Raw genomic sequence first — 72,089 nt, forward strand, 5'->3', positions numbered from 1 at the left:
TTAGGCTGTAAGTTATCAAAAGGAAGGAACTTGCTGGTATGGTAATAGCATATTCAAAATGAATTAAAGAGGCTTTATAGTTCCTGCAGTGATCATGATAGTAAAAGGTTCTAAAATCTTAGAAAATTCGGAGACTTAGAAAGAAAGTTAGGTTTGGAAAGCCCTGGGAAAAGTAGGCCCTGGGAAATGTTAGGCCTTGTGCTTGCTAAAGACCAGGTCAAGATGCACCTGTGTAGTCAGTATATGATAAATGATACAATTGTTAGATGTGATTAGATATAATTATTGTTTAGAGAACATGAGGAACAATGTTAGGGGGCTAGGGGGGATCACGAGAAATCCATGCTTGGGTAAAAACAATGCTTACAATAGAACAATGTAAGTTTAATAATTAATATGTAAGTTGTATAACGATAGAGTATAAAACATGTTCAACTCAAAACCAAATTGGGTCAGATTTGGGTATGTGTACCCCTGACACCCAGAGCTCTTCAATAAAGCACCTTCATATAATCATTTGTGATTATGTGTGTTCCCGAACGCTAACAATCAGTGGGATGTTTCAAATTGATTTGTTGGTTATGAATATAAAATTATTTTGTTTACCTTTCTAGGAAACTAATTCAGTTCTTTGCTACAAATGAAATAATTAAATTCTCATCTTGTTATGTGGACTAATGATTCTGTTTGAAACTGAGCATGCAGATGTAGCAGTCTTAAAAGGATTAAGATTTGTCTAAAAATCAGTTGATAGTAATAGTGATGAAATGCATGTTTATTCAGCGTTGTTCATTCCACTCGCTCTATATATAAATGTAGATACTTCCACTGGTGCGTGTAAAGGCATGACTTTGTGCTGTCTTCAGTCAAAGTGCAGGTTGTGCTGATTATTTATTTTAAAGTGTTTATTTTTGAGGGTGAAGTGTAAAAGCTCTCAAAACTGACTGTGAATTGACAACTTCTTAATGTTGAATAAGGGGTTTGTGGGTTTAAAACTGGAAATTAAAGGGATGACAAAAGTGCCAGGCCCACTAAAATAAAAGCATTTTCACATGTAGAAGGTATGTCAAAATTAGTAACTCAGATATGCAGAAAAAGATGAGGTGAACTTGGTTGATGGAGTGAGAAGTAGTAAGAGGGTGTGATCATTTCTGTATGAAGACCTGAAAGAAAGCAAATTCAAGTTTTAAACCAATAAAGAAGGTAATGACAGCAAAGTAGCAAGAAGCATTACAAGGAGAGTTTGCTAAAGATTATGGTGCCAAATGAGGAAACCATATTTTGCTACAGAAATATCTTAAAGACAAATCCCAAGTGTTGTATAACAAACAAGGAAGATGTGTATTCCTTGAGGGTTTTTCCTTGAGGGTTTTTCCTGTTGTGAACAAGTTGTTGACAGATCTAGTCTTTAGAATAGTAAAATTATGACTAGTATTAGTTGAGTGTTTTCTTTCAAAGATGATCTGAAAAACATCAGCTAAACTTCATCTCAAAATACTATTTTAATAATATTAGCACTGTTTACCATATAGTTGTGAATTTATATCACTGGAAACACTTCATCATTGATCCTATGATTTTGTCTGCCTTTTATTACTTTTTAGGTTTCAAAATCCTCATCTGTCTCTTGCCAAATGCCTCAGCTTTGTCTCTGTTGCCATATACCTGTGAAATACAGCACTAGTCCTAGTGCCAGCCCTCAGATCTTGGTTCCTTCTTGCTGTGCTAGCTGTGCAGTGACACTTGTTGATGCTGCTGAAGGATTTCATTACAGCAAGTAAATTGATCTAACCAAACTTTAGAAGAGAGGGTGTTGATTTTTGAACAGTCTCATGCTTTTATATCAGGACAAAGCAAGGATTTTGTCTGTCAATTGTTGGAATGTGCTACTGTGGGTGGTACTTCTTCCACCATTGTCTTATGACCCTTGTATTCCACCAAACAGCATGATTAGCATCAGAGAGTCTTCATGTGTTTGCAGGGTAATATTTTTCCCCATCTATGCCTCAGCAACAGCACCCAAGTAGCCCCATCCGATTTGGCTTAATTCTCATCTTGTTCAGTATCAGTCAGCATCAGTTGGTCTAATTAGTCATTTGCCAGCAACAGCAACAGCCTTTCTCACAGTCTGAAAATTGTTTTGCAAAGGAAACTACTGAACTTTATATCTCAGAGTCCATGAACTAATTTAAGTGTCTGTCAAACATGACAAGGAAAGCATGGGAATAGGCTTGCATTCCGGAGATTGCAGTAGATTGAAAATCATGTTCTGTTGGATCTTTCCTCCTCATCTGAGCGTCTCATAAGGAGACAGCTGCTGGGCCCCTTCTTCCCTCCCCTTGCTTTCCCCCACCTCCCTCCTCTTATTCCCCACCTCTCTTTCCCACTAAGTGCCTTTACCTTCTTGGGAGCCCCAGAAAATAGCAGTGCTAAACTACAAGCTGTTTTGTGCAGTCAAGAGACAGACTTCTAGCTGAGGTTCAGTATGGCAAGAACAAGTGACTGCTAAGATACTACTTAGATGACAAGATGAAATGCCTGAGCTACAGGTGTCATTATGATTCACATCTAAATTGAATTTTATTGCAGAATCCTGTGCACTCTGTCATGTTCTTTGAAGAATGTGCATATATTTTTTGTTTCAGTTTTTGCATTTTCTGATTTCTGAGAAAGCAAAATGTGAGTTTTTGCTGTTGATCTGGATGTTGAGCATATCTTGTAAAACCCATCTGATTTCAGTACCTGTCATGCAGTGAAGTTAACACTGATCTGTACTGTTTTTGCATTGCCTGGTTTTGGTAGTAAGGGGGCTACAGGGATGGCTTCTGTGAGAAGCTGCTAGAAGCTTCTTTCATGTCCTGGTTTAGGGCAAATTTGGGAGAAAACCTCCAATGGGGCTCCCCCCGGGAAGCAAACCCACGTGGCCCCTTTCTCCCACCCCCCCCAACCGGTTCAGGAAGAGATTTCTCTGAGAGAAGTGGAAAAAATCTGTTTATTTCACAGGCACAGCACTACCCAGCACAAAAATGAACGATATCAAATTACAAAACCTCTCGCCGTTCAGAAGAGATGACAAGCTTCAGAGGGTCTCTTTCCTGTTGGTGTTCGCTCTGTTATCAGTCCCCCTAGCGCTGGAAAATGCCGCTGCCCAGGCTGGGCTCCCGGTAGTCCACAGGTGCAAGCTCCCGGTGCTCCCCCGAGTCCCCAGTCCAGAGCAGGTTCGATTCGTTTCAGAAAAAGGGAAAGAAAACAGTCCAGGAAGACCTCTCTGCTCTGGCTAGCTGGAAAGCCAAGGCGATCTGTCTCTTGTTGTCTGTCTGTGCTGTAGTCAAAACTCCCGATGCGGGGGGAGCAAGTACAGTCTCTGATAACAGACTCGGTGCTTCTTTTCCACTCACTTTTACTCTTAGATGAAATTTTAAGAATACAAAACCTGTGTCTGGGTTAGGTGGACGAATGGGGATACAATTTAACATCATAATCAACCCAGGACAAGCAGAGACAATCCCTGGTTGCTCTAAAGATAGACGTGCTGCTGGCCAACGTTGGGCCAATTAGAAATGGTGGTAACACTGTTAGCGTTCAGGAACACAATCACAAATGATTATATGAAGGTGCTTTATTGAAGAGCTCTGGGTGTCAGGGGTACACAGACCCAAATCTGACCCAATTTGGTTTTGAGTTGAACATGTTTTATACTCTATCGTTATACAACTTACATATTAATTATTAAACTTACATTGTTCTATTGTAAGCATTGTCTTTACCCAAGCATGGATTTCTCGTGATCCCCCCTAGACCCTTAACATTGTTCCTCATGTTCTCTAAACAATAATTATATCTAATCACATCTAACAATTGTATCATTTATCATATACTGACTACACAGGTGCATCTTGACCTGGTCTTTAGCAAGCACAAGGCCTAACATTTCCCAGGGCCTACTTTTCCCAGGGCTTTCCAAACCTAACTTTCTTTCTAAGTCCCCGAATTTTTTAAGATTTTAAGACCTTTTACTATCAACACCTCTGTGATAACATATTTTAGAAGAAAAAAAACCAACAAAAAATGGTTGTGGCCAGAGAAGAGGGAGAACATGTGAGAAGAACTATGCTGACCCCAAGGTCAATGAAAAAGGAGAGGGAGGAGATGCTCCAGGCACCAGAGCTGAGAATCCTCTACAACCTATTGTAAAGCCCATTGTGAAGCAGGCTGTCCCCGTGTAGCTCATGGAGATCCACAGGGATGCAGAGATCCACCCATAGCCCATGAAGGAGCCCCGCACTGGAGCAGTGGGACGCCTGAGAGGAGGCTGTGACCCTGTGGGAGGCCCATGGAGAGAAGGGCTCTGCTCCCATGCTGGAGCAGCCTGTCCTCGAAGGACGAGGAGTCGCCCATGATGCAACAGTTTTGGGAGGACTGTTGCCCATGGAATGGACTCACCTTGCAGCAGTTTGCAGAGAGCTGTTGCTTGTGAGATGGACTCACATTGGATAAGTTTGTGGAGAACTGTCTCCTGTGGCAGTGTGCCTCAGGGAGACAAAGAGTTAACATTGTCCCACCCCAAACCCCTTGAGAAGGGTGACCCAGGTTCTCTGATTGGGTTTGAGTCCCTGGGGGGTTCTCCCTTGGTGTGCTTCTACTGGTCCCTGACCCTGAACTCCACCCTCAAAGGTGGAAACCCTCAGGGGTTCTTTCCCTCAAAAACCCCTGCTGTGCCTCTGTTCGGGGCTCTCTGTTCTGGACCTAGTTTTGTTCTCATGCTGAATAAATGGTTTCATGAACCGGGAGCCCGTCTTGTTGGTGTTTCATGCTGGTCCCCAGAATCCTGCTGCTTCCCTGGACGAGATCCTGAGGTTGATGACTGCAACAGTCTCCTGTGGGAGGGACCCCATGGTGCAACAGGGGAAGGACTGCTCTCCCTGAGCAGCAGGAGAAACAATGGGAAATGAACTGACCATAGCGCCCATTCCCTGGCTCCTTGCACTGCTGGGATAAGAGGTAGAGATGAAAGGAGGGAGGGGTGGGGGGAAGGTGTTTGCAAGGGTCTTATTTTACTTCTCATTATACTACTCTAATTTTGTTAGTGTAATAAATTCAGTTCATATCTCTTACGATGAACCAGTTTTGCCTGTGATGGTATTTGATGAACTCTCCTGGTCCTTATCTCAACCCATGAACCCTTTGTTAAATTTTCTCTCCTCTGTCCAGCTGCAGAAGGGAGTGAGTGTCTTTGGTGGTTGCTTGGCATCTGGCCTGGGTCAACCCAAAATACCTCCCAAAATAATTTGTTCCATCAGTCTTGCGAATTTTAAGATAACATATTAAAGCCTTCCCTACCTGAAGTTAGTAATCTGAAGAGAGGATAAGACACAAGACAGTTCTTGTCTTCTGAGCACTTTTGCATCTTCTGTGCCTGGTGATGTGGTGTGTAGTAAAACATTTTAACAGAGCAAAGGCATGATATTTTAGTAAAAGCCTGTCTGCACAAGACAGTCTTTGGTATAAGTGATATTAAAGGTAGTGTCCTTGAAACTCTCCTCAGCGAGAATGAAAGAAAAACAATAGCCTTGTGTATTGGGGAAAGAATGTAAACCATATGTATTAACCAATAGAAGCTTGGTAGGCCTTCGGACCCTGTCGGACCCTATAAAAGTGGCTAAAGATATAAATAAATGACATTTGCCATACTTCTGTGAAGACTCGGTGAATAGTCTGGCGGTTTCTCAATAGTGGTGAGTGCCAAAGAGGGCTGTGAGGAGGGGGTTCTTAGTATAAGATATTGAGGGCAGAACCTGTTGTCCTGGTGTGCTCAAAGTATGCTAACTGAATTAGTGAATAACTTTATTTTTAATTTTGTGTGGTTTTTTTTCTGTTTGAAGAAATATGAAAAAAATAGGTTGGTCTTCTTTGTGTAGCATGTTTAACACTTCATGTGTAATATCTTAGAGGTGTATTTATATGTGTATGTATATGTATATATGTAAAAATACTAATCAGAGCATGTCAAAATGAATGGGACCATAATGCCCTGGAGGCAAGCAGGACAAAGAAGAGTATCAGAGACAAATATTTATAGGACAGCTGTGTAGGGGACCCTTGTTCCTGTTGTTTTGTAAGGTTTCACAGTCAGTGAGATGCCTGAACAAAAGTACTGGTGAAATAGACTGGAAAGGTGCATTTTCTTAGAGAGAGGGTGCCAAGGCAGAGTTGGTCAGGTCAAATGAATGACTTGCAATGAAGCAAGAAGGTAGGTCTGAGAGAAAGATCAAAGCAAGGTCACTTGGATCGTTACCGCCTGACTCGGGAAGGAATCTTTAGATCATACTACATTTTATATCTTTACATTATTATAAATATAACATATATTTCTTTATTCTCCTTCACGAATTTTTATCCAATGCCACATTTATCACACCTCCTAATAATCTTTTCCATGGTAAGCTTTTATCAAAACTCAGTTGGGTTGGGTTTTCTTTTAGTTGTCTTGTTTTTTGTTTTTTAATTAGGAAAGATAATGTGTTGAGCTGCTATTGTAAGAAACCTTGTCTAAGAAATTAATTTAAAAGACTGGGAGAAAATACTTAACTGTTTCTGTTATAAATTTGTATTGTGATATTGGCTTTCACAGATGAATATTATATGTTAAATACTTTTTAGCTATGTATGTACTTTTTTTCTTGCTAACAAGTCTTAAGCTTAAAAGAATTTCCTAGTTACAAGGCAAGGAAACCCCAGGGGGCAAGGACAGTGGGGCCAAAGCTGTTATCAAGAGAAATGGAGAGCAAACTGTTATCAAAAAGCCGATACCAGGACGTTGGTGGGGGGGGGGAAGATATGAAGCCCATCTGCTCTCAAAGGAAGGATGAGGGGCCTGGACTCTTTTCAACAAGTGACCATCTGCAGAAAAAAGGAAACCAAAAACTCCAAAATAATGCTGACCAGCTAGAATAATGATGACCAGCAAAAATATATGCTAACCAGCAGAAAATAAAATTGTGAAGAGCATGATCCAAGAAGGTGGAACCAGGGAGGGGACATGCTTGAATATGCATTAACCTCTCACAGCAAGGATGGGATAAAAAGGGTATTCCTGAGATACCAGGTGTGCTCTTGGCAGCGCGCCAAGGCACCCGGCCATATCTCTGCTTTACTTTATGTCTCTTATTGTCTTTATTAAACCTTTTTAAAATTTTACAGGAGTGAACTTCGTTTCTCACAGTTTCTTAGGTTCTAACACAAGTGTGTATAAAAACAGTAACTTTACAAATGACGTCAGTAATTTTTGCAGTAAGGACATTAATGCACACAGAGTGTAATCAAAAGGTATAATCCTTTCAGGAGACTTTAATTTTTAACTTACAGAGATGTGTCAGTTCACAATGGTTGGAACTAAAATACTTTCTTAGACCCTAGCAGTATTCATAGAGATTTCTTGGCTATTTACTGAGAACTGAAAAACATTATTTTGCTAAATGACATGCATGTGGCTGCTCACTTGCAGTGGCTTAGATGCACAGTAGAAAGACAGTAAGTGATGGCAACTCATGCATATGTCCACTCAGAGTGCAGTAAGTGAAGTCTGAGAGTGCATTTGGTTTGTGTGGCAAGGTTTGGGGGGGTGCTACGGGGGTGACTTCAGTGAAAAGTTGCTAGAAGCTTCCCCTGTGTCCAATAAAGTCAATGCCAGCTGGCTCCAAGATGGACCCACTGCAGGCCAAGGCTGAGCCAATCAGTGACAGTGCACCCTTGTGAGAACATATTCAAGAAGGGGAAAAAAAAACCCTGGCAACTTCAGCTGGAGAGAGGAGAGGGCCCCAAGATGGAACTCTCCACAGACAACTGTGTATGGAGAGAAAAAAACCAAAGATGGCAGCAGCTTTCCCCCCTCTTCCGGCTACATGTGAAGAAAGAGAACAAAGAGAGAAAAAAGAAAACCCAGTGCAGAAAACCAAACATCTGCAAATACAAAAATCTCCCTCTTCTGCAAAACAATAGCCAACAGGGAACAAGGACAAAACAAAAAGAAAACCTGGAGTCTAAAAACAGTGAAATGCCCCTATTATATCTCTGGTGGCAGCAGCTCCACCAAGAAAGGCAGCAGAAACACTCCAGTAGCTGGAATTCGGTCAACAGCTAGAACTTAGGAGGGGTCTTTGCCTTCTCCTCGGAAGAAGCAGCAGGCATCTGGCTGGGGTGACTCAGACTCTGTGCCTTCCCACTTTGACCTGGCACTGCTGGCAGGCTGGAGCTGCTGTATGGAGTGGGGCTGTTCTGTTCTTCTCAGCACAGTGCTGCAGCTGTAGAAAGGTATTTGCAGTTGGCCTTGGAGCAGTCTAGTGATATGCGGATAGAAAAATTCTATAACTCGCAGATTAGTTATAAGAGTAGGTATGAATTTATTCAGCGCTGAGGTGCATGGGGGATATCTCCTCCAAAAAGCATGCACCCTTTTTGAGGTTTGGCTTTCTCTTTTATCTTTTACAAACTAGGGTTACACAATATGCCTAATACATATTCATTTCCTTAACCCTGCTTGTCTTTGCTTTATATTAAAATTAGCTCTACGCCTCTTTGCGGCTGCGCACTGCTTGTTTTTGGTCAGTTCGGTGGTTGTCTGGGGGTCTTTGGGATGAGATCAGGAATTTTCTCCTTAGCTGAACTTTTCACTTTGTCTTCTCGTGCATGCTCCTTCTAGTCTTTTGACCACTTTTCGGACTTTGATACTGTTCCTTCCGGCTTAAGGGTCCAAAGAATCCCCTTATCTTGTGGTGCCTTTGTCCTTGCATCCTGTTTGTGTATTCTAGCTCTTTTCCTGTTCTTGTGGGAGCAGTGTATGGTTTTGTCAGCTCTCCCCCCCCCTCCCTCTTCTGGTCAAGCATTTCTTTATGCTTAATTCCTAATTCTTAATTTCTCCGTTTCAATCCCCCCTTTTCTAGAAAAATCAGTAAATTCTTTTACTTGGCAATATTAATGCCTTTCCCTTTTCAGTCTACTTCCACAGCTCGCTCTCCTCTGAATGTATCTCTTACTGCATTACCATATGCTGCTGCTAGGGAAGTCAGTACTGACATCTTTTTTAACATTCTCTGATTCCAAACAGGCATTGCAATAGGTAGCACCAGACTTACACCTACTAATGCCAGTATGACAATAATAGGATAGCAAAGTGTGTTCAAAAATCCCAGTTGCAGTCGGCCACCATCTAAAAAGTGCATCCCACCAGCGATGATTTGTGTCTTGGTTCACTCTTTGTAATACTTTGCTTATTTCTTTTATATCATGACAGTAACCAGAGTCTTTTGCCCATTTTCTTGAATCCCTTTCAGGATTTTTGCCAAGTCTTGGTGGTTTATCAGTTGTCTTACTAATGTAAGTTTCATTCCAATGGGTGTAGGTGATAGTTTATGGTACATTGTGTAGTTAGATCCTATCAACTGGTGGGATGTAACTGGTGCCACATATGAAAAATCACACCTTATTATTTTAACAAAATTACAAATACAAAAATTAGAATGATTCTTAGTAGGTAAGGTTACATTGTTAACACCTATTTCTACTGAAACACAAGCAGTTCTAAAACATACACAGCCTAGGCCAAGATAGACAAGTACAGTCTTTTGATTGGTATCTGGATGAATCTCAAAGTGGCAAATGTTTTGCTCAGTGTCCAGACATATATCTTGTGCATCAATCATGTTAGTCTCATAGATAAACCTTTGCTGTTCTCGGGTAACACAAGATTCCAAATTTACAGTTTGCCATTTTTCATTTATCATCTGGGCCCATGCTCTATGCTCCGAGGGGTAGAGCACTGTCCTTTCATGATTTAATCTTAATGCAATAATAGGGTGGATATTGTAAATTGTGGGGTTATGTATAGTTAGTACGAAAGCAGTAGCTATCTTGGTGGTAGGGTCATAAGTAAAATTTACCAGTGTCTACCAGGATTGAAGTTTCTTTTCTAAATTGTTTGCATTGCCTTGGACAATCTTCCAAATCTCAACTGGGAAAGCACTTTCACTTCTTTCCCTTATTATTAGCGCAACCATTGATTGTTCTCATAGTTGTGCCTGTATGCATCTGAGGGCTAATGACACATTGTCTTCGGCCATGTTACGTGCATTTATTATTAGTTTGTGGTTCTGGTCTCTAGTTTCTTCCCATTTTGGTAAAACTTTGGAAATTTGCCACTGGTTAGTTTCTAGTGCTAATAAAGAGGATTGTAGGGGCTGTTTTAGTTTGGTCAAATCACTTGTTTCAGCAGCTAATTTATTCATTAATATTTCCTACTCAATTCCATTTAGGATCCCCAATCCTGTTCCTAATATTCCAGTTAAATCTCTTCATCTTCTGCCCCTGTAGCTTACTTGCTTTTATAACCATGTTGCCCAGCCCTCAGATGATGTCCTTAGGAAAGAGGAGCAGGCTGGCTGAATCTCAGAGATGTTAGTTTGCATTAGTAATTCAATACGCTTGAGAGACCACTCCGGGTTAAATAAGAGCAGTTGTTGTCCCGTATTCCTTATTACATAGGGACCAACTTCATAAATTTTAGGTCAAATTTTAGGTGGTTTGGCCCGAGCATGGGTTACAGTTGATTTGGTCATTGAAATAGGCATGGCTTTTATTTTAAATTTGAATGAGAGCCCAGTAATAACACGACTTCACAGGCAAACCACATCTACTGTCTGCACTAATGTGAAATTATACTATCAATCCAATTCACTTAGACGATTACAAATTTCTCGGTGCTTGCCTGTGGGATAAGTTGAAACACTAAGTTGAATTGCCTTTTCATGGTTAGTCCCGTTAATCATCTGGCATCCTACTCTGATTATCTTTCCAATAGTCCCTTGAAGGAACCACAACTTTTCTCTTTGCCATTCTTGCTTTTCATACACTTGGTTTTCATGCATAACCACAGTTGACAGGTTTAAATCATTTATGTCAGAATATTTTCCCATGAATCCAGTAGATTGAATGAACGCTTGGGACCAAGGCCATTCAGAACTTTTCTGGATAGAGGTGCTTTCCATTTCTTGGATTACACTTATAGCTACAAGTAACACAAACAGAATTATTATATTAAATAGGTTTCTGCAAGCTAAATCATGGAATGCTCCCAATCGCAATGTACTCATTTTGTTCACATAAATTTTAGTTTCAGTTCATTGTCACCCAGTGTTACTTTCCAAGGGGCTTCTGGAGCCTTCTTCACTTGAGCATGGTGAATCCAGAAGCTCTGTTCCTTGATTTTAACTGCAGTGAAGGTGGTGAGGAGCACCTGGAACAGTCCTTCTCACTGTGGCTCCAAAGTTTTTTTCTGTAAGAGACTTAAGATATACATAATCTCTAGGCTGTATGTCATGCACTGGCCCATCCAGCCTTCTGCTCCAGGTTCCAGCTACATGTTTCTCAATTGGTCTGAGCTGCTTGCCTAAGGCTATCATATAGGCAGTCAGCCTCTACTCCCCCACTTGGGTAGACAATCCCTTTTGCACACCATACAGTCTCCCATAAAGCATTTCAAAGGGACTTAGTTTTTCTTTGGCTCTAGGCTTGGTTCGGATCTGCATCAATGCCAGTGGGAGAGCTTGAGGCCAGGGTAAATTAGCTTCTTGTCCCAGCCTCATGATTTGCTGTTTAATTAAATGATTAATTTTTTCCACTTGGCCACTTGACTGGGGATGATAAGGGGTATGGAGATCTCAGTCTATCCCCAGATGACAACTGATTTCCTGTACTATTTTTGAGATAAAATGTGCCCCCCCCCATCTGAAGATATTGTGGCTGGAACCCCGAAGCATGGTATTACCTCTTGTAACAATACCTTGGTTACCTCCCGGGCTTTGGCATATCTACTGGGACAAGCCTCAGGCCACCCTGAAAAGGTATCTGTTAAAACCAGCAGGTATCTATACCCTTCTTTTCTTGGGAGTTTTGAAAAGTCAATTTGCCACTTTTGTCCAGGCCTGTAGCCATTCCCAATCTGACCAAGTTTTGGTTTGGGGGTATTCTTGGGTCTAGTCTGGAGGCAAATGTCACACTGCCGGGTTACCTGAATGACAGTGCAGTATAGATTTCTGGCAGTAATCTTTTCAGTTAGATAGCTATACAGGGCATCTATTCCCCAATGTGTTTTCTGGTGCTCTTCTCTTACTAGTGACCATAACAAATGAGAAGGGATGACTATTGTCCCTTCTGCAGTAATAGCCCATCCCTCTTGGTTATACTTTCTTCTTTGATCCTGAATTAATTTTCTATCTTTTCTGGTATATACTGGCTTACCTTCAAGGGAGACCTGTCCGTCAGGAATTAGGGCTCCCTCAATCGTTATCTCACCCTTTGCTGCTTCTTTTGCATCTCTGTCTGCCAGCTCATTTCCTTCCTCCAATTCTGAGCTCATCTTCTGGTGTGCCTTAATGTGCATAATTGCTACCTGCTCAGGTAGCTGGACTGCTTCCAGTAGCCGCAATATCTCCTGCGCATGTTTGATGTTTTTCTCTTGTGAGTTTAACAGTCCCCTTTCTTTCCAGTTGTCTCCATGTGCATGCACAACTCCAAATGCATATCTCGAGTCTGTATAGATGTTTATTTTCTTTCCCTTGGTGATCTCCAGGGCACGGGTTAGAGTGATGATTTCTGCCTTTTGTGCAGAGGTATCTGTTGGCAAGGGTCCAGATTCTATTACCTCTCTGCAGGTGGTAACGGCATACCTGGCGTGTCGCTTTCCACTGACGACATAGCTGCTCCCATCAGTGAACCAGGTTTCTTCGTCAACTAGCAGGGTGTCTTATTGGAAAACTGCTCAGACTATTCACTTAGTCTTCAGAGAAGTATAGCGAATGTTGTTTATTTCTATCTTTAGCACACTTTTATAGGGTCTGACAGGGTTCGCGGGGCTTAACAAGCTACTATTGGTTAACACATATTGTTTTACATTCTTTGGCATGTACACAAGGCTATTATTTTTCTTTATTCTCACTGTTCCAGGAGAGTTTTAAGGACACTACCTTTAATATTGTCGCCTGGATTGAAAGCTGGGTTGAGCAGACAGGCCTCCACTAAAATATCATGCTTTTACTCTGTTAAAATGTCTCTCTACAGTTTCTCTCTGATCTGGGCGGCTGGAGTAGAAGGTTTCAATAGTCTCCAGGCAGTCATGGTGCACCGGCTCCCCTTGATTCCCACTGAGAATAGAAGCGGGGTTGATAATGTTAGTTACAACTATCTCTACATGGTCTTGTTCTACCATTATGGCTTGGTATTTCAGGAACCTTTGTGGGAAAAGCCAGTGTCTGCCCTTTACTTCTAGGACTACAGTCACTGTGTGAGACAGCAATACAGTCATTTTCTGGCCCAGGGTGAATTTGCGTGCTTCTTGAATATTCAGCACCACTGCTGCAATGGCTCTGAGGCATCCTGGCCATCCCTTGGCTGTTGCATCTAGTTGCTTGGAGAAGTAAGCAACTGCTTTCCGGTAGGGACCCTGGTCCTGGGCCAGTATCCCCAGGGCAATTCCCTGCTTCTTATGGGAAAACAGGAAGAACGGTTTGCTTACATTAGGGAGTCTGAGAGCTGGGGCTGTCATTAGGGCATTCTTCAGCTGCTGGAAGGCTTGTGTGGCCTCTTTTGTCCACTGGAGGTCTCTGTTCCCGCTTGTAATGAGCGCATACAGAGGTTTCACAGGCAACCCGTAGCTGTGTACCCACAGCCTACACCATCCTGTCATCCCTGAGAATGTTCGCAGCTCCTTCACTGTTTGAGGTTTTGGGGTTTGGCATATCGCTTCTTTGCGATCTTGCCCTAGAGTCCGTTGTCCAGCACTGATTTCATAACCCAGATAGATTACATTTTGCTTCACTACCTGGGCCTTTTTCTTTGATACCCTGTATCCCTGAAGTCCCAGAAAGTTTAGCAGGCTTACGGTCCAGGCTACACATGCTTCTTTTGTCCGGGTGGCTATGAAGATGTCATTCACGTACTGCAGTAGTTTCCCTTCTTCTGGGGGAGCCTCCCAGGATTCCAGATCCTTGGCAAGTTGTTCCCCAAACAGAGTAGGAGAGTTTTTTAATCCTTGAGGCAACACTGTTCAAGTGAGCTGGGATTTGCGCCCGCTTTTAGGGTTTTCCCATTCAAATGCAAAAATTTTCTGGCTGTCCTCATGGATAGGGAGGCAAAAGAAGGCATCTTTCAAGTCTAAAACAGTGAACCAAGTTAGCTCGGGTGTCAGGCACATTAGCAGAGTGTATGGGTTTGTGACTACAGGATAGAGATCCTCAGTTATTTTGTTGACAGCCCTTAGATCTTGTGCTATCCGATATGACCCATCAGGTTTTCGGACTGGCAAAATGGGAGTATTGAACTCAGATGGGCACTCTTTTAACAATCTTAACTGCAAAAAGTTTTCAATTATGTGACTAATTCCTTCCCTATCTTCCTTTTTCAGGGGGTACTGTTTAATTCTAACTGGTTGTCTTCCTTCCTTAAGTTTGATTAATATTGGGAGTGCATTTTTCGCTCTCCCTGGTACATTGGAGGCCCACACTCCAGGAAATACTTGATTTATTATTTCTTCGCTAATTTGTAGCTCTGTTTGGACGGCTGTTAACATTAAACTTAATGCTTCTATGTACTGTTCATCATTTACCTCCAGAATAACTTCTCAATTTTTAAATTTAATGGTTACTTGCACTTGTTCTAACAAGTCCGTCCCTAAAAGGTATTTTGGGGAGCTGAGCAAATATAAGAATTTATAAATGCCCCATTGCTTTCTGAGCTTATACTTTAATGGTTTGCAAAAATATGCTTTTTCAGGTTGACCAGTTGCTCCTATTACTGTAACATAATCCTTCCCTACAGGTGTCAAATTTTTATTCAAGGCTGAATATGTTGCCCCCATGTCAACCAGAAATTCCACCTCTTTCCCTTTTTCCCCCAGTTTCAATTTTATAGCCAGTGGATCGTCTGGGAGGAAATCTACCTGTCTTCTTCAATCTTCCTTCTCATATGTAATCACATTTCCTTTTCCTGGTCTCCCTTTTCCTGAAGGCCACCCCATCTTCGTTCTGGGCACTTATTTTTCTAGTGACCATATTTCTTACAGATCGCACACTGGTCTCTGCCCAGCCGGGACAGGCCTTGTCTAGGTGGTCTTTGTGTTTTTTTCTCTCTCTCTCACAACCACTACAAACTTCTTCATTCTTTATATCTTTCTTCTTGGTTACTAAAGACACTTCACGCATCATCCAACCAAATCTCCAAGTTCCTCCCATCTGTCCCCCAAAGCTTTTGAAGTTTATGTCTTATGTCACCCATAGACTGCCCCAGGAATAAATTAACTAACTGCTGTATCCCTACTTCAGACCCAGGGTCCAGTGATGTGTGACGATGCATGGCATCTCTTAATTTTTCAAGGACTTCAGATGGTGACTCAAAGGGCCCCTGCTTGACTGCATATAAAGCTGACCAATTTATAGTTTTGGGAATGGCTCTTTCTATCCCCTTTGCAATCCACTCCTGATAGCTTTCTAATTTATTCAATTCTGCTTTTCTGTTTGGGTCCCACTGTGGGTTTTGGAGTGGGAAATAATATTTTACATCCAATTGTTTGGTTTTATAATAATTTTCTGCCAGATCCCTAGCCTTTTTTATAATTAATTTTTTTTTTGTCTCGGTCAGTGCATCCAATAATAATTGCATATCACTCCAGTCTGGACTGTGTTGTTTTATTATACATCGCAGGCATTTAGCTGTGTTAACTGGATCACTGCGGTAATTTTTAGCAACTTTTTCCCACGCCTCCAAATTGATTGTGGAGAAGGGAACTTGAACCAATACCACTCCTCCCTCTGGTCCTACTGCTTCACGCAGAGGTGCCTGTAATATGTGTCTGTTGTCTCGTCCGGTGCGCAATCGGAGGGGTTTCTGTAACTTCTGGGTCCACATCCTCATCCTCATCCTTTTCAGGTCTTATGTGAGAAGGCTTAAGCAAATCGTCCGCTAGATCTTGTTCCTGGGCCACAGTCTGGTAAACCTTATCTGATTTTGTGCATCTTTGCCCTATGCTACACGCTGAACAACACCACTTAAACCTTCCCCTCTTAGACTTATTTTCCTTCTCCAGGGCCAATACCAGAGGGTCAGAGGGAGTCCTGATTCCACAATCCCTCTGCCATTCTGGGTGATTTTGGAGGGAGAAAAACATATTAGCATATGATACTTCTGTCGACTTGCCCTCCCTCCGAAGAAATAGCATGAGTTGCAATAGTGTATTATAATCCAAAGTTCCACTAGGTGGCCACCTCGCTCCATCATCCAATTTATATAGTGGCTACCAGTCTTTGCAGAACCTGATAAGGTCTCTCTTGTTCTCCGTTTCCCCACATCCAGCAATGTCCTTCCAATGTGCAATTATACAACTTAGCGGACTCGCTTTAGGGATCTACTTACTTTGTCCAGTTCCTACTATCTCCTTTTTCTTGTTCTGTTTCCGTTTCCACCCGAACTTCTCCTCCCTCAATTTCACTGTCTCTTCCCAGTACTCCTCCCACACACAATCCCAATTTGCAGGCACTCAATATGACTTTTCCACACACCAACTTCAGAATCTCAACAATACCAACGTTTTTCACAATCTCCACCCTGCAATAAAACTCAGACAGATACCAGTCCTTTTATCTTCTCATAGCTCTAAATCTCCCGCAAAGACAAGTTATCTCATTCACCTCCTCTGGAATGCTCAGGGTCTGTACTGCGGAAGAGATTCTTTCAAATTGTCTATCCATGGTTAAAACAAATGCTAACCACTCTGCATTCAAGTATAACACTCCTCGTTCACACTTGGGTTTGCCCCAAACTGACTCCAGTTGCTTCGCTTTTCTCTGGCCGCCTCAGTTGCTCAAGGTCGGAACCCCGGATAGAGCTCCACACTCGCTCTGCACCTCTGGTGTGTCTCACTCGCTCATTCTCACACCAAACACACTCAGTGACTCAACGTGTCCAGACTTAGCATTCACACAAAACAAGGGTTCGCTCGACTCACCCCCAGAGTGGCTAGCGGGGTGCTCTATCAGCTCAGCAAGAATCCCTCCATTGGCTGCGCTATCGGCCAGGGATCGATCCCTTTCCCTCTGTCTCCGGCCCCTTCTGGCTGGCTGCTTGCAAGCCCATTGGGACTGTGCTGTGTGTCAGACATCTCTGTATGACTTATTAGCAGCCCTTTCTTTGATTTTTAATACATACCTTTATCCGCAGGCCGGCAGGTTGTTGTCTGTCCCCATGATGAGTGAACAGGGGTTTGGGGTCCCTCCCAGGAAGGTCCTAGGGGCGCACCAGGGAAACCATTTGTTGGCCGCTCCCGCAGAGAGAGACCCTTCTGGCTGGCTCGCCAAAATGATATGCAGATAGAAAAACTCTGTAACTCTCAGAGTAGTTATAAGAGTAGGTATATGCTGTAAATATTATGGTAATCCTTACATCCTTGTCCCTCCAGGGGTTGTGCCTGCCCTTCACAGAACACAGGTGGGGGGGATATCATAATATATACAGCATGAACTTAGGCAATTTAGACAAAGGAGGCTCAATCTTGCGGGACGTGGTCCCGGGTTTATTGTATGTGAGTCGCCTGGGGCAAGAGAGAGAGCGAGGTGCCTCGGGTGCTGTCTCTTTAAACTAGAGGAAGTGGATGGTCAAGGGATACAGGGGGGTTACAGACAATGGGGTAGGGAAAAAGAAAGGGAGGCTAGGTAGGGACTAACATTATCCAAAACCAAGGGTGAGTTCGTCCCCTGGGACATAACATATTTTTTTAAATGCACTACAACACCTCACCTTTTTCTGTTATACAAAAGTAAAAAAACTTTGGCTTACTTTGATTCAGACTGTGAGCTTGCCCACCACTCACTATTGGTGGGTCAGTTAGATTCTTTTCTGTCGGCTAGTTCCATGTGGTTAGCTTCTGAGGTAGTAGAAATTACTGAGGGCTTTAAAAATTAAACAACGGACAATTCCAAATGTTAACACAATTAAAAACAAAACAACAAAAAACAACAGAATTGTTCTGATTATTGTAGTCCACCATCCTGTGAGTCCCCAGCCTTTGAACAGCTCGTTAAACCAGTCTTCTGATTCTTGTTTCACTTGTCCAATCAAGTTTTTCATCTCTCAGGGGGCTCCACGGGCTTTGGGAGTTTTGAGGTCAAGTTTAGACAGCAAAGTCCTTCAAATTCTTGGCATTCGTGTCCATGCAGTAGCAAAAGGAAGTCTATGGCAGCTCTGTTTTGGAGGCTTGCTTGTCTGGTAATTTCTTCGTCTTCGAGGAGGGAGCTGAGGGCGGTGGATGTTAAGTTTGCCTGTTTCACTACCCAACATTCTGTCTGTCCTGGGTTGATTATGATGTTAAATTGTATCCCCATTTGTCCACCTAACCCAGACACAGGTTTTGTATTCTTAAAATTTCATCTAAGAGTAAAAGTGAGTGGAAAAGAAGCACCGAGTCTGTTATCAGAGACTGCACTTGCTCCCCCCGCATCGGGAGTTTTGACTACAGCACAGACAGACAACAAGAGACAGATCGCCTTGGCTTTCCAGCTAGCCAGAGCAGAGAGGTCTTCCTGGACTGTTTTCTTTCCCTTTTTTGAAACGAATCGAACCTGCTCTGGACTGGGGACTCGGGGGAGCACCGGGAGCTTGCACCCATGGACTACCGGGAGCCCAGCCTGGGCAGCGGCATTTTCCAGCGCCAAAGAGACTAATAACAGAGCGAACACCCACAGAAAAGAGACCCTCTGAAGTTTGTCATCTCTTCGGAACAGCGAGAGGTTTTGTAATTTGATATCGTTCATTCTTGTGCTGGGTAGTGCTGTGCCTGTGAAATAAACAGGTTTTTTCCACTTCTCTCAGAGAAATCTCTTCCCGAACCGGTTGGGGGGTGGGAAAAAAAGGGCCACGTGGGTTTGCTTCCCAGGGGGAGCCCCACTGGAGGTTTTCTCCCAAATTTTGCCCTAAACCAGGACAAATACATTCATTGGCGCCCAGCGCGTGGCACGAGAATGTGGAAAAACCCTGTACTGATTGTACTGAAGTGGCAATTACTTTGTATTGGGATAAGATAAAGCAGTCCCTAGCCATCCAGCCATGCTGTTTGAATTAGTAATGTCTTTTGGGGTGCAGGCCTTCATGTGTTTCTGGTCACTAGGCTTTTTTGAGATTTTAATACCTTTATGGTCCCTTGGTTTATTTTCTTATCCACAACTAGCCCAGGTATTGTCCCTAACACATAGCTTTTACAGTAGAGGGGCACAGATTAGAATAGCTATTGGGCTGGGCCTAGTGATTATGATTTCTAAGAAGTTTATTCAGGTGCTGGAGTCTGTTCCATGTATAAAGAATTCATGGGTATGGTTATGCACCCAGTTTGTTAGAGGAGGAGCAGGGAATGAGGCTTTTCAGCCTTTCCTTTCCTTCTTCTCTTCTGAATTGGTTACATCACTATAGAAGAGTGTTCAGTTTCCCCTGAATGTTAAGGAGACCATCTTTCTGGCATTTAATCTAGTAAGTTTCCTCTATACAGTCTTCAGCCTCTCTAGAATGAGGGCTGAGATTTCTAGAGGGACTGATGAGACCCCTGAACCAGGCGTGGAAAATCCTGAGTGGTGTGGAGAATGGGAGGATAAGGGCCAAATTCTGAAGCAATTTTCTGACCCTATAGTTTGGGATTTTCCACATGAACAAATTCAGAATCCAGCTGAGGTGGGGAAATACCTGAAAGAGAAGTGTCAGGATGATTCCAAGGAAAAAAAGATCATTGCAGTAAGCTGGGCCCTAGCATATGCTTATCATACATTGCTGGATACTGTAGGGCAGCAAACAGGAGAAAGGGGACAGGGAGACAAATTAACAGTTACCCCAATTACTCAGGCTGCAGCCAACCTCCCAGTTACAAAGCTGGTAGCTAAACCAGACAGCAAGCCTCAACCAATGGCTGTTGCTACTAGCACGAGAAGTGGAAAGTGCACGGACAAAACCGATCGACCAGTGGATGATAATGATGATGCAGGAGAAGGACCCTCAACGCCTCCTGACATAAAATCAAGAGTCAAAGCAACTGACACAAGATCTGAGGCTAATATTGAGTCCTTTTCCGTGAAAGAACTTCGTGGCCTGAGGAAGGACTACACTCGACACCTGATGAATCTATAATTAGTTAGTAAGTCCGTCTGTGGGACGCTGCAGCTGAAGCTACAGTTCTGGATGGTACTGAAGCGAGGCATCTGGGGTCCCTGTCACACAATCCGGTTATCGACCAGGGGATGATGAGGGGGGCTAACCCTCACAGTCTCTGGGCACGGGTCCTGGAAAGGGTAGCTCAAAGATATCTGTGTGTAGATGATCTCTACATGCAGCAAACACAGTGGAAAACCATTGAACAAGGGATCCAACGCCTGAGAGAAATGGCAGTGGCAGAGAGTGTTTTTTCAGATGACATACCAACTAAGAATCCAGACTTGGTGCCATGTACATCCGTGATGTGGCGAAAATTGGTACGACTTGGGCCACAAGAATATGCATCTGCTTTAGCAATGATGAAACGGGATGAAAGGCAGGAGACTGTGCTTGATATGGCGAAGAAGCTTTGAGCATACGCAGATGCAGTGCATGGCCCCACACATGCAAGAATCGCAGCTGTGGAAACACGTCTGCAGAAATTAGAAGATAAGATAGAGGAGAATCACAAGAAACTTAGAGAGGATATTAAAGAGGACCTTCTCCAAATCTCAGCAGTACAGATCAGAGGTCCTGGCACTCAACGCAGGCGTTCCCCAGATCGGGAGAGAAGGTATACCCCACGAGCTGAGCTGTGGTTCTTCCTGCGTGATTGCGGAGAAAACATGAGGAGATGGGATGGGAAATCTACTGCGGCTCTGGCACAACGGGTGCATGAATTGAAGGAAGAGAAGAGTCACAAAGGAAGTTCCACTAAAAGGGAAGCAGCTCCAGTTGCCCGTAGCCAAACTGCCAGGTATGATGATGATGACATGTCCGATCCCCTTGAAAAAACCTCCAAGACATATACCCAAAGAAAGAAAGATAACCAGGCTTAGAGGGGCCCTGCCTCTAGCCAGGTAGAGGCTAGGGAAAATCGTGTTTTTTGGACTGTGTGGATTTGTTGGCCTTGCACATCAGAACCACAAAGATATGAGGCCTTGGTTGACACTGGTGCACAGTGCACGCTAATCCCATCAAGACATGTAGGGGCAGAATCTGTTTCTATTGCTGGTGTGACAGGGGGATTCCAGGACTTTACTTTAGTGGAAGCTGATGTGAGCCTGACTGGAAATGAGTGGAAGAAACACCCTATTGTGACAGGCCCAGAGGCCCCATGCATTTTGGGCATAGACTACCTCCGAAGTGGGTATTTCAAAGACCCAAAAGGACTCAGGTGGGCATTTGGGATAGCAGTTGTGGAGACAGAGGGTGTCCAGCAACTGAACACCTTGCCTGGACTGTCCGAGAATCCATCTGCAGTAGGACTTCTGAAGGTGAAAGAACAACAAGTACCAATTGCCACCTCGACGGTGCACCGCCGACAGTATAGAACAACTCGAGATGCTGTGATCCCCATCCATAAGATGATCCGAGAGCTGGAGAGCCAAAGGGTGGTCAGCAAAACCCACTCACCCTTCAACAGTCCCATTTGGCCTGTGTGTAAATCTGAAGGAGAATGGAGACTGACTGTGGACTATCGTGCATTGAATGAAGTGACTCCACCGCTGAGCGCTGCTGTGCCGGACATGCTGGAGCTCCAGTACGAGCTGGAGTCCAAGGCAGCGAAGTGGTACTCCACTATTGACATTGCCAATGCATTTTTCTTCATCCCCCTGGCAGCAGAATGCAGGCCTCAGTTTGCCTTCACGTGGAGGAGAGTGCAGTACACCTGGAACCGACTGCCCCAGGGGTGGAAGCACAGCCCCACCATCTGCCATGGACTGATCCAGGCTGCCCTGGAAAAGGGTGAAGCTCCAGAACATCTGCAGTACATAGATGACATCATTGTGTGGGGGAACACATCAGCAGAAGTATTTAAAAAAGGAGAGAAAATCATCCAGATCCTCCTGGAAGCTGCTTTTGCCATCAAGAAGAGCAAAGTTAAGGGACCAGCTCGTGAGATTCAGTTCCTGGGGGTAAAGTGGCAACATGGACAGCGTCAGATTCCTACTGATGTCATCAACAAGATCACAGCAATGTCTCCACCAACTAATAAGAAGGAAACACAAGCTTTCCTAGGTGCCATAGGCTTTTGGAGAATGCATATTCCTGAATACAGTCAGATTGTGAGCCCTCTTTACCTGGTCACCCGGAAGAAGAATAATTTCCACTGGGGCCCTGAGCAGCAACAAGCCTTTGCCTAAATCAAGCAGGAGATTGCTCATGCAGTAGCCCTTGGCCCAGTCAGGACAGGACCAGATGTGAAGAACGTGCTCTACTCTGCAGCCGGGACCCATGGTCTGTCCTGGAGCCTTTGGCAGAAGGTGCCTGGGGAGACTTGAGGCCCACCATTAGTGTTTTGGAGTCGAAGCTACAGAGGATTTGAAGCCAATTACACCCCAACAGAAAAAGAAATTTTTGCAGCCTATGAAGGAGTCCAAGCTGCGTCAGAGGTGATTGGCACTGAAGCACAACTCCTCCTGGCACCCCGACTACTGGTGCTGGGGTGGATGTTTAAAGGAAAGGTTCCTTCCACCCATCATGCAACCAGTGCCACATGGAGCAAGTGGATTGCTCTTATCATGCAGCACGCCAGTATTGGTAAACTGAATTGCCCTGGGATTTTGGAAATAAATACAAATTGGCCTGAATGTGAAAATTTTGGTCTCATAGATGAAGAACAAGAGGAAGTGACAAGGGCTGAAGAAGCTCCACCATATAACCAGCTGCCAGCAGAAGAAACACGCTACGCTCTTTTCACTGATGGTTCCTGTCGCATCGTAGGGATGAACTGGAAGTGGAAAGCAGCCATATGGAGCCCCACATGACAGGTCACAGAAGCTACTGAAAAAGAGGGTGGACCAAGTCAACTTGCTGAACTCAAAGCCGTTCAACTGGCTTTGGATATTGCTGAAAGAGAGAGGTGGCCAAAGCCCTACCTCTACAAGGATTCATGGATGGTGGCCAATGCTCTGTGGGGATGGTTGGAGAGGTGGAAAGAGGCTAATTGTCAGCATAGAGAAAAACCAATTTGGGCTGCTAAAGAGTGGAAAGATATTGCTACCAGGGTAGGGAGACTACCAGTGAAAGTCCGCCACGTAGATGCCCATGTCCCCAAGAATAGAGCTAATGAGGAACACCAAAATAATAAGCAGGTAGATCAGGCTGCAAAGATACAAGTGTCAAGAATAGATTTGGATTGGGAGCATAAGGGAGAGTTGTTCCTAGCTCAATGGGCCCATGACGCCTCAGATCATCAGGGTAGAGATGCTACCTATAAGTGGGCACAGGACCGAGGGGTGGATTTAACCATGGACAGCATTTCTCAGGTCATTCATGACTGTGAGATGCGTGCCACGATCAAGCAGGCCAAGCAGTTGAAGCTCCTCTGGTACGGTGGGTGGTGGTCCAGATACAAATACGGGGTGGCCTGGCAGATTGACTACATCACACTGCCCCAAACCGGCCAAGGCAAGCGCTATGTGCTCACAATGGTAGAAGCCACCACTGGATGGTTGGAAACCTACCCTGTGCCACATGCCACTGCCCGTAACACCATCCTGGGACTTGAAAAGCAGGTCCTTTGGAGGCATGGCACCCCTGAGAGGATTGAGTCAGACAATGGGACTCATTTCAAGAACAGCCTTATAAACACCTGGGCTAGGGACACATGGCATTGAGTGGGTGTACCATATCCCCTACCATGCACCTGCTGCTGGGAAAGTTGAACGGTGCAATGGCCTGCTTAAAACCAGCTTGAAGGCACTGGGTGGAGGATCTTTTAAAAACTGGGAGCAGCATCTAGCAAAGGCCACCTGGTTAGTCAACACCAGAGGTTCCACCAACTGTGCAGGTCCTGCCCAGTCTGAGTCTTTGTATGTAGTAGATGGAGGTAAAGTCCCAGTGGTACATGTCAGAGGTCTGTTAGGGAAGACAGTTTGGGTCAATTCTACCTCGAGCACAGACAAACCCATTCGTGGGGTTGTCTTTGCTCAAGAACTAGGTTGTAAATGGTGGATAATGCAGGGAGATGGAACAACACGATGTGTACCTCAGAGAGACCTGATCATTGGGTAAAAGGTTACTGCCATCGTCTGTACGTTAAACCACGCAGACATGAAACAGAAGGAGATGTGTTAGTGTTGAAGGTATGAGAAAGTGAAAGATGGTGTTTTGAGTGAGTAAAATGAGAGAGTGGGGAATCCTGCAGCTCTCCAGCATGGGGCCTGGATTCAGTAGATTGGTGTGGGGCAGTGGGTGGAACTGAGGGGAAGTTTTTACGTATGTATATGTGTGCAGAGTTAGAATGTTAGTTTTGGCAGTAAGTCGACGATATGGGGATAAGGGGTGGAATGTTCTGGGTTGATTATGATGTTAAATTGTATCCCCATTCATCCACCTAACCCAGACACAGTGAACCCATGGAAGAAATACGGATACAGCAATTCTTTTTTATTTTGCCCAATGAAAAATGTCAGAATCACAATTTGGGTCTAAAATGTCAGTGTTTCTTTTGCAAACTTTGTGGGTCAAATTCTCCTTTTGAATCCATTTATTAATTTGGGTTTGGTTAGGTGTTAACAGGGACAGCCTCCCAAAGGTACACAGTCCTCCTCAAAGGCGAGATGGGATCCCTGCCCATGCTCTATCTCCGCAAATCAGAAATATGCTTTTAGGGAGGGTTCTTGGATGTGAGAGGAGAGGATCAACTGCTGTGACATGACTTAGCACACTACACCATTGTTTGGCTTTGAATTAGTTTCAATACTGTATTAAGTGGTGTAATTTAGTATATGTCAGTGAGTTATAAGTAAGGTGGATACAATAAGGTGCGGGGGAAGAACCTAATAACTAATTCTTGGGGCTCTTTTTCTGCTCTGGGCAGTTTTGGTAGCCACTCTTCTACAGGGTTCTTAACTACTACAGCTCACCGCTTACAGCTTTTGTGTGGCTGGGTTCTGTGTGTTTTGGGAGCTGTGTTAGGTTTGGGGGTGTCAAAGATGACTGGAAAATCTCCAGATTGCAGTGAGATTCCTACCAAACAGGTGGACATAGGGTCCTTTTCTGCTGCAGTGGGCAAGCAGATATTCTCTTGTTGGAGTGTTTGTGCCAGGGTCACCCAGATGTTCTTTCATGGCTGAAGGATGATCCAGGCAGCTGCCAGACTGCTCAGCGCGAGCAGGATGACTGTTGGGGTAAGGCCCATCGTGGATTTGAGTGGGAGGTAGGTCATCTCTAAAAAAAAGGAAACAAACATTTTTTAAAACATGTTCACAGTCAAAGTGTGCAGGTCAGATGCTAGAAAGGTTTCTTCTTGCTCTTTCCGGCAGCGTCTTCTCTTGGAAGCAACAGACACTTGCTTCTCATCTCTTCTTGCTGGGGATGGGTTTTTGGGAGCAAAAGGCTTTACCCACTTCTGAGGTATCCATCAGGGGCCTATAGGGGTAGACACACAAGCTTAGCCACACCCCCAGGTGACAAGTTCATAGGGGCCTTTGATCTGCCGGATTTCTGGGTCTCTGATTAAAACTAGCGGACGCTGTGACAACTTAAATTGATCACCACTGTTAAAATGCCGAGACACTGGGGAACTCATGTTTTCAAATGAACAGTTTAGGAAATTGATGGTAGACATAGCTTTACAGAGCTTCTGTTGTGGAGACATCCACACTGCCTCACTGCCTTGTCTGGGCAGGAATTGTTTGAGTGTCTGGTGGGTATGCTCAATCACAGCTGGGCCTTTGGGGGAGTGGGGCATGCCAATTTTGTGTTCCATTCACACTGCTGGACAAATTCTAGGAACTCTTTGGATTGATATGCTGGGCCATTATCAGTTTTAATTTCTTTAGGGATCCCCAGCACTGAAAAGGCCTGTACTAAGTGTTGTTTGGCATGTACAGATTTTTCTTCCGCATGAGCAGAGGCATACACTGCTCCTGAGTATGTGTCAATGCTCACATGCACATATTTAAGGCAACCAAAACTGGGAATGTGTGTGATGTCTGTGTGCCACATTTCGCAGCTCTCAAGGCCTCAGGGATTAACCCCGACACCCAGCAATGGCACAGCCTGGAGCTGGCAACTGGGACAGGTAGCCACAATGGCTTTAGCCTGACCCCGTGTCAGCTGGAACTGACGGATCAGTCCTGGCATATTCTGATGGTATTGCTGGTGGCTCAGCTTGGCCTGCTGGAATACATCTGGAAGACGTACCTTTTCGGCTGGGGCGGCAAGGGAATCAGCTTTCCTCTTCCCCTGAGCGATTTCACCTGGTAAATTGGTGTGGGACCTTACATGCATCACATAGAAAGGATGTTCTCGAGTTGAAACCAAACAAATTAGTTTGGAGAGCAACCTAAAGAGATGCTCGTTCTCGATGTCCTTGAGAACTGCCTGCTCTGCTCTGGACATCACCCCTACTAGGTAGGCTGAGTCAGTAACCAAATTAATCGGTTCTAAAAACTGCTCAAAGGCTTGCACGGCCACAACCAGTTCGTCTATCTGGGGTGACCCCTCCACAAACTCAACATCAGCTTCCCAATGCTGAGTCTGAGGATCTCTCCAAGTCATCACCGACTTATGGGATGCCCCAGATGCATCAGTGAACACTGTAAGAGCTTTGAGCGGCCTATGGCTCGTTTTCTCATGAGGAATGAGGTGGAATTCCTCATGAAACAATTTGTGCAATGGTGCATGGACTGATATTTGCCCAATGTAGCTGTCCAGAGATAACTGAAGGTTAGCATTACTCTGCAGCAGGTGCTCAAACATCTCCTTGGTCAGTTTCTCAGGAGAGTGCTTTCCCTCCCCAGAAAGTCTGACTCGGAGCTGAATACACACAAAGTCACAACCAGCCAGTTCCTGCAGCCTCACCCTGGCCTTTTGAATCAGCTCAGGCTTGAAGTGATGTGCCTGTCTTTCTGTCAAGGCCCTTTGTGCTTTTTCAATTGCGGTTTTTGCTTCTGCAGTCAGTTCCCTGGGACAAAGCAACTCTCTCTCCCCTTTCAATAAATTGAGCAGGGGACTCAGGTCTTCATTAGTGAGACCTAGCCAGGGTCTGACCCAGTTCCGGGACCCACATAGTGAATGGAGATTAGCTAGGGTTTTAGGATTGCTAATGATTTCTAATTTCTGTGGAACAACAGTCCGTGCAGTGATCTCCAGGCCCAGGTATTTCCAAGGTGGCATCTTTTGAGCTTTGTCCTCTTGCAGTTGGAATGCAGCAGAGGTTAAAACTTTAACCACTAGGTCAAGTGTGTGTTGGAGTATTGTGTCATTGGGCAGCACACTAGCACATCATCCATGTAGTGCAAAATAACGGCTTCCCTTTTTCAGCACGATCAGGGGTTAACAATGACACCACATACCACTGGCAGATAAAGGGACTCGCTTTCATTCCCTGAGGCAAAACTCTCCAGTGGTATTTCTTCATTGGGGCTTCCTGGTTGACTGTGGGAATGGAAAAAGCAAATTGTGGTGCATATTCTGGGTGCAGGGAAATTTAGAAAAAAAAGTCTTTAATGTTTAGCACTGCCAATTGCCAATTTTGTGGAAGCATTGTCAGGGAGGGCATTCCCGGTGTGAGCGACCCCATGTCTTCAATCTTTTTGTTTATTTCTCTCAAATCTTGAAGGAGGCACCACTTATATTTCCCTGGCTTGTTTATCACAAAGACTGGGGGATTCCAAGGGCTGTTTTTTTCTACTATGTGGCCTTTGGCTAGTTGTTCCTCTACCAGGTTTTGCAGCACCCTGAGCTTCTGTTTACTGAGAGGCCACTGGTTTACCCAGACTGGATTGTCATCCAGCCACATTAACTTTTGGGTAGGACGCTCTACAGTGGCCCCCTCTAAAAACCCTGGGGGTTGTCAGGAATGGTTTGTTTGACTCCCCACTGGGACATGGTGTCTCTCCCCCACAGGAGGCACTTATAGTCAGTGAGAAATGGATGGACACTATCCAATCGTCCATCCTGGCCCTCAATCTGAACAATGCTCTTAGAGATTTTTGCCACTTTTACACCTCCAACACCCTGTATTTTTCCCACCACAGGTTGCAATTCCCAATGTGAAGGCCACACTCTTTCGGGTATGATAGTCACATTTGCCCCTGTGTCAATCAACCCTTCCACACGGAGATGCTCTGATCCATGTATCAGGTTGCACCTCATAATGGGTTTGTCCTCACCAACCACTTCTGCCCAGTAGACTCTTGGTGCTTTATCATCTAATGGAACTTCTGTTGGAACAGGAATCACCCGGGCTATTATCTGCTCTTGATCAAATGGAAGGGTGGTTGTGGACATCTACCCAGGAGAGTGAGGTGTAGCAGATCTCCCTTAATTGTCATGGGAGATACTTAAATCTCTAGGGGTGTGTGTGGTGTGTCCCAAATAACAAAATACCAACTAGCCAGTCCAACCATATCTTGTGAAGTGTCCTGCAGGTCCACTCCAATGACTGTCCAATGGTCAGTTCTGAAATAAAAAGCTTCAGCATTTACAAGTCTAGTTTGGTTCTGTGGCTGCCAAATCTTGTTAGGCATGCGTTTCCCACAATTAATTTTCTGTGGTCCCACACCCCGCTCCCTTTCCTCACCCTTTCCAATTAAAATAGAGGTCTTTTTTTGTTTCATGTCCATCGCTTTTGTGTCTTGGCGCTCGACGAAATAGTGCTTTTTTCCTAGTTTTTTTTGTTGATTTGCTACAGCTTCTTTCTAGTGTTTCTTTTGTTGCTGGTTTTGAGGACAATTCCTCTCAAAATGTCCTGACTTCTTACACTGGAAGCAGATGATATGCTGCAGCTGTTCTGATGACATCTGTGGCTTGTTCATTCCTGGTGTTGCAGCTGCCACAGTCCTTGGGTTTATTGGTCCTGGCTTCTGGTTGTGTACACTGTACAAATCTGCCTTTTTTTCACAGGCTTCAATCATGTCTGCTATAGTGGGTGGAGGATTAATAGGCAGACTCAGAATCACTCTACGACAGGCTTCGTTGGCATTCCTTTGAGCCATCTCTTTAATTAGTTCTGTCTGGGCCACTGGTCCTACCTGTCTCTATATTTGCAGTCTAAGTCGGTCCACAAACTACAAAATCTTTCTGATGGAAGCTGTTTAATATTAACATAGCTAACTTGAGTTTCAACAGTTGGCAATTGGTTAAAAGTTCTTTCTGCCACATCAGATCGTATCTGCAATAAATTTTGTTAATAGTCTCACTTGATCTTCAGGATTAGCCCAAATCCCTTCTCCACATAAATTTTCTAGTTATTTCATTATTCTCTGCATCATGTGCATTTTGGTTGCCTTGCTTAAGTTCAGCTAGGAGTTCTGTTAAAGATTTTTTCCATGAGCTTTCCCAAAGGTCAAACTCGGAGGGAGTCAGTAGACACCGGAATAAATCTTTAAGATCAGCCGGAATTAAATCCTGTGATTTTAATGTAGTTCTTATTATTCCTCTTAAAACTTCACTATTTTTAACAAACTCTTTTTTTATTTTACAAATTTCTTTGATAATTTGGAAACTGAAAGGCTGAAATTGTGTTTGCATTGCTCCTCTGCTGTTATTATATACTACAGGAGAAGCTGTAAGCATATCTTCATCTTCCTCAGGGTTAGTATTCCCTGGGTTTCCCCACCCACACCCACCCTTGCCGGGCCCTGGGGGCCCTGTTCTCTCACCGAGCCTGTGGAGGGGCCCAGCTTCTACCCCGCAGGAGCTGGGTGAGGGCCCATTCCCCCCACCCCAGGGGGCAGGGCCGGGACACTTCTCCCCCTGCCCCTTCGCAGGAACAAGGGGTGTAGATCTCTCTCCCACTACCACTCCCCCTGTGGAGACAGGAGGCGGAGGCATGGAGAGTAGGATTGCAACATCAGGAGGCGGGGTTGTAGAGTGGTGTCTGGCAGGGCGGGGGTATGGTGGAGTGGGGAGGAATGTCTGAGGGAAGAAAGGGATTGTAATAAGAGTTGTGGGCAGGAACTGTTGGGTGAAAGGGATTGTGGGTAGGAGAAAGGGGATGCACAGGAGGATTCACCATGTGGCCAGGTAACACAAGGCCAGTGCCATCTTGGCTCTCAGCCACGTGGGGATAGAGGAGTTCATTAACACTGGGAGAAGGATATAGGGAGGGAGTCCTGATGGTTTGCGCAGAACTATCAGAACTGGGTGGCTGAAGGAGACACATGGGACCAGGACTGGCATTCTTAAGCTGCGTTTCCTGTTTTTCTTGAATTGTCCCAGGTACCTCTTTCAGCAGAGGAGCAGGGGTTTTGGGAGAAGGGTTAGGGGAATCCAGTCTTAAAAACGAGATTCACTTAATGTGATAAATGAACTTGTAAAAATTCGTAGAAATCTAAATAAATATATATGTAGCAATAATAATATAAAATATAAAGTACAGTGTGGCCCACAAGTCCTTCCCAGATCTAGTCGCGAATTCCCACTCAAAAGATAACGACCCTAGCCGGCGCCCATCAACGGAAAAGAATGGACAGGACATGGACCATCAGGCTGACAGGGACAGGCTCGGCGCCCATCAACGGAAAAGAATGGACAGGACATGAACCATCAGGCTGACAGGGAAAGGCTCCGACGAGATACTCATCACCGGACCTGAACACCCCGCCTTGCAGGCCACCGTTGGGGGAAGCAATCAGGCAGACAAAGGGAAAAAGTCCAGCCGAGATATCCATCAGCTCCAACCCGGATCCAACCATCCCATCCAGATGGCCTGAACCAAAAGGAAATCAAGAAACACCCAGAACTTCTTTACATATGAGGAGACTCTGTCCGGACGTCTATTTGACTCTATTCTCCAACGCCAGGAAATCAATTCATACAACAATCAAGGACCCTTGGTGAATGGTGCCTGCCTGGAATTTGGCCTCAAGGCACAAAATCCCTATAAAAACCCCGGACAGTCTACCCTCCTTCGTGGATTCGGGAACACCTATACCTTTGGGTATAGACCCCTGTCCACCCAGCGCTGCGCTGTTTGTTTTATTGTGGTTTTTTTTCCTCATTGTTTATTTTTTTTATAAAAATTGTTTTATAATAAATTGTTTTTTATTTAACCCAAATTTGCCTTTGCATTTATAACAGATTGGTGCCGTGACTCGGATCGGAGAAACTGCGGGGAATCTCGCTGCCCAGGACGGGTACCCCCGCTGATTTTGGCGGCCTGGTGAGCTGAGAGCCCCCGTAGTTCATTCCGATATCCGAACCAAATTTAGGCTGAGGTAAAAACCACAATAAAAAGGAAAAGGATCCGGATCGGAGAGCTCGGGAAGGCACGGAGCCTTCGGGAAGCCGCGGCTTGCTTTGCTCGTAAAACGTCTAGTGTGCACAAAGACACCCACGCAGGAAAATAGCTGTAAGTACTGCTGGTTGAGTGGGCGATCGGGCGAGTGTGTGAGACGTGATCTGATCACGAAGCGAGTGCGGACTTCAAGGCCGCGTTTCCATCCTCCCGCGAGGGAATTGGCCGGCCGCGAAGGAAGCGATACAGAGTGAAAGCTTTTTTTTTTCTCTCGACACACACTCGTAAAACCTGAGGCCAAAGGGTGTCTCGGGAACTGATCGCAAGGAACTAAAAGGGGAAGGATACGTCTTGTCGAGCTCGAGAATTGGTAAACCCTTTTAGTAAACGGACCCAGGTAGAGGTCCAGGAAAGAATCAAAAAGTACCGATTACAAGAGACCTCAGCTCAGCTCGCTGAAAGGTGAGTATCGGCAAATTTTGATTCCTAAGTACACAACGCAGAAACAGATATCGACTCCCGGAGAAGTCGAAGAAAGGTAAGAATATATATATTTGCGAAGTATGGGGCAGAAAAAGAGTAAGCTTCAAAGAAGAAGCACAGGGAAAGATTCCTCCGATCAGGGGGAGGAATCACCAGACATCCCACTGGAGAGTCCCTTGGGGTGGATGCTAAAACACTGGGAAGATTGTCCCCAGAGGAAGGGGAAATCAAAGGAGAAATTAATACATTATTGTATGGAGGTTTGGGGAGGACAGGAGTTGAGAAGTCACCTCACTTGGCCAGTGTTAGGCACATTTGAAAAATGGACGTGTAATAAGTTATTCTCCTATGTGGAGAACAAGGTCCCCTCAGATCCTGAGGAGAGGGAATATGCTAAGCTCTGGGTAAATGTCAGAGTAGGGCTATTTCCAATAAAACAAAAAGAAAAACGTGAGTCGAGAGCTGAGTCCTGGGAACCCCTCGATCACTTACCACCCCCATATCGTGGACCGGCGGGACCTTCCTCTGCAGATCAAGTGGTGCCTTCAGCACCCTTGGGCCCCCGAGACCAACCCACTGAGATATGGGTGTCTCAAGCGGGAGACTCGGGGCCAGCAGCGATGCCGGCAGCCCTTCCCCTTCCCCCGCCTGTAAACACCGTAACCACAGCAACCTCCTCGGAGGTTTTTCCTGCACAAGGCTGGGGATCACCCTATCCGTCCCTGCCGGTCCAGCCGCCACAACCGGGACCCTCCCATACAACGGAGGGGATTCCTCCCTTCAGCCGGGTGGCGGCAGAATTCCCACAATTGATAACAGGGAGGCAATCCACAATCACCAATTCCCCTCCCGCAAGTAGAACCCGTTTGAGAGCGAGAATGACGGATAATGAATGGGGAGAGAGTGAAGAGGGGCACCGGTTGTTCCCTCTTAGGGAAGTACCGACGGCCCCGGGAGTGATCGGTTTTGTGAATGTACCCCTTAACTCTGGAGATGTAAGGGCATTTAAGAAAGAGATGGGGCGGTTGTTGGATGACCCTCTTGGGGTGGCTGAGAGGTTAGATGAATTTTTAGGGAGTAGTATTTATACCTTTGACGATCTTATGGCAATCCTGAGATCATTGTTTAATCAGGAGGAAAGGGAGATGATTAAACAAGCCGGGATCAGAGACTGGGACAGACGCAATCCACAGGGGACGCCAGGTAACCAGAAATGGCCTAGCGTAAGCCCGAGCTGGAATGCACAGACGGAGGAAGGCAGACGGAACATGATGGATTTAAGGAGCATGATTGTACAAGGTATAAGAGAAGCGGTCCCTAGGGGCCAGAATATTAGCAAAGTTTTTAGAGAATGTCAAGGAAAAGAGGAACCACCCACTGAATGGATCGAGAGATTACGGCGAAGTTTACAGATTTACTCTGGGACTGACCCGAACTCTCCTGTGGGGGAGGTTCTGTTAAAAACACAATTCGTTGCTAAATCTTGGGAAGATATTAGGAGAAAATTAGAAAAGATCGAGGGGTGGCAAGATAAAAGTCTCCAGGAGCTCCTAAGGGAAGCTCAAAAAGTATACATGAGGAGAGAGGATGAGAAGCAGAAATTGCAAGCTAAAATTTTAGTAACTGCGGTAAAAGAGGTCCAGAAACAAGAACAGATGCAGGGTAAGTTTAAAACACTACCCGGGAAAGGTCGAGGTTCTCACCGGGCAGCCCCGGCCCCACGGAGAGAGCCCCCTGAATGCTACTACTGTAAACAGGTAGGACACGTTCAGCGGAATTGTAAACAAAAAATAAAAGATGAGAAAATTTTTCAGGAAGACTAGGGGTGTCAGGGGCTCTTTAATTTGGGGACCAGAACATCCAAGGAGCCCTTGATAAAGTTAAAAGTGGGACCCCAACGACAGGAGGTAAGTTTTCTTGTGGATACTGGGGCAGAGAGAAGTACCCTGCAGAAATTGCCATACGGATGTGTGGCTAGCAGAGAAAAAGTTTTTGTAATCGGTGCAAAGGGAGACCCCTTTGAAGTACCTATAATAAAAGATGTGGAAATAGAATCTGAAAATAAAATTTGCTTAGGGAATTTGCTATTAGTAGAAGAAGCAGATTACAATTTGCTGGGAAGGGACATGATTGTCGCTTTAAGAATTAATATCATGATTAAAAACTCTGAATTGGTGGTGAAAATATTTAAGTTGACTCCTAAGGATGAGGAGAAAATAAACCCTGAAGTATGGCATTCAAAAGGAGAGGTAGGAAAGCTAGATATCAAACCTATCGAAATAAAAATCGAGAACTCTGAAGACCCTATAAGAGTTAAACAATATCCCATCCCGATGGAAGGGAGAAGGGGGTTGAAACAAATAATTGATGACCTCCTAAAAGGGGGAACTTTAGAACCTTGCATGTCTCAACACAACACCCCCATCCTGGCTGTAAAAAAGACGGATGGCAGCTTCCGATTGGTCCAGGACCTACGAGCGGTAAACGCTAGGACCCGGACTAGATTCCCGGTGGTGGCCAACCCCTATACTTTACTAAATAGGCTCACACCAGAAGATGTGTGGTATAGTGTGATTGATTTGAAAGATGCTTTTTGGACTTGCCCTCTGGATGAAAGGAGTAGAGATTATTTTGCATTTCAGTGGGAGGACCCAGATACAAACCGTAAGCAACAGCTAAGGTGGACGGTCCTCCCCCAGGGGTTTGTGGAGTCTCCGAACCTTTTCGGACAAGCTTTAGAACAAATGTTAACCCAATTTGCTCTTGAGGACAAGACAAAGCTTTTGCAATATGTAGATGACTTGCTAATAGCTGGACCGACTGAAGAGAGCGTGAGGAAAAGCACGATTGCCTTGTTAAACTTTCTAGGAAGGAAAGGTTTGAAAGTATCAAAATCCAAGCTGCAATTCACAGAGCCTGAAATAAAATATCTCGGACATTGGATATCTCAAGGGAAAAAAAAAATTGGACCCGGAGAGGGGAGCAGGCATCCTTGCATTGCCTGCACCAAAAACAAAAAGGCAAATTAGACAAATTCTAGGGCTCTTGGGATACTGCAGGCAGTGGATTGAGGGTTTCAGTGAAAAGGTGAAGTTTTTATATGAAAGATTAAACACTGACAGGCTGAAGTGGACTGAACAGGATGAGTCCAATTTTCAGAAATTAAAAACTGTTCTTATGACTGCCCCGGTACTAACTCTACCAGATACGAATAAAGAATTCCAGTTGTTTGTGGATGTGAGTGGACAAACAGCACAGGGAGTCCTGACTCAGGAATGGGCAGACAAAAAGAAGCCTATAGGGTTTCTTTCAAAGATCTTAGATCCAGTCAGTCGGGGTTGGCCTACGTGTTTACAAGCAATTGTAGCAGTGGCTCTGTTAGTGGGAGAAGCGAAGAAAATAACTTTTGGGGCTCCCCTGGTAGTTTACACTCCCCACGATGTGAGAAACATATTGCAACAAAAAGCAGAGAAGTGGCTGACTGATTCCAGGCTCCTGAAATATGAAGCCATCTTAATCAGCTCACCCGGTTTAGAATTGAAAACTACTTCTGCACAAAATCCTGCTCAGTTTTTATTCGGTGAACCTCTAGAGAAGTTAGTGCATAACTGTTCTGAGATCGTGGAGCTGCAGACCAGAATAAGACCGGACTTAGAGGATCAGGAGTTAGAAGGGGGAGAGAAGTGGTTTGTAGATGGATCCTCGAAAATTATTGAGGGAAAAAGAAAATCGGGATATGCGATAATAAATGGTGCATCTGGGGAAGTTGTAGAATCTGGTCCTTTGAAAGCAAGTTGGTCTGCACAAGCTTGCGAGCTCTATGCTCTCCTGAGAGCCCTCCGGAGGTTGAAAGGAAAGAGAGGGACCATATACACAGATTCACGGTATGCTTTCGGTGTGGTACACACTTTTGGAAAAATTTGGGAAGAGAGGGGTCTGATAAATACCAAAGGAAAAGACCTAATTCATGGGGAAATAATCCGACAGATTCTAGAGGCAGTCCGGGAGCCGAGAGAAATATCAGTTGTCCATGTAAAAGGACACCAGACAGGGTTGCAGTTTCAAACCCGAGGTAACAACCTAGCCGATAAAGAGGCAAAACGAGCAGCTCTGCTTACCGTAAGTATTCCCAAGGTGACTCCGGAGGAATCACCTGAAATCCCCATGCTCCCTTCAGAGAAAGAGATTGAAGAATTCAAGAAAATAGGGGGAGTCATGAAACAAGGAAAATGGTGGTTACCTGATGGGAGGGAACTGATCCCGAGGGGAGTGGCAAGGAGAGTATTACAAAGACTACACAAACAGACCCATTGGGGAACTCGGGCACTGGCTGATCAGTTCCTGAAATTTTTCAGATGCAAGGGGATTTTTGAAATTGCCAAACAAGAGGTACAAGGGTGTGTGGTTTGTCCAAAAAGTGAATAAATCCAACTCCAAACAAACTGTTTGGGGAGGGCGGCCTCTCTCATACAGACCATTTGAGAGGATCCAGGTGGACTTCACCGAATTACCAAAAATCGGTAGATATAAATTCTTATTAGTAATAGTTGACAAACTAACGCACTGGGTAGAAGCCTTTCCCAGGGCAAGGGCTACGGCCCAAACAGTATCAAAAATTTTATTGGAAGAAATCATCCCTAGGTATGGGATAGTGGACTGTATTGATTCGGATCAAGGAACTCATTTCACTTCAAAAATTATAAAACAAATTTCAGAAGCTCTGGGTATTAAGTGGCAATACCACACTCCCTGGCATCCTCAGAGTTCCGGGCAGGTGGGAAGAATGAATCAGACACTTAAATCCCAATTGTCTAAACTCATGATAGAGACGAAAATGTCATGGATTAAGTGTCTCCCCCTTGCTTTACTAAATATTAGAACAATGCCCCATTCTGAAACGGGTCTGTCCCCTTTTGAAATGTTGTACGGGATGCCATACAAACATGGAATGCCAGTAGGACACCCTCAAGTGGAGGATGTGCAAATACAACCATATCTCATTGCTATCAACAAAAATTTACAGGAACTGCGAAAACGAGGACTGATCCCCCAAAGCGCCACTCTGGGATTCGCAATACACCAGATACAGCCTGGGGATAAAGTCCTCGTCAAAGCGTGGAAGGAGCTTCCCCTCACCCCCCATTGGGAAGGACCTTTCCTGGTTCTCCTGACCACAGACACAGCTGTCCGGACCGCAGAAAGAGGTTGGACGCACTCATCTCGGGTAAAAAAAGTAAAGGAATGCGACACCTCCAAGTGGAAAGTCACCACCCCTCCGGGAGAACTAAAAATTAGACTTCAGCATCACCACAAATGACCAGTGACGACCAGATAAGTTGTATCAACCCTGAGTGTGATTGTTTTCCGTTTATACATTTTAAGTGCGCCTATTGTAACCAGATTTGGGTAACCCACTGTTGGGGAGGGTACAAACCTAAGGGATTGTGTACAAAGTGTCCAGAAAAGGAACAGAATTTGACTAGCCGTCTCTTAATACTTGCCACCAGGGCGGGGTTGTTGGAACTCGACTCTCCTGAGTGGTTCCTACTTTTTCAAAAAGGGATAAGGGGGAAGCTAGACTCCAAGGCAGAAGCTTTGGAAATCGAGTGCCGAAAGACAGTAAAAGTACCGTGCAGGACAAACACGATTAAGTCGTCTCGGTGGGCTGCCTTCAAAAGAAGGTACGCCATAAGGACTACAAGGGCCCCTGAAGAATATCCTTGCTGCCAGGAAGATGGTAATCCCCGCCGTATATTTTTATACGGGCGAAGGGCAAGGCAGAGGGATACACCGGTGGGGAATCCTGATAGTCCTGAATCTAGCCATGTGCTTGACCAAGGGAATGAGCCCCGAGGTGCCTCTGGGGGATCATCCCCTAGGGAAGTGTGAGCGGTGCCAGACTGCCACAGATGCCGGACGAATAATTGACTGTCCTCCAGAACAACAAAGGGGGTTTTGTTTATCCAACGGCACTCAGTATAATCTCTGTGAACTACAGGGGGAGGTCTGGTGTTATCACTCATAGGCAAGTCTTAAGGACAGGCAGTCTAAAACTCCTATGAAAAGAAAGACTGAAGCTTCCCATTTCAGGTATAGGAGAGAAGTGGGAATGCTCCCTCCAATTCCAATCTGCAGCCAATGTAACAAAACTGTCTGGATAGGAGGAAAAAGACAATCCACCTTTTTGGCATATTATAAGGTTAACCCTTTATGTTACAATAAAGCAAACTTAAAAATGTGTACCATGGGAGGGAAAGTATATTGGGAAGGTAGAAATTTAAAACATGAAGAGAAAGTTTTTTTTAATAATGAACCGATAATTCTTGATTTGTTAAAAAGTGGTGATGACCGAGTATGTTTGCAATTCGACCAAGTGTTCTGCTTCTCCAGGGATGAGGAAGGGATGGACCCTGAAAACAAAATAAAACAACTAACCCTAGAGTTAGAGAGGCGAGAAGTGGAAGCTTGGAAAAAGAGGCTAGAACAAGAGAGGCTTAACTCTCTTAGTGAGCACTATGAGCAATTAGAGAAACAATACAGCAATTGGGGATTGCCAACCCCCAACCAGAACCTTTTCATAGATCTAATGCAAGAAATAGCCACAGAATTAGGTCTATCTAACTGTTGGATCTGTGGCGGTTTAAAATCAGCTGAAAGGTGGCCTTGGAAGAGAGAGGGACTAACCCCAGAGCAACTTCTAAAATGGGAAGGCTCTAAAATATCAAAAACAAAACAAAGACCAGAGGGATAGGTTATAGACCAAAGAATAATCGGTACCGCCTGCATTAGCAGAGAAGAAAAAGAATTCACTGATTTAGTAGGCTATACCCCGTGTGTAAGCACACTCACGGTGAATTCGGACAGCAAAACAAAAACCTGGCAACCTGAACCACCCGCGGGCTATTGGAGTCACTCCCGGGGAAATAACTGTGAATGGATGGAAATAATTGGACTTTGCTGGTACAAAAACTCTGGGGCCAATCCCTTCCATGAGCTAATAGGACTGAAAGAATATTGGGATGATCCGGCAAAGTTGAACAAGGGTTGGGAAAGCTCCTGATGGCATATATTGGATATGTGGAAAAAGGCATACAGCGAGCTACCTAGAAAATGGAAAGGATCCTGCACACTTGGAATAATTCGGCCCTTTTTCTTTACTCTACCTAAAACAGAGAGTAAATCATTGGGAGCCCCTCTCTTTGAGACATTAAACAGACAAAGGAGGGAATTAAAACGGGAACTACCAATAGCGGGAGGCAACCAGAAGTGGAACGAAAAAGAATGGCCTGCCGAAAGAATCATTCAATATTACGGGCCCGCTACTTAGGCAAATGATGGCAGCTGGGGTTACAGAACCCCCATTTATCTCCTCAACAGACTTATCAGGTTGCAAGCAGTGGTAGAGATAGTTTCCAACCACACTTCAGAAGCCCTAGAACTCCTAGCCAAACAACATTCACAAATGAGAGCTTTTGTGTATCAAAACAGACTAGCTCTCGATTATCTGCTAGCCGAGGAGGGAGGAGTGTGTGGCAGATACAACGAATCCGAGTGTTGTATGGAAATAGACGATTACGGAGAAACAATAAAAGGATTGGCTGCTGAAATAAAAAAAGTAGCGCATGTGCCAGTCCAAAAATGGAATTCAATCCTACAAGCCTCCTGGTGGGACCAGATATTCGGGCAAGGGGCTTGGTGGAAGAAGCTAGTATTTTTCATAACTTGTTCAGTTGCCGGAATCATTTTCCTTCCCTGCTTAATTCCTTGCTTCATCAGACTAATTCACTCTGTTGTGCAAGGAATGCAGATTGCCACCCTTCCAATCGATCCTGAGAAGGCACAAGGGAGACCTACTTCCCTCTCTAAACTAATGAAATTAGAGGAGGAAAAGGAAAACAAAAACGCGATGAAGGCCTTAAAGAATTTTGAAAATAGACATAACCTGGCACAAGCATATGGTGAGAATTCGTTAACGGACTGGGAAGAAAATGAATGTGAGTGAAAATTATAGTCCTTCCCCTGCAGAATTGGATGAAATAACACGAATTTTTAATGTAATGGATTATTAGGCGGGGGACTGTGATAAATGAACTTGTAAAAATTCGTAGAAATCTAAATAAATATATATGTAGCAATAATAATATAAAATATAAAGTACAGTGTGGCCCACAAGTCCTTCCCAGATCTAGTCGCGAATTCCCACTCAAAAGATAACGACCCTAGCCGGCGCCCATCAACGGAAAAGAATGGACAGGACATGGACCATCAGGCTGACAGGGACAGGCTCGGCGCCCATCAACGGAAAAGAATGGACAGGACATGAACCATCAGGCTGACAGGGAAGGGCTCCGACGAGATACTCATCACCGGACCTGAACACCCCGCCTTGCAGGCCACCGTTGGGGGAAGCAATCAGGCAGACAAAGGGAAAAAGTCCAGCCGAGATATCCATCAGCTCCAACCCGGATCCAACCATCCCATCCAGATGGCCTGAACCAAAAGGAAATCAAGAAACACCCAGAACTTCTTTACATATGAGGAGACTCTGTCCGGACGTCTATTTGACTCTATTCTCCAACGCCAGGAAATCAATTCATACAACAATCAAGGACCCTTGGTGAATGGTGCCTGCCTGGAATTTGGCCTCAAGGCACAAAATCCCTATAAAAACCCCGGACAGTCTACCCTCCTTCGTGGATTTGGGAACACCTATACCTTTGGGTATAGACCCCTGTCCACCCAGCGCTGCGCTGTTTGTTTTATTGTGGTTTTTTTTCCTCATTGTTTATTTTTTTTATAAAAATTGTTTTATAATAAATTGTTTTTTATTTAACCCAAATTTGCCTTTGCATTTATAACACTTAATAATTTATAAAAAGAATTTAATATAAATAAAAGACAATTAGGAGACATAAGAAATAAAGCAAAGGGTTAAAACGGCCGGGTGCCTTGGCGCGCTGCCAAGAGCACACCTGGTATCCTATGGATACCCCTTTTATCCCATCCTTGCTGTGAGGGGTTAATGCATATTCAAGCATGTCCCCTCCCTGGTTCCGCCTTCTTAGATCATGCTTTTGCACAGTCTCAGTTTCTGCTGGTCAGCATAATTTTTTTGCTGGTCATCATTATTCTTGCTGGTCAGCATTCTTTTGGAGTCTGGTTTCCTTTTCTCTGCAGATGGTCAGTTGTTGATAAGAGTCTGGGCCCCTCATCCTTCTTCTGAGGGCAGCTGAGCTTATCTTTCCCCCCTTCCCACGTCCTGGTACCGGTTTTTTGATAACAGTTTGCTCTCCCTTTCCTGCTGCTGATAACAGCCTGTTTTCCACAGCTTGATCCTCCCATTGTCTTGCCTTGTCCGGATGAAACATATCTTTATTATTCAGAATTCCTATCTAAGCTTATAACTTACTAAGAGAGAAAAGAATATAGTGAAAGCATATAATATATATTTATCAGAATAATTGTGAAAAGCCAATATTTACAACATGAATTCACAACACAGTAAAGACTGCAGTGGCTGTTTCTCTTTTACTTTCATTTCTCTGTTAACAAATTCTTTTTGAATTAAAAGGAAAACCGGGAGAAATTTTAAAGCAGATTTGTCTCCCTTTGCTGCTATCCCATTCTGATGATAAAGCAGCTATGCACACAATCTGTCTATTTTTCTACCGCAGAAAACAAACTGGCACCACAAGGGTTACAGTAATCTCTAGGACTCAGCAGCTAGCTTTAGCTGTGGGAGAGCTCACCTCCCCCACCTCTGGCTGTACCCAGCCTGGGGCTGCAGGGAGACTTCCCCCACCCCCTGGTGGCTGCACGCCACCAGTCCTGGGATCCAGGGCTGTGAACCATCCCTCCTGTCTTTTGGAGGTGTCCCGCCGTCGTGCACCAGGCCCTCCAGCTCTCTCCGCTCAACCACTGTGTGGAAAGGGGTCCCCCAGCCGCCACGCAGCCCCCAGGGCCACTTGCCGCTCGGATTCAGGGCTTCAGAGCAGACGCTCCACTCCCGACCTCCGCAGAGGGATACCTTGCCGACACGCAGCTCGTCACAGCCTCAGCCTGAGGGAATCCGGCTGCACCCCACCCCGGCCCCGTGTTCGGAGTCTGCTTACCCTCTTGTTTCTGGCAGAAATCCTTACATCCTTGTCCCCCGTGGGGATGTGCCCACCCTTCACAGAACACAGGCAGGGGGGGATCTCATAATATATACAGCATGAACTTAGGTAATTTAGACAAAGGAGGCTCAATCTTGCGGGACGTGGTCCCGGGTTTATTGTATGTGAATCGCCTGGGGCAAGAGAGAGAGCGAGGTGCCTCGGGTGCTGTCTCTTAAAACTAGAGGGAGGGGGAGGTCAGGGGATACAAGGGGGATACAGCCAATGGGGTAGGAAAAAAGAAAGGGAGGCTAGGTAGAGCCTAACATTACACAGAACCAAGGGTGAATTCTTCCCCTGGGACATACCATAATTTTTTTAAATGCACTACAACAGGTATGAATTTATTCAGCGCTGAGGTGCATGGGGGACATCTCTTCCAAAAGCATGCACCCTTTTTGAGATTTGGCTTTCTTTTTTATCTTTTACAAACTAGGGTTACATAATATGCCTAATACATATTCCTTTCTTAACCCTGCTTGTCTTCGCCTTATACTAAAATTAGGTCTACGCCTCTTTGCGGCTGCACACTGGTCGTTTTTGGTCAGTTTGGTGGTTGTCTGGGGGTCTTTAGGATGAGGTCAGGAATTTTCTCCTTAGCTGAACTTTTCACTTTGTCTTCTCGCCCATGCTCCTTTTATTCTTTTGACCACTTTTCGGACTTTGATACTGTTCCTTCCTGTTGCCGCTGGATACGAATAGATCACACGGACACAGCTCGAGGTGTAGTGAAAGGAAGAGAGAGTTTATTTTTCCTCCCAGGATTTATAGGTTTCTGACCACAGCCAGGGATTGGATGGTCAGGTGTTGAGGGTTAGGTGTCCTTTTTTTTTGTTTTGTCCTTCTGGCCTGCCCGGGGAATTTTTACCCATTATGTGCTGGGACAACCTAACTACCGGTACTTAGGAGTGACTGACAACGGACAAAGAGTAGCCGGGCCTGGGGGGGGGGGGGGGAAGGGGGCAGGAAAGGAGGGTGGGGACGGTTTTTAGCTGGCTTTCTTCGGCTTCGGGGAAGGACGTTCGTCTGCGGGGCCGCGGAGCGGCGGCGGTAGAGAGAAGGGAATTTTGCCACCACCCAGACGGAGCTGCTGCTTCTTCTCCTTCTTCCCTCTTTGTTGGTGGCCTCGCACCCCCTGCCCTGCCGGGACGTGTGGCAGTGCCAGCCACCGCCACGGAGCTGCTGATCCACCTCATCCACCGCCCCAGGATCTCAGCTCGTCCCTGCTGTTCAAGCCGACTGTTCCTCGGAGCCCTGCAGGAGCACCGGGACTGACTGCCCGAGGGGGTTTGTGAAAACAAAACCTCTCCTCCATCCCATCTCAGCCGAGAAGGCTGTCACGGGGTCCCTGGTTCTGTGTTCTTGTTATTGCTGTAGTTATTGTTTGTTTGTTTGCCTGGTTATACTAGTAAAGAACTGTTATTCCTATCCCCAGATCTCTACCTGAAAGCCCCTTGATTTCAAATTTATAATAATTTGGAGGGAGGGTGTTATAAATGCAAAGGCAGATTTGGGTTAAATAAAAACAATTTATTATAAAACAATTTCTATAAAAAAAATAAACAATGAGGAAAAACCACAATAAAACAAACAGCGCAGCGCTGGGTGGACAGGGGTCTATACTCAAAGGTATAGGTGTTCCCAAATCCACGAAGGAGGGTAGATTGTCCGGGGTTTTTATAGGGATTTTTAGCCTTGAGGCCAAATTCCAGGCAGGCACCATTCATCAACAGTCCTTGATTGTCGTATGAATTGATTTCCTGGCGTTGGAGAATAGAGTCGAATGGACGTCCGGACCGAGTCTCCTCATATGTAAAGAAGTTCTGGGTGATTCTTGATTTCATTGTGGTTCAAGCCATCTGGATGGGATGGTTGGATCCGGGTTGGAGCCGATGGATATTTCGGCTGGATTTTTCCTTTTGTTTACCTGATGGCTTCCCCCAACGGTAGCCTGCAAGGCGGGGTGTTCAGGTCCGGTGATGAGTATCTCGTCGGAGCCTCTCCTTGTTGGCTTGATGTTTCGTGTCCTGTCTATTCTTCCCCGTTGATGGGCACCGAGCCTGTCCTTGTCAGTTTGATGAGTTTTTGTCCTGTCAGCTTGATGGGCCGTGTCCTGTCTATTCTTTTTTGTTGATGGGCGCCGGCTAGGATCGTTATCCTTTGAGTGGGAATTCGTGGCTAGATCTGGGAAGGGTTTGTGTGTCATACTGTACTTTATATTTTATATCATTATTGTTATATACATTTATTTAGATTTCTACGAATTTTTACAAGTTCATTTCTCACAGTCCCCCGCCTAATAATCCATTACATTAAAAATTCGTGTTATTTCATCTAATTCTGCAGGGGAGGACTATAATTTTTTTACTCACATTCATTTTCTTCCCAGTCCGTTAACGAATTCTCACTGTATGTTTGTGCCAGGTTATATTTATTTTCAAAATTCTTTAAGGCTTTAATCACATTTTCGTTTTCTTTTTCCTCCTCTAATTTCATTAGTTTAGAGAGAGGAGTAAGTCTTCCTTGTGCTTTCTCAGGATCGATTGGAAGTGTGGCAATCTGCATTCCTTGCACAACAGAGTGAATTAGTCTGATGAAGCAAGGAATTAAGCAGGGAAGGAAAATGATTCCGGCAACTGAACAAGTGATGAAAAATACTAGCTTCTTCCATCAAGCCCCTTGCCCGAATATCTGGTCCCACCAGGAGGCTTGTAGGATTGAATTCCATTTTTGGACTGGCACATGAGCTACTTTTTTAATTTCAGCAGCCAATCCTTTTATTGTTTCTCCGTAATCGTCTATTTCCATACAACACTCGGATTCGTTGTATCTGCCACACACTCCTCCCTCCTCGGCTAGCAGATAATCGAGAGCTAGTCTGTTTTGGTACACAAAAGCTCTCATTTGTGAATGTTGTTTGGCTAGGAGTTCTAGGGCTTCTGAAGTGTGGTTGGAAACTATCTCTACCACTGCTTGCAACCTGATAAGTCTGTTGAGGAGATAAATGGGGGTTCTGTAACCCCAGCTGCCATCATTTGCCCAAGTAGCGGGCCCGTAATATTGAATGATCCTTTTGGCAGGTCATTCTTCCTCGTTCCACTTCTGGTTGCCTCTCGCTATTGGTAGTTTCCGTTTTAATTCCCTCCTTTGTTTGTTTAATGTCTCAAAGAGAGGGGCTCAATGATTTACTCTCTGTTTTAGGTAGAGTAAAGAAAAAGGGCCGAATTATTCCAAGTGTGCAGGATCCTTTCCATTTTCTGGGTAGCTCGCTGTATGCCTTTTTTCTACATATCCAATATATACTATCAGGAGCTTCCCAACTCTTGTTCAACTTTGCCGGATCATCCCAATATTCCTTCAATCCTATTAGCTCATGGAAGGGATTGGCCCCAGAGTTTTTGTACCAGCAAAGTCTAATTATTTCCATCCATTCACAGTTATTCCCCCGGGAGCGACTCTAATAGCCCGCGGGTGGTTCAGGTTGCCAGGTTTTAGTTTTGCTTTCCGAATTCACCGTGAGTGTGCTTACACACGGGGTATAGCCTACTAAATCAGTGAATTTTTTTCCCTCTCTGCTAATGCAGACAGTACCGATTATTCTTTGGTCTATAACCCATCCCTCTGGTCTTTGTTTTGTTTTTGATATTTTAGAGCCTTCCCATTTTAGAAGTTGCTCTGGGGTTAGTCCCTCTCCCTTCCAAGGCCATCTTTCAGCTGATTTTAACCCGCCACAGATCCAACAGTTAGATAGACCTAATTCTGTGGCTATTTCTTGCATTAGATCTATGAAAAGATTCTGGTTGGGGTTTGGCAACCCCCAATTGCTGTATTGTTTCTCTAATTGCTCATAATGTTCACTAAGAGAGTTAAGCCTCTCCTGTTCTAGCCTCTTTTTCCGAGCTTCCGCTTCTCGCCTCTTTAACTCTAGGGTTAGTTGTTTTATTTTGTTTTCAGGGTCCACCCCTTCCTCATCCCTGGAGAAGCAGAATACTGGGTTGAATTGCAAACATACCCGGTCATCACTACTTTTTAACAAATCAAGGATTATCGGTTCATTATTAAAAAAACTTTTTCTTCATGTTTTAAGTTTCTACCTTCCCAATATACCTTCCCTCCCATGGTACACATTTTCAAATTCGCTTTATTGTAACATAAAGGGTTAACCGCATAATATGCCAAAAAGGTGGATTGTCTTTTCCCCCCTATCCAGACAGTTTTGTTACATTGACTGCAGATTGGAATTGGGGGAATCATTCCCACTTCTCTCCTATACCTGAAATGGGAAGTTTCAGTCTTTCTTTTCATAGGAGTTTTAGACTGCCCGTCCTTAAGCCTTGCTCCTGAGTGGTAACACTAGACCTTCCCCTTTAATTCACAAAGATTATACTGAGTGCTGTTAGACAAACAACGTTCCGGAGGACAGTAGTTAACTATTCGTCTGGTATCTGTGGCAGTCTGACACTGCTCACACTTCCCCAGGAGACGCTCCCCCGGAGGTACTTCGGGAATCATTCTCTCGGCTAAGCACACGGCTAGACTCAGGACAGTCAGGATTCCCCACCGGTGTATCCCTCTGCCTTGCCCTTCGCCCGTATAGAAATATACGGCGGGGATTACTATCTTCTCGGCAGCAAGGATATTCTTCAGGGGCCCTTGTAGTCCTAATGGCGTACCTTCTTTTGAAAGCAGCCCACCGAGACGACTTAATTGTGTCTGTCCTGCTCGGTACCTTGACTGTCTTTTGGCACTCAATTTTTAAAGTTTTTGCTTTGGAGTCTAGTTTACCTCTAATCCCCTTTTGAAAAAGCAGGTACCACTCAGGAGAGTCAAGTTCTAAAAACCCCGCCCGGGTGACAAGTATTAAGAAACGGCTAGTCAGCTCCTGTTCTTTAGTCAGACAATTGGTACACAGTCTCTTAGGTTTGTACTCTCCCCAACAGTGTGTTACTCAAATTTGTTTACAACAAGCACATTTAAAATGTATAAATGGAAAACAATCACAGTTTGCGTTGATGTAACTTATCTGGTCTGCAGCTCTACGATTTTAGAACAATCATGTACTAATTTTTCTGAATAGAAACTGAGTAGGATTTTTGTGCAGTGGTTTTCAATTCTAAACCAGGTGAGCTGATTAAGATGGCTTCATATTTTAGAAGCCTGGAATCAGTCAGCTACTTTTCTGCTTTTTGCTGCAATATGTTTTTCACGTCGTGGGGAGTGTAAACTACCAGGGGAGGAAAAGTTATTTTCCTTGCTTCTCTTATTAACAGAGCCACTGTTACAATTGCTGGTAAACACGTAGGCCAACTCCGACTGATTGGATCTAAGATCTTTGAAGCCTATAGGCTTTCTTTTGTCTGCCCATTCCTGAGTCAGGACTCCCTGTGTTGTTTGTTTACTCACATTCACAAACAACTGGAATTCTTTATTCATATCTGGTAGAGTTAGTACCGGGGCAGTCATAAGAACAGTTTTTAATTTCTGGAAATTAGACTCATCCTGTTCAGTCTACTTCAGCCTGCCAGTGTTTAATCTTTCATACAAAAACTTCACTTTTTCACTGAAACCCTCAATCCACTGCCTGCAATATCCCAAGAGCCCTAGAATTTGTCTAATTTGCCTTTTTGTTTTTGGTGCAGGCAATGCAAGGATGCCTGCTACCCTCTCCGGGTCCAATTTTTTCCTTGAGATATCCAATGTCTGAGGTATTTTATTTTTTATTTCAGGCTCTGTGAATTACAGCTTGGATTTTGATACTTTCAAACTTTTCTTTCTTAGAAAGTTTAACAAGGCAATCGTGCTTTTCTTCACACTCTCTTCAGTCGGTCCAGCTATTAGCAAGTCATCTACATACTGTGAAAGCTTTGTCCTGTCCTCAAGAGCAAATTGGGTTAACATTTGTTCTAAAGCTTGTCTGAAAAGGTTCGGAGACTCCACAAACTCCTGGGGGAGGACCGTCTACCTTAGCTGTTGCTTACGGTTTGTATCTGGGTCCTCCCACTGAAATGCAAAATAATTTCTACTCCTTTCATTCAGAGGGCAAGTCTAAAAAGCATCTTTCAAATCAATCACACTATACCACACATCTTCTGGTGTGAGTCTATTTAGTAAAGTATAGGGGTTGGCCACCACCGGGAATCTAGTCCGGGTCCTAGCGTTTACCGCTCGTAGGTCCTGGACTAATCGGACGCTACCATCCGTCTTTTTACAGCCAGGATGGGGGTGTTGTGTTGAGACATGCAAGGCTCTAAAGTACCCCCGTTTAGGAGGTCATCAATTATTTGTTTCAACTCCCTTCTCCCTTTGAATGCTATACTTCAGGGTTTATTTTCTCTTCATTTTTAGGAGTTAACTTAAATATTTTCACCACCAATTCAGAATTTTTAATCATGATATTAATTCTTAAAGCGACAATCATGTCCCTCCTCAACAAATTGTAATCTGCTTCTTCTACTAATAGTAAATTCTCTAAGCAAATTTTATTTTCAGATTCTATTTCCACATTTTTTTATTACAGGCACTTCAAAGGGGTCTCCCTTTGCACCGATTACAAAAACTTTTTCTCTGCTAGCCACACATTCGTATGGCAATTTCTGCAGGGTACTTCTCTCTGCCCCAGTATCTACAAGAAAACTTACTTCCTGTCGTTAGGGGCCCACTTTTAATTTTATCAAGGGCTTCTTGGATGTTCTGGTCCCCAAATTAAAGAGCCCCTGACACTCCTAATCCTCTTGAAAAATTTTCTCATCTTTTATTCTTTGTTTACAATTCCGCTGAACGTGTCCTACCTTTTTACAGTAGTAGCATTCCGGGGGTTCTCTCTGTGGGGCCGGGGCTGCCCAGTGAGAACCTCGACTTTTTCCGGGTAGTGTTTTAAACTTACCCTGCATCTGTTCTTGTTTTTGGATCTCTTTTACTGCAGTTACTAAAACCTTAGCCTGCAATTTCTGCTTCTCATCTTCTCTCCTCATGTATACTTTTTGAGCTTCCCTTAGGAGCTCCTGGAGGCTTTTATCTTGCCACTCCTCGATCTTTTCTAATTTTTTCCTAATGTCTTCCCAAGATTTAGCAACTAATTGTGTTTTTAACAGAACCTCCCCCACAGGAGAGTTCGGGTCAGTCCCAGAGTAAACCTGTAAACTTCGCCGTAATCTCTCGATCTATTCAGTGGGTGGTTCCTCTTTTCCTTGACATTCTCTAAAAATTTTGCTAACATTCTGGCCCCTAGGGACCGCTTCTCTTATACCTTGTACAATCATGCTCCTTAAATCCATCATGTTCCGTCTGCCTTCCTCCGTCTGTGCATTCCAGCTCGGGCTTACGCTAGGCTATTTCTGGTTACCTGGCGTCCCCTGTGGATTGCGTCTGTCCCAGTCTCTGATACCGGTTTGTTTAATCATCTCTCTTTCTTCCTGATTAAACAATGATCTCAGGATTGCCATAAGATCGTCAAAGGTATAAATACTACTCCCTAAAAATTCATCTAACCTCTCAGCCACTCCGAGAGGGTCATCTAACAACCGCCCCATCTCTTTTTTAAATGCTCTTACATCTCCAGAGTTAAGGGGGACATTCACAAAACCGATCACTCCCGGGGCCGTCGGTACTTCCCTAAGAGGGAACAACCGGTGCCCCTCTTCACTCTCTCCCCATTCATTATCCGTCATTCTTGCTCTTAAACGGGTTCTACTTGCGGGAGGGGAATTGGTGATTGTGTGCTGCCTCCCTGTTATTAATTGTGGGAATTCTGCCTCCACCCGGTTGAAGGGAGGAGTCCCCTCCGTTGTATGGGAGGGTCCCGGTAGTGGCGGCTGGACCGGCAGGGACGGATAGGGTGTTCCCCAACCTTGCGCAGAAAAAACCTCTGAGGAGGTTGCTGCGGTTACGGTGTTTACAGGCGGGGAAAGGGGAAGGGCTGCCGGCATTGCTGCTGGCCCCGAATCTCCCGCTTGAGACACACGTATCTCAGTGGGTTGGTCTCGGGGGCCCAAGGGTGCTGAGGGCACCACCTGATCTGCAGAGGAAGGTCCCGCTGGTCCTCGATACGGGGGTGGTAAGTGATCGAGGGGTTCCCAGGACTCAGCTCTCGACTCACGTTTTTCTTTTTGCTTTATTGGAAATAGCCCTACTCTGACATTTACCCAGAGCTTAGCGTATTCCCTCTCCTCAGGATCTGAGGGGACTTTGTTCTCCACATAGGAGAACAACTTGTTACACGTCCATTTTTTCAAATGTGCCTAACACTGGCCAATTGAGGTGACTTCTCAACTCCTGTCCTCCCCAAACCTCCATACAATAATGTATTAATTTTTCCTTTGATTTCCCCTTCCTCTGGGGACAATCTTCCCAGTGTTTTAGCATCCACCCCAAGGGACTTTCCAGTGGGATGTCTGGTGATTCCTCCCCCTGATCGGAGGAATCTTTTCCTGTGCTTCTTCCTTGAAGCTTACTCTTTTTCTGCTCCATACTTCGCAAATATATTCTTACCTTTCTTCGACTTCTCCGGGAGTCGATATCAGTTTCTGCGTTGTGTACTTAGGAATCAAAATTTGCCGATACTCACCTTTCAGCGAGCTGAGCTGAGGTCTCTTGTAATCGGAACTTTTGATTCTTCCCTGGACCTCTCCCTGGGTCCGTTACTAAGAGGGTTTACCAGCCTCGAGCTCGACAAGACGTCCCTTCCCCTCTTAGTACCTTGCGATCAGTTCCCGAGACACCCTTTGGCCTCAGGTTTTACGAGTGTGTGTCGAGGGAAAAAAAAACTTTCACTCTGTATCGCTTCCTTCGCGGCCGGCCAATTCCCTCGCGGGAGGATGGAAACGCGACCTTGAAGTCCGCACTCGCTTCGTGATCAGATCACGTCTCACACACTCGCCCGATCGCCCGCTCAACCAGCAGTACTTACAGCTATTTTCCTGCGTGGGTGTCCTTGTGCGCACTAGACGTTTTACGAGCAAAGTAAGCCGCGGCTTCCCGAAGGCTCCGTGCCTTCCGAGCTCTCCGATCCGGATTTATCCTTTTTATTGTGGTTTTTACCTCCGCCTAAATTTGGTTCGGATATCGGAATGAACTACGGGGGTTCTCAACTCACCAGGCCGCCAAAATCAGCGGGGGTACCCGTCCTGGGCAGCGAGATTCCCCGCAGTTTCTCCGATCCGAGTCACGGCACCAATCTGTTATAAATGCAAAGGCAGATTTGGGTTAAATAAAAACAATTTATTATAAAACAATTTCTATAAAAAAAATAAACAATGAGGAAAAACCACAATAAAACAAACAGCGCAGCGCTGGGTGGACAGGGGTCTATACTCAAAGGTATAGGTGTTCCCAAATCCACGAAGGAGGGTAGATTGTCCGGGGTTTTTATAGGGATTTTTAGCCTTGAGGCCAAATTCCAGGCAGGCACCATTCATCAACAGTCCTTGATTGTCGTATGAATTGATTTCCTGGCGTTGGAGAATAGAGTCGAATGGACGTCCGGACCGAGTCTCCTCATATGTAAAGAAGTTCTGGGTGATTCTTGATTTCATTGTGGTTCAAGCCATCTGGATGGGATGGTTGGATCCGGGTTGGAGCCGATGGATATTTCGGCTGGATTTTTCCTTTTGTTTACCTGATGGCTTCCCCCAACGGTAGCCTGCAAGGCGGGGTATTCAGGTCCGGTGATGAGTATCTCGTCGGAGCCTCTCCTTGTTGGCTTGATGTTTCGTGTCCTGTCTATTCTTCCCCGTTGATGGGCACCGAGCCTGTCCTTGTCAGTTTGATGAGTTTTTGTCCTGTCAGCTTGATGGGCCGTGTCCTGTCTATTCTTTTTTGTTGATGGGCGCCGGCTAGGATCGTTATCCTTTGAGTGGGAATTCGTGGCTAGATCTGGGAAGGGCTTGTGTGTCATACTGTACTTTATATTTTATATCATTATTGTTATATACATTTATTTAGATTTCTACGAATTTTTACAAGTTCATTTCTCACAAGGGGGTCTACATTCTTTCATCCCAAGGGAGGCTCCTGCTCTCCCTAGCAGACACCTGTCTTCTAGAACCAAGACATCAGGATAACACTTTCTCACTGCACTGGCCATGAGAGATGCCCATCACAAGACATGTAACAGAAGGAATGCATACATATCTCTATGTTTACAGTTACTGTCCTGGGAAAGTCTTAGAAAAATATGTCAGCAAGCTTAGAAGCTGCATTTTCAGGGCGACATCTCACCCTTTTTGGTTTTAACTAAAAGAAAAAGAAAAATGAACAAAGAAACTAGCAACATTATAAACAATCAAAAGGAAAAATAATAGGAAAATACAATTCTCCATACAATCAGAAGGCTGTAATTTCAGGGTGATATCTCACCCTTTCGTTATTACAAAAAAAACTCCAAAAAACAACAACAACAAAAAAAACCCCAAAAAATAAATTAAACAAATGTCCAACATTGACACCTGCTTGTGGATGGCTCTCAATTTGGTCACGGAGGCAGAATCCATGGCCAAATTGAAAGGTGCCTGGGAAAACTTCTGAAATGCTATGACAGCAGCCTGTAATTCCACCAATTGGGCTGACCCAGCCTCATGACTCTCCAAAACCTGCCACTCAGATCCATCCTTCCAGGTAGCAATGGCTTTTCAAGGGATTGAACTATTCATCATTTCATTGGCCAATGATACCTGTGGAATGCAAATCTGGAGTGGCAATGAAAAAAAACAGCTACATCAATGGAAAGATTAATGTAATAAACTTGAGGAGCAGGAACTGCTCGCAGAACTTCCTCCAGCATCTACTGTGCCTGTGGGGTCAGTGTCAGAGGTGACTTTAAATCAGAGTCCCCCTTCAATAGACCAAACAAGGGGGACAATTGTGCCATGGTCAGTCCCAAATAGGGACGCAACCATGTAAAAGTCCACTAATATCTGGACATCATTCATGCAGTGTCTGCACTGAATGCAAAAAAAAATAATTGCACCTCCAGATGTGGGACTGTTCATCCCAAAAATTATTTTGACCCTCAAATAATTTCAAGGAGGTTGTTTCTGGAGTCACTTGCAGCTCCATATCATTGGCAAATGCCAGCAAATTTTCGCATGCCTTACGGCAAAATCTCCATTGATATCTCTGTGTGGGCTCAGCATTAATGATAGCTGGCACCAAAAAGACGAATTTCGGTCTGTCATCGGGATGCAAAGGAATTGCAAAGAAACAATCCTTCAGATCCACAATGAGGACTAGCCAATCAACAGGAAACATGGCAGGTGAAGGCATGCTAGCCTGCAACATCCCCATGCTTTCCATCATAGCATTAACTTTCTGGAGGTATTGTAGCAACCTCCATTTCCCAGACTTCATCTTGATACAGAAAACAGGAATGTCCCAGGGACTGGTCGAAGCTCCAGATCACCGTGATCCAACTGTTCCTGCATCAAGTCATGGAGGGTGACTAGTCTATCATGAGAAAGGACAACAGAAAATGCTGAACAAAGAGTCAGTCTCAAGTTCTTCTTTGCGTTGAATGTGTCAGCAGTGGGTCCAAGGGTCACTCTGGGGGCCCGTCAGCAAATCTGACAATCGTGATGTCTGTGCCAGTGTCAAGAAGGCTGTGGAGGCTAATCTCTGACAGCATCTCACCAAGGATGGACAGGGTGCAGACCCATTCAGGATGATCCCTGGCTGTCAGAACAGCAGTCTAGTGACCCAGGGAGGTCCAGGAAACCCGAAGGCACGATCTCCTCGCAGCTGGTTCTCAGCTCTGCGAACACAAGACTCAAAAGGCACAAGGTGAGCAAATCCGGGTCCCGCAGGGATAGGAACAGGAGGGGTGAGTGTGGAACCTATTGCAGAAATGCACCCCAGGAAATCCAAATCAACATCCCCTAGGTGAACAATGATGCCCTGAGCAGTGGTATACAACCACGCCACAAGAAGAGCACTCATGCCCTCACCCACTGGACCAAAGCATTCAGAAGCACATAGAATGGCTGATACGCTCAGTTGCACAGTCATCTGACAGGGGGACAAAGTCCACAGGCCAGCCGAAGAAGCTCCAGCAGCCTGGGACCCTTTGCCTGTGGAGGCCACCGGCTTCGCCCCAGCGGCAGCACCACCGGAGCCAATAGTAACCAGCGCAGGATCTTGGTCTGCCACGGCCACAGGAGGCAACGGGGGAGGGCGGGCTCCAGCCGCAGGCTCGGGCGATGCCCGGGAACCCGAGGCGGGGTGGGTTGGAGCCAGCTCGGCACAGCCCGCCTCCAGCGCCGGGGGGGACTGAGGCGCTGGTAGAGGCACAGCCCGCAGAGTCGCGGCACCGTCCTGCTCCAATGCCAGGGAATAACCCAGGCTCACAGGAGGGGAAACCCGCAGCATGGGGCTGGCAGAACCCGGCCCGGCATCCGCACCACTTGCAGCACCCGTCCCCACGCCCCACGAATCCGGTGCGGGGGATGCAGTGCTCGGAATCGCCCCTAACAGCGGATCTTCAGGGGCGAAAGGTCCCAAAAGCGGCGCCGGACGTTCCTCCACTGGAACAGCGTGTGCGGCCACCGGCGCGGAGCCTGGGCCCGTCCCGTCCCCCACCGTGGGGCAGGGCACAGCCCAGCCGCAGCAGGGACATGGGACCGTCCCTGAGGTATCCCCCAGGGCCGGCGCTACCCCCTGTTCAGGCAGCCCCTCACAGGTCTGCGCCGGGAGGGCACACTAAGGAGGCGACCCCATCCCGGGCTTCCACCTCCGGGGCGCTGGCTGAGGCAGGGTTACACCCCCCGGTTCCGCAGCGCCCCGACAGCCTGCTGGCAATGATCCAACCCCGCCTCAGGCTTCCACCTCCGGGGCACCGGCCGAGGCGGGGTTAAGCCCACGGGTCCCGCGGCGCCCCCATTCAACCTGCTGGGCTCCCCAGCGATCCCGGGGGAGCTGACCTCGGGACCCGAGACACAGCCGCCCCCCGGCTCCATGCCACCGGGGGAGAGGGAGAGCCCCGCCCAGCTCCCACAGCCGGAGCCGGAGCCAGACCTCTCACCCAGGGCAGAGGAAGCAGCTCTCGATCTGGCAGAAGAGGATGAGTGACTACCCAGAACGCAGACGCACCGTCGCCAGATCCCCAGCAACCGGACCACTCGGGGCTCATAATCGACCAGCAGAGCCTCAAGCAGGGAATCGCCTAAAGCATCCCAAGCCGACTTCAAAAAAATCTCCTCAACCACAGAGAAAAAACCCTCAATTTTCCTATATTCACACAATCGCTGAAAGTCAGCATCCAAAACATCAATCCCTTTCTGATTAAACAACGGACGCCATAGTTCCATAACCAGGCCCTCCGTAGGAGAGAGCCCAAAACCAGCCATAGCCACAGGCTAGATAGTACCCTGTAACCGTCACCTGCAACACACGTCGGGGGTCACCAGATGTTGCCGCTGGTGCTGAATAGATCACACGGACACAGCTCGAGGTGTGGTGAAAAGAACTGAGTTTGTTTTTCCTCCCAGGATTTATAGGTTTCTGACCACAGCCAGGGATTGGATGGTGTCTTGGTTCTAGAAGACAGGTGTCTGCTAGGGAGAGCAGGAGCCTCCCTTGGGATGAAAAATGTAGACCCCCTCCCTCCGAATTATTATAAATTTGAAATCAAGGGGCTTTCAGGCAGAGATCTGGGGATAGGAATAACAGTTCTTTACTAGTATAACCAGGCAAACAAACAAACAATAACTACAGCATTAACAAGAAAACAGAAACAGGGACCCCGTGACAGCTTTCTCGGCTGAGATGGGATGGAGGAGAGGTTTTGTTTTCACAAACCCCCTCGGGCAGTCAGTCCCGGTGCTCCTGCAGGGCTCCGAGGAACAGTCGGCTGGAAACAGCAGGGACGAGCTGAGATCCTGGGCCGGTGGATGAGGTGGATCAGCAGCTCCGCGGCGGTGGCTGCCACACGTCCCGGCAGGGCAGGGGGTGTGAGGCCACCAACAAAGAGGGAAGAAGGAGAAGAAGCAGCAGCTCCGTCTGGGTGATGGCAAAATTCCCTTCTCTCTACCGCAGCAGCTCCACAATCCAGCACACTAACGTCCTTCCCCGAAGCCGAAGAAAGCCAGCTAAAAAACTGTCCCCACCCTCCTTTCCTGCCCCCTTCTCCGCCCCCCCCCCCTCCCCCCGGGCCCGGCTACTCTTTGTCCATTGTCAAGCACCCCTAAGTACCGGTAGTTAGGTTGTCTCCGCACATAATGGGTAAAAATTCCCCGGGCAGGCCAGAAGGACAAAAAAAAAAAAAAAAAAAAAAAAAAATATAAAGGACACCTAACCCTCAACAGATGGTTAGGATAACACTTTCTCACTGCAATGGCCATGAGAGATGTCCATCACAAGACACGTAACAGAAGGAATTTATACCTATCTCTATGTTTATAGTTACTGTCCTGGGAAAGTCTTTAGAAAACTATGTCAGCAAGCTCAGAAGCTGAGTTTTCAGGGCAACAAGATGGGCTGGCAGAAGCTGGCTGAGCAAGCCTGCATCAGCTTCAGGACCTGAGGAAATACTTATGTCTGAGCGCGTTTCCCCTTTGCACTCAGCTTCGTGTTTCCCTAATTTGGCAGAGGCTCGCCTTTAGCGTCAAATTTTTCTGTACAAGCCTCTGCAAAGTGATTTGGCCACCCACACCGAACCCACAGAAACAAGGGAGCTTTCCCTTTCTGCTTGTTTCCCCTGCTTATCGGTGCCTTGTGCTGTTTCCTGCTTCTGCTGCTTACCTTTTTGTACTTTTGAGGACCCTGGTAAGGCAGTAGCCAAGGCAGCCATCTTGCAATCTGGCGTGCCCATATTGGCACAAGCCTGAGACATCTGTGCCACAGATGGGTCACCTGGGCGTGCCTGTATTACCCTCTTACAGTCATCATTGGCATTGCTTCTTGCCAACTGTGATATGTGGAATAGAAAGGAACTCTATAACTCGCAGAGTAGTTAGAAGAGTAGGTATGAATTTATTCAGCACTGAGGTGCATGGGGGATATCTCCTCCGAAAAAACATGCACACCTTTTTGATTTGGTTTTCTCTTTTTATCCTTTACAAACTAGGTTTACACGATACACCTAATACATATTCATTTCCTAACCCCACCTGTCCTCACTTCATATTACAATTAGCTCCATGCCCCTTTCAGTCCTTTGGCCACCTTTTGGGACTTTAAATCCATTCCTTCCGACTTAGGGTCCGAGGAATCCCCTTTATCCTGTGGTGCCTTTGTCTTTGCATCTTGTTTGTGTATTCTAGCTCCTTATCTTATCTTGCAGTCTGATCCTTTTCCTGTTCTTGTGGATCAGGGTGTCACGGTATGGTTTTTGTCAAACCTCCCCTTTTAGTCAAGCATTTCTTTATGTTTATTTCCTAATTCTTAATTTCTCTGTTTCAACTGTGTGAGCAGTAGACGTCTCAGTTCTGGTTCGTATACTTGCTTCTCTAAGGAGACAGAGTTTCTCAATAAACTGCATGTATGGCTCCTTAGGTCCCTGGACAATGGTAGCAAACTTTTGCTTTGGAGCAGAAAGCTCTAGTGTTTTCATCAGAGCTGCAAAACCAGTCCTCTGGCACTGCTCCAACATCAGCGGGTGGAACGTGACCTGAAAAATCAGGGTTAGAAAAATTTCCAATCCCTTTCAAAAGGTCAGGCCCAACCCCAAATCTGGGGTCCTCTTGAGGAAATTGACTATTTTGTCCAGTAACTTTTATGGCTAACTGACTCCAATTGTCCTCAAAAATCTCAGATTGAATAGGCTGAAACAACACCTGAGCAAGGTGCCTAATATCATATGGTACCAGTGGCTCAGAATTAAGAACGCGAATCATGTGCATTACTTCCTGAGACCCCAGTCCATGCTGTGACACCTTGTCTCTAATACCCATCACCGTTTTTGTGGTCAGGGCTCCGTGTGTTAGGCAGGTCTGTTCTAGGATTTCCTTTTATTACAGGAAAAGCCTGAAGACCTCCCTGCGAGGTCACAGCATCTCTGTGATCCTGCCCATTAGACGTCACAGGAGCAGACAGTCCCCTGGCTAGAGCTTGTCTCTCCTGCACTATATTGTCTATTCCTGGCAGAATCTGAAAAATCAAAGAAACTGTGTCCAATGCCTCTAAATCTTTCCATTAGTTCCCAGTCCCCCATCTCCATCGCCTTTTCCTTTCCTTCGTCCCAAAATTTTCTCGGATCCCGAGGCCGTACGGTAACCTGGCAAGGTGGTAGAGTCCAGTGTGTACTCGAGTGAGGGCTGTCTCTATGTCCTTCACTCCGAGCAGACACTCGCCCCGCCGAGCCAGAGTCACCACGAGCCCGTATGGTAAACAAAGGAGACTGGCTCGCCCCTGCCCCGGCAGCAGCAGCAGCCGGGGGGGCGTTTCCTGCCGGCTCCGAGGCTGAGCCGACAGGCGGGACTGTCCCGCCGGAGGAAAGGGGCGGAGCCGCCTGAGGGCCGCCTCTGCTCTCTCCTGGCACCGCTCCCACCGGCGGGACAGCCCCGGCCGGGACCTCAGAAGCGTCGGCACCGCCTCCCTGGGCGGCACCTGCTCTCGCCGCCTCGGCCGAGCCGGCGCTGGCTGGGGGGGGCAGTGTAGCCCCTCCTGCACCTTGCTCCGCTTGTGTGCCTCGTAGCGGCGCGGGAGTCGTCTGCCCCCCCACCATGGTGGGGGGACTCGCGGGGTTTTGGAGCCACGCCGGCCGAATCGGCTCAGTGTCCGCGGCCGGCCCGGGGCCGGCCGCGCTTCTGCCGGGGGCGCAGCCGTTCTCATCAGCCTCTGCGGGCGCTGCCGCGGTGGCAGCGGAGCCCACAGCCCCGCCGTCCTGCGGCACGGAGCCGCTGGAATCACCGCCTGCGCCCGCGCCGCGAGTGGGGTCGGCCCCCGCCACCACGACGCGGGCGGGGCCCACTGCGTCTCTGAAGTCGATCAGAGGCCCCACGGCGCCGGCCGGGGCCGGCGCATGCGCAGAGGGGCCAGTGCCCGGGGGAGTCCTCCCGCGCCCACCGCGCAGAAAAAGGACCAGCGCGCAAGCGCCACAATTTTGGCACGGCACGCGGAGGGGTTTGAATGGGTCCGTCGGCACAGCCAACGGGGGGCGGGTGCTTGAGCTGCACCCGTCACCACGAGAAACGCCACTGGAATGCCGTCTTCCCCCTCCTCCCGCGGCTTCCCGAGCCCCGGGCAGGGCGATTGCCGCCGAGCGGGCGGAGAGGGAACGCGGTCTGAATCTTCCCCGTCCACCTCCCCGTTGTCAGTCGCCCCGCGGGACTCATCAAACAGAGCGCCCGTCCCCCTGCCGGAATCACGAAAGGATATGTCAGGGGAGAGGCTGCCGTCCGAACTGCCCTGGACCACCCCCACTGCGGTTTTCCCGTGCGTCCTGGTCCAGGGAACCGTCTTCTGGGTCCGACCAGTCTCCCGGATCAGAGCCTGCATCTGAGACGGCTCGCGAAGCCGGAGCTGGCTGCTTCTATCACATCCATTAATTTTCTCCATGGAAGGAGAAGTTTGGCTTCTTCCCCATCACCCGACACCACCAGCTGATACAAGGCATCACCGAGGCAGCTCCAGTGTGCCTTCAGCAGAGAGTCCACAGCAATTGAAAAGAAGACCTGCTTACTTCCCCATAAATACAAGGCATTAATATCTGCCTCAGGAATGTTCAAGTCATGCCTGTGAAAAATATCAAGCCATAATTCCAGCACCAGCTCCTCTTCTCGACTCAAGACGGTAATTTTCATGCCGTCAGGTCACAAGGAAAGGGTCTCCAGCAAAAACGGCAGGCAAAAACTCACAGTCTCGACTGAAAACTCAGTTTTTCCTGGGCGGGCGGGGGGATGGAGGATAGCTTTTACCTTCTCCAGCCGTAGTGTCGATGCTGCAATACCATGTTGGGTGACCAGATGTCGCTGTTGGACACGATGTAGAAGGGTGGATTCACAGCACGCACCAGAACAAGTTGCTAGGAAAAGGGGCCCTTTATGCTCCGAACTCTTCAGCTTTTATAGGGTCTTATGCTACAGGGTTAACGTGATTGGTCAAAGGAACACCACCTCTTGTCCCATTTGTGGGACAAGAGAAAAACATGCTATCTACAGTTATGCAGAACTGTTTTGAGAAAGCAAGATGGTTTACAAATGTTGTCCTTGAGTGCGAGATCTCACAAGAAACTTTCCCTTGGGAACAGATCAGCCACTGACAGGCTATAATCAGGTCCACACCTATTCATCAGAGGAACTCCACACATTTCCAGGAAAATGTACAGAAGATTTTTGCTTTGGGAAAGTTTGGTGTGGCTTTTATAGCTGTAAAATGAGTGTTTGTCAGACAGAAATTCAGCTTATATTGTCAGGTCTCACTTCTGCTGTTATGTGTTTATTGGCAGTTGGGAGATGCCAGTTGAGTGTTTAGCCCATGGTGCCAAAATAACTCACTACAAGACAGCTTTTTCTGCTTAAGTTATCTGACTGGTTAACAAACAGTAGACAAGCTCTTGTGGGGGGTGAAATGTCCTGCTACAGTTAACTTAGAAAAGTATTAAGGAGATGTGTCTCTGTTGGACACAAAATGATTCACTGTAGACAATACTTTAAGAAAAGGTGGGCATGATATATTAGTAAAGGCCTGTCTTCACAAACCAACCTTTGGAATAAGTCGTGATATTAAAGGCCAAAGTCCTTGAAACGTTCCTGCAGGAGAGAGAATAAAGCAAAACAGTATCCTTGTGTACAGGAGAAAAAATGTAAACCTGTGTGTATTAGCCATTAGTAACTTGCTTAGCCCGCGGACCCTGTAAAACCCTAGAAAAGGTGTGCTAAAGATAGAAATAAACGGCGTTCACCTATACTTCTGTGAGGACACGTGAATAGCCTGAGCGGCTTTTCAATATCTGGCGCTCTGAACACGGACCCTCTGCGGACAGAGGCGCGGAGTGGATCTGTGAACGGTGACGCGGGAGAAGGTTGGAAACAGGTAGACAGGCTCAAGAGGAGCCTAGCTGGGGAAAGCTGAGGGCGGAGGAGCTGGGGCGCGGATCAAGGGTGCACTAGGTGGAGGGGTCACTTTCGAAAAATGGATGTGGAATTTGCAGCAGCTAAAAAACTGCTTCTTAGCATTATCGTTAAACGAGGCGAAGCAGTCAGGGAAAAGGACCTGGGAAGGCTCGTTGTATGGGCTAAAAATCATGGGCGCTTAATGGTGCCCCCACTGCTTTTTGCAGTTGAAGAATGGTTGGATAATGGGGATCTGATGTGGGACACGGCAATCACAGGAAAGAGTAAAGACGCAGTGGTGCTCGGTTCGATATGGAAGATTGTATCGAATACTTTGTCCTCGGTCGCAACCGCTGCTTTAGAAGCCATGGCTCGGCCCAAGATGGACGTGCTGCTGCAGTCACCTCCTGCCACATCAATCAGCCGTCTGAGTGCTTTCTTTGGGGTTGGGCATGTTCAGCCAGCGAAGGGGCTCACAGGAAGGCAGTGTAGCACTGTATCGTAACTTTTAAAATGTCAGGGGTGCTCCAGTGCGGCTGCATCCGCGCCGGCTGAGCCTAAGCCGGAAGTTACCCTGCCGAATGCGGATGTAGAAATGACGGCTCCCCCAGAAGGAGCAGGTGCCAGCTCCAGCCAGGCAGAGCCGGATACGTCAATGGAAATAAGAGCCACAGAGTGCAAACCAAAGATCTACCCTTCGCTGCCATCTACTGTTCACTGGGGAAGACTGCAAGACGTTCCGCTCTCCCCAGACGATGACTTTTCTATGCACTCCGATGACGGACAGCCTCCAGCAGGAGCAGAGCCAATTAATGGCGATGATACATCAAAGAAAGTGCTACTGGAATGGCAACAACAAATAGAGCAGCTCATGCAACAGCTGCAAGCTCAGATTGAACAAACCCTACGTGCAAACAGAGCATAACATCAACAAGAGAAAACAGCTCTGCAGCAAACACCGAGGTAGCAAGCAGAGTCAGTTCAACAGCTGCAGCACATGCTGCATCCTGAACCATCTGCTCCACCTTTGGAGACACTCTTAACACCACAACCTTGTTCCAGCTCTAATTCTACTACCCTGGAGGAAGAGAACAGAAAACACAGAGCACAGCAAAGGTGGACTGGCATCATCTGAGATGCAATCCTTGAAGGAGAATGGCAAGCAGCAGGGGCAGTCGCTTGTCCCATTTTATATGATCAGCAAAATCCATGATATGAACATGACTGGAAAATCTTGCAGCAAGCCAAAAAGACAGTTACTGAACACGACATTAAATCTAAAGCTGCAAACACTGCATTGGATTGGCTGTTCACCTCTGATATTAATAGTCCCATAGACAGCCAAAATCTCGCACGTCTGCTTTTAACTCCTTCACAGCTTATGGTGTGGGAGAAGGTTTTGAGAGACCGCCAGTTTATTCACCAGCCTTCACAGAAGTAATCGTGAACACCGTTTATTTCTATCTTTAGCACACCTTTTATAGGGTTTTACAGGGTCCTTGGGCAAAGCAAGCTACTATTGGCTAACACACACAGGTTTACATTTTTTCTCCTACACACAAGGATATTGTTTTGCTTTACTCTCTCTTCTGCAGGAAGGTTTCAAGGACTTTAGCCTTTAATATCATGACTTATTTCAAAGGCTGGTTTGTGCAGACAGGCCTTTACTAATATATAAAATATATCAACAAGAAAGAATGGAAGAGGCTAGCTATCTTAGAAGCCGATCAAATGATGTACTGTATGGACTTAATCCTGACACGCCACCGGTTCAGGAATTTACAGTCATATAGCTGTACAGTTAAACTACCCTCTTGCAATGCATCATTTGTCTGCACAGCTCGATCGTCAAGCCTTCAATGCTGTGCCTGATTCTAAACCTCATCCTTCCTTCACAACAGTACAGCAAGGCCTCACAGAACCATATCCTCATTTCATTGACCATCTGTCGGCAGCCCTGAAGGCTCAGAATGACATGACTGAGGAGGCAAAACAGAGCATGTTTAAGCTATTAGCTTTTGAGAATGCTAATTCAAAAATAAAGCCCATTCTTGCCACGCTCCCTAAACAAGCAGATGTGGAGGACATGCTAGATATTGCTCTGAGACTTAATCAGAAACAACAAGGACAATTTGTAGCCAATGCAGTTGCAGAAGCCATAAAACCCATTACAAGTCTACTTGCTGCTGCAGTCAGTAAACTAAAAAAACAAATGTAAATTTTCTGCTACTACTTCGAGTATTTGCTACTGATGTGGCAACAAAGGACACTTTTGAAAATTCTGTCGAGCTCCTGTGTGGTGTGACCGATGCCAGATGGACAATCATTCCACTGCTGCCTGCCAGTTCACAAAAAACATGAGCAAGAGCGCGAAGAGCCTCTGCGTGGGGACACAAGTAGCTGGCCCAACTAGACTACCCAGACTACCACCTTATGTCCATATGTCATGCCTTTGCCTGGAAGCCTTGGAGGGCTCATTGGTCGAGATGTTCTCAGCCAGCTCAGAGCAACACTAACCCTTCCTGTTCAATCGCTTTTTCAGTAGTCGCCACTGCTGACAGGCCTCCAACCCCAAGGATTCAGTGGAAATCTAATGAGCCTGTGTCAGTTGAGCAGTGGCCTCTCTCTCAGGAGCGTCTGGCAATTGCCCATGAACTTGTTAAAGAACAGCTACAAGCGAAGCACATCCAACCATCGCTCAGCCCATGGAATATTCCAATTTTTGTCATCCCAAAGAAATCTGGGAAATGGCGATTGCTGCATGATCTGCGCAAAGTAAATGACCAGATGTGGGCAATGGGAGCATTACAACCAGGGATGGCCTCTCCCACAATGATGCCACAAAAATGGTATCTTCTAGTTATAGATTTGAAAGACTGTTTCTTCACAATACCCCTACAAAAAGAAGACACAGTGCGATTTGCCTTCACCTTACCATCAATCAATAAAGAAAGTCCATCTCAGAGATTTGAGTGGGTGGTCCTCCCACAGGGGATGAAAAATTGTCCAATAATGTGCCAACTGTTTGTACACTGGGCACTGACACCTGTGTGTGCAAAGCTTTCTCAGGCAATTATTTATCACTATGTGGATGATATCTTATTTTGTCAACGTGATCCATTCCAAGATAAAGATCTTGCATTTATCACCACTCAATTTGCAGCAAAAAGTTTGGTGGTTGCCCCAGAGAAAATTCAAAAGCAAGCTCCATGGAAGTATCTAGGGTGGATTCTGACATCTTCATCAGTCTGCCCACAAAAATTAGTATTGACCACTGAGATCAACACCCTTAATGATGCACAGAGACTTATTGGAGATCTGCAATGGGTACGATCCATTGCTGGTGTCAGAAATTCTGAGATGGCACCTTTAATGGACCTTTTGAAAGGCACAGATCCATGAACTCCGATTACCCTTTCTGTAAAACAGAAAGAATGTCTCCAATACCTAGGGAAGAAACTGCTTTCAACACTAGCAGACAGAAGATTGCCAGATGTGCCTTTGGGGCTTCTGATTTCTAACTACCCTATTGCCCCATGTGCTATCATATTTCAGTGGCCTGCTTGGCAAAAAGAGAAAGGGGGAGAAGACCCACCCAAGAGCTGTCAAGATGCCAAGCAGCCTGTCAAGAAGGTACAGTCACTGAAATTAGCAAGGAAATGTGCAGAGCCTTTGGCAATCCTTGAGTGGATTTTTATGCCACATACGCCACCAATGAGTATTTGGCAGAGAACAGAAGCAATTGCTTATCTCATCAAAAAAGCAAGAACGCAAATTGTGGAAATTAGTGGTACTGAGCCAGAGCATATCAGTCTACTGATAAAGATAGAAAACTTTGAGTGGATGCTAAGACACTCAGAACCAATTCAATAGCGTTGCTCAATTATCCAGGAACTGTACACAACAGGCAACCTAAAGATCCACGCTAACAGGTTATCTTAAAGCAGCAGTGGTTGCAACAGTCCAAAATAGTGCAGCAGCCAGTGAAAGGTCTTACAGTATATACTGATGCAGGAAATCGACAGAAAAAGGCAGCCTGCACCTGGCGAGAAGGCTCGAGTTGGAAAAGCAAAACCATAGATGGAGATGCACATGACTCACTGCAGACATTAGAACTTACAGCCGTCTCATAGGCACTGTCTCATTGGCGAGTCAGAAAGCTGAACATTGTATCAGATTCATTATATATGGTAGGAGTGGTACAACGTATTGAAGATGCTCTCATCAAGCCACCAGATAATAAGTGATTGTGTCAACTATTTTTGCAAATCAAGAGAGCTATTGAGGACAGAAAAGAATCTTGCTGCATCATTCACATTCGCAGTCAAACAGAATTAGGTCTCGGAGAAGGCAGTGCAAGAGCTGATACGCTTGTCAGTCCTGTTGTTGCAGCACCAAGAGACTCTTTCGCAGCTGCAAGAGAGAGTCACGCTCTCTTTCATCAAGCCGCAAAAGCCTTACCAAGACAATTTAATATCAGCTCAATAGATGCACAAGGCATTGTAAAGTCCTGTCCACAGTGTAGTCAATATGGAACCACTCTAGGCTTAGGTGTTAACCCTAGAGGCCTTCTGTTGCTGCTGGAGATGAATAGATCACACGGGCACAGCTCGAGGTGTGGTGAAAGGAAGAGACTAGTTTATTTCTTCTCCCAGGATTTATAGGTTTCTGACCACGGCCAGGGATTGGATGGTCAGGATAACACTTTCCCAACCGCACTGGCTGTAAGAGATGTCCATCACAAGACATGTAACAGAAGGAATGCATACATATCTATGTTTATAGTTACTGTCCTGGGAAAGTCTTTAGAAAACTATGTCAGCAAGCTCAGAGGCTGAGTTTTCAGGGCGACAGCCTTCAAGCCTGTGAGATCTGGCAGATGGATGTAACACATGTGCCTGAATTTGGTCGCCTCAAATATGTACATGTCAGAGTAGATACCTTCTCAAAAATGATTTGGGCCACTGCACAAGTAGGAGAGAAAAGCATACATGTAATTCGACATTTGGTAGCTTGTTTTGCTGTAATGGGAGTTCCAAAAGAACTGAAAACAGACAATGGGCCTGCATATGTAGGAACACGAGTTTCTTGGTTCTTACAAAAATGGGGAGTCAAACATGTAACTGGAATTCCCCATGTGTCAACCAGACAAGCCATTGTAGAAAGAGCCCATATAACCCTAAAAGAGTATTTAAGTAAACAGAAAACACCTGAACAGTCAGACTCTATCATTCGATTGCAGCACGTGTTATTCACCCTAAATTTCCTCAGTTTAGTTGGAGATTTAGAGCAGCCCCCGGTGGTAATTCATAATAGTCAGGTAAAAATGCAAGCTACCCCAGAAATTAAATTATATTATAAGAACCCAAAGACAGGTATCTGGGAGGGACCAAATCCATTGCTGTTTAACGGGTGCAGTTGCAGTCGTGTTTCCACAGATGATGGACCACTATGGGTGCCTAGCCGATGGACCAAACCAGCCACGAAGGATTTGAAGAACAATCAGAGCGTTGATGCCCTCAGTCAGTCTCTGATCGGCTGCTGGCTGACATCACGAGGGCAGCAGATGTTTCAAGAATGAATCGTGTTAAATCATAGTCTGTTTGTGAGAGAAACTCTGTAGATCTAAAAGAGTGGAGAGACTCCATCTAACTGTATATAAAGCAAATTGTAGTTGTGTGTTTACCCTTTCAGCAAATTGCTTTCACGCTTAGACTGCATATAGACCAGAACACGTGTGTTAAAGGTGGTTAGATAATAGTTTAAGATAAAGAGTTTTAGTTTGTGTGGGAATTGTTATTTGGAGGTTATTGACAAGCTTAGAAAGATTAGTATAAAGTATAAGTGTTCCCCCTTCAAGAGTTAGTATAAGCGTCTTTGAAAGTTCATTTAACATTAAAGCCTTAATTGTGATTCTGCAAGCATGGTGTCATTTGCATGGAACAAGCTGCTTATAGTAATCGTGCTGTGTATAGTCCCAGCCAACTGTCTGCTAACTAACATCCAAAAGCGACAGAACATATGGGTCACTCTGGCACACTTGACAGGCCAAAAATCAATGTGTTTAAGCCTAGCCACACCTGGAGATCCTTTTCACACCTGTCTCATAGGAACCCCTGAATGGGACCCTCAAGCATTTAAAAGTTTAATTAGTAATGAGACTTGACTGAATCGATCTGCAATGTTGCAAGAGTGCAATCGCACTATTGGCCTCACATCAAGACAACTTGGAGCCTTCTGGCAAGCAAAAATTATTGAAGTTCTTAATGTTACCATAGGGCCCCCAGAAGAATTTGATTTGTTAGGTTCCACCAATACCTCAGGTGGATGGATAATGTTTGAACCCCCAACAAAAAGCCATTCTAACAAAGTAATGCAGCACTGGGCTACAGTCAACCCTATAGTTGGTCTCATTAGTCACACTGAAAGTAAAACTTTTTATTCATGGTGCAATCTCACAGGACTATTACCAAAGCGATTACCTAGTTCAATATTCCTAATCTGTGGAGATAGAGTATGGAATAGAATTCCTGCTAGTCCACACGGAGAACCCTATTATCTTGGGAAACTTACTTTGTTCCATCCAAGCTTTCATCAATTACTGAATATAGCTGATAAAATAAAAAAAACGTTAAACGGTCAAAGCGAAGCCTGAATGAATTACAATGTAATGATGTTAGACACCCAGACTTTTGGAATTGTGGTATCATATGGGCAGCCTCTTTTTTTATTCCAGGAGCAGCTGCTGCTAAAGGCTTAGCAACTCTAAAAAGGCTAGCTTGTTGGACTAGAAAAGAATTAAACTTAACATCCACAATGTTAAGTGAACTTTCCGCTGATGTGAGTAGTGTACGTCATGCAGTATTACAAAGTTAAGCTTCTTGCTCTTAGCACAAGGACATGGTTGTGAGGAGTTTGAAGGCATATGCTGTTTGAATCTTACTGATCATTCAGTTTCCATCCACAAGCAACTACAACAGCTACAGGATGGGTTACATGCCCTGAAAGAAGATAGTGACCCCATTGGAAGTTGGTTCGCCAGCTGGAGTATCACTAGATAGTTGAAGTCTCTTGTGCGAGAAGGGGGACGGATTTTACTTACAGTGTTAATTGGGATGATGGTTTTAAGTTCTATGTTATCTTGTCTTCGTAGAAGTGTAGAATGAATTGCATCCAAAGCCTGGCTTGTGCAAAAAGAGAAAGGGGGAATTGTAGCTAATAATTTAACAAAAGGTGGGCATGATATATTAGTAAAGGCCTGTCTTCACAAACCAGCCTTTGGAATAAGTCATGATATTAAAGGCTAAAGTCCTTGAAACTTTCCTGCAGAAGAGAGAGTAAAGCAAAACAATATCCTTGTGTACAGGAGAAAAAATGTAAACCTGTGTGTATTAGCCATTAGTAACTTGCTTAGCCCGTGGACCCTGTAAAACCCTAGAAAAGGTGTGCTAAAGATAGAAATAAACAGCGTTCACCTATACTTCTGTGAGGACATGTGAATAGCCTGAGCGGCTTTTCAATAATTCACACGGACACAGCTCAATGTGTGATAGGAAAAAGAGCCAGATTTACTCCGTGATTCCAGTATTTATAGATTCTCTACAACAACCAGGGATTGGATTGTTAGGTTACCACCTTCCCAACCACACTGGTTGTGAGAAATGTCCATCAAAAGACATATCTTTAATGGAATGTATAAACATCTATGTTTATAGTTACTTTCCTGGGAAAGTAGCTAGAAACTATGAAAACAAGATCAGAAGGTTTAATTCTCAGGGCGACAGAGATGAACTTAGTTAAGAAATAAAAGCAAACAAAAGCCCTATAAGTATTTTTGGGTGAAGCCTGGTTTCAGGAATATCCTGACAGGAGTGAAAGTCAAGTAGCAGACATGTCAGACAATTTGGTTTTATATACTGTACTCTCTTAAATGAAATAATGTATGGTAATTACAGTTAGCCAAATCCAGCAAACTGTGTAATGTTCTTTCAGACCTGTGCTGGATAGTGATACACGAAGAGGTGAGACCCACCAGCAGAGCGAGAGTGTGATTCTGAGTGAATCTAACGTTTATTCAGAAGCATCAGTATATATATCTTTACTTCTAAGAGCTTTTTTAGTTACAGCTTACAGACATTATCATAGTCCTATGATAAATCTGTCCTCTTGACATTTTCCATTGTTCTCTCCAAAGCCATGGTAAAGGAGCATGAAGAGTGTGCATGAAGAATGTGCATCTATGTTGATGTAGAAGTAGAAACTCGTTTGTTCAGTTCTGTCTCAGGTACATGCTGTGTCAGAGAGACCTGTTGCTGGTGCTGTTGGTGCTGTTTCCGTCGTTCTCTGTTTAACTTTTTTCCTTACACCAACATCTGTTAACCCCTCAGCTACCCCTTTTGTATTTTTAGGAGTCATGGACAAAGCGAGTGCAACTATATCTTGTTTTGTATGCCTTTAATGGCTCTAATTATGTTAAAAAGGACAAGACAAAAATTTAAAAAGATATCACTGCTAGACAACCTAATCCAATAAAAACCCAAATGTTACCGCTGAAGATGAATAGATAATGCGGACACAGGTCGAGGTGTGGTGAAGGAAAAAGAGCAGAGTTTATTTTTCCTCCCAGGATTTATAGGCTTCTTACCATGGCCAGGGACTGGATGGTCAGGATAACACTTTCTCACTGCACTGGCCATGAGAGATGCCCATCAGAAGACTTGTAACAGAAAGAATGTACACATATCTATGTTTACAGTTACTCTCCTGGGAAAGTCCTTAGAAAACTATGTTAGCAAGCTCAGAAGCTGAGTTTTCAGGGCGACACCCAAATGTGTACATTTATCCCTGAAAACCAGTTTTTTGAATTTAGCCAAGTAAAAGAATTTTTTAAGTCTGTCAGTACTTTTTGTTCCTCCAGAATTTGCAAATCTCTGAGTTGATCTTTTAATTGAATGTGAATTGAGTGGATATCTTGTCTTAGGGCTTTATCAAAGGCTCCTTGGAGGCGGTTTTTGATTGTTTCCCAATTTTGTTTCGTTTCACTCTATGGAAAAGAAGTGACACATAGAGTTATGTACATCTTCCCAATCACAGTGTAAAGATATGCAGGTTTTTTGAGCCTCAACTCTTTCACCAATCCACAGAAGAGCACTTTCTGAGGCATCTAATCTGGTCATTATTTCCTTGTCAATTTTCCCTTGTGTTTGTAATTATTTTGTAATATTGGATAGAGCTTGTCTCTCGATGTGGGCAGTTTGAATGGAATTAGTTAAAGCTGTAACAGTTGAAAATGCTGTGGTTAAAACTATTACAGCAGAAATAATGGCAAAGATCAGCCAAGCAAGAAATTTGCAAACTCGTCTCTTACTCTTTTGGATTTCCTCCTGGAATAATTGAGCCAATTGTGAGAGTCTGTCTTGTCCTTCCCAAGTTCTAGTCAGATTTAAAGGTATCCACATTTCTGGTCTTCCCTTAAATGGATGAAGGACAGAAAAGTTATTTATGTCTTCATTGGTTACACATGATTTAAAGGCAAAAGAATTAGCAGTCAGAAAATACAAACCATTCCTATAACCAATTGAAAAATCATTAACTAAAGCAAAAACATACAGGTGTGAATTATAATTCATTAGTGATTGTTTCTTTAGCAATGTCAAATTTGTGATGATAGCAATCTTATTCAAGTTCACTTGGTATATGGTATTACTGAAGGCAGGTAACAGCATTTTCCACACATGCTTATGAACATGTGATTGATTATTATCTAGATAATATTGAATCAAGGGTCTGGCCATTCCCCTATCATGCCAAACAATGCTGCAGTTTGCCTTTTGGAAGGGAAAAATAGTTTTATTTGTCCCCTTTTTTCTAAAGATACTATGTGGTCCCCAATCAATTTTTTTCCCATATTGTAAAAATTATTGCTGTGGTTGTTGTCCTAAACATGATGTCCATTCCAAATGTTGTAAATTGGAAATGGACATAAAATGACATTTGGGATAATGAGATGGGGTGGCATCCACAGAATTGTTGGAGATAGAATGGTTGACAATGTAATAGTAGTCAAATTTTTTCTTAAGGATTCATATATCAAGTGCAATTGCATAGAAAAATTGGCACAAGGTAAAGGTGAAAAGGTACTCGTTTGATTCCACATTAAGCAAATAGGTGGTAAATCAGTAACATAAGAAGCATTAGTAATATATGTATTTGCAACATCCTGATCTAGGGGAGGAAAAGTTCCTCCAACCCATTCCATTCCATTGTTGCTGAGGGGAGGTTCTGGATCCTACCAGGTCAGATCAGAGGCCAAAACAACAGTGGGTCGAAAATGTGTACCCAATAGATTCTTCCTTCCACCATTTGATGGCAATATAGCAGAAAAAAGATGACAAGGTTCATTGTTGTCTTCCTTGGTCAGATTTGATGTATCTTGCCAGGAGCCAATATGGTCCTGTGGGCAAAGAAACACACCCATAACCTCTTCCCCAAGCTAGCACTGGAACTGGACCTTTCCACAGACCACTGTGTACATCTTTGTATGTAACTTCTGGATGAACTTCTTCTCCATCAGTTGTCTGACCCAGGGGCCTTTGATGTGCTGTGAGGTCATCCCTAGTGGAAAGATTCAAAACATAAATTATTATAAAAAACAGAGGTTCCTTTATCAAGCTGCTCCTGAGGGAGCATACATATTTGATTTCCCCTTTTTTGTTTCAGCAGCATGTTTTTCAATGTGTAATGTACCCTCTCCACTATGGCTTGTCCTGTTGGAGAATGGGAAATAACTGTAACATGTTTGATCCCCCAACTGTGGAAAAAATCTTGTGTTTTTCAAGATGTATATGCAGGTCTGTTATCTGTTTTTATCTGTTGAGGAACACCCATAGTAGCAAAGGCACACAGACAATGTTGGGTCGCATCTTTTCATTTCTCACCTTTGTGAGCTGTTGCTACTATGAAACCTGAAAAAGTATCAATGGAAACATGTACATATTTAAAACTCCC

General features: G+C 45.3%; 1 pseudogene; it reads left to right on the forward strand.

Annotated features, from left to right (window-relative positions):
• The first annotated feature begins 19,140 nt into the window (after positions 1 to 19,140).
• Positions 19,141 to 54,364, forward strand: LOC148183450 (uncharacterized; annotated as a pseudogene).
• The last annotated feature ends 17,725 nt before the right edge of the window (positions 54,365 to 72,089 follow it).

Source organism: Pseudopodoces humilis, chromosome 12 (assembly GCF_049639895.1).
Source record: "Pseudopodoces humilis isolate 2021_Gansu_Grassland_sample_001 chromosome 12, ASM4963989v1, whole genome shotgun sequence".
In the NCBI taxonomy this organism is placed as follows: domain Eukaryota; kingdom Metazoa; phylum Chordata; class Aves; order Passeriformes; family Paridae; genus Pseudopodoces; species Pseudopodoces humilis.